Raw genomic sequence first — 72,089 nt, 5'->3', positions numbered from 1 at the left:
TCGTTTTTATTTTTTAAAAGTTTTCGTAACTAACAATTTTAGCTCTACAACCATTTAAAACCCCAAACCTTTCAATAATTAACCACTCATATTTAATCTCAATTACTTTTAGCTTTTATTTTTTATTTATAAATAAAAATTATAGAAACACAAAATGTCTCTTTTACACTAATATATAATAAACATTTAATTTATGAAATACATAGGCTAAAATACTGCTAAATAAAAAAAATAAAAAAATAAAAAAACTAGAAAAATAAAATTATATATTAAATTTGTTATAATAGAAAAATTTTTAAAAATCACGATGATAATTTAGGTTTTAGCGTTATTTATGGATAAGCTTTATTATTTATGGATAATTAATAAGCTGCTCTCCTTTAATTGAAGGGTTCACATCCAACACAGCTATAGAGATAATAATGTTTGCAAAAATTGTCCGACCACTACTATCATTTTCTTGCGAATTTTTCTATAAAAAAATATTTGCTAAATTAATATTATACTTCGTTATAGCTGAATTAATATTATCACTAATAGTCAAGTTTACAAATTTTTCAAAAATTTGAAGATTATATTATACTTCGTTATATAAATTTAAATTAATATATAAAATATTTTTATTTAATAAATAAGTCATTAAAATTTAATATAAAATATAAATTATAGAATAAAATAAGTTTATAAAGACTTACTCTAAGCATAAGTCTATGTAATGTTGGATATAATTATTTGAATTAGTAAAATTTTAGATAATATTTAAATCATTATTAAATAATTTTGTGATTATGAAGTATATTAATATTTCATCAATTTTACGAATATTATAATGTTGACTTTGTTCTAAAAGTTACCCTCGGACAAATTGAATCATTCACAACGTAAGTGGGTTGAAAGATTCATATCTTCTCTAAACGAGTTGGAAAATTATCTCCCTTGAAGGAAATTTTACTTGCATGTAAAGTATTCTCTAGAAAGTGGACAGTTTCCTCTTAACAGTAAACACAAGAGTACAGAGCATGATTCTCATTAGTTGACTTCAGGCACACTTTCTTGATCCTTTTCAATTATGCATTGATTATTAGTATGCCATAATATGTGATCGTAAATATTCTGGATGTTGCTGAATTTCTTCAAATTCCTCTTCACATACTGCATTACCACACTATTTTATGTTACACAAAATGGGCAGTTCGTGCTCAGTTGCTCATTGTCACTCCCCATCTCCACATAAACATCATTACTAACTTCTCTACAAACACAACGAGAATCTTCATATAGAGAAGGATTCAGCGATTGGTTTAACCAAGAAAAATCATTGGCAATTTAAAAATTATCATTGATTTTTCCAAGGCTCTCACAACAGTTCTCTAGGGTGAATGAAGTTGTTGCCTATAGCTCCCTTTGGCATCCTATTGTCAATTCAGCAAAAACTTATTTTAAAGATACAAAGATTAGTTATAATGAGATTTTCTAGTTGTTAAATTGAAGCAATACCCCCAAAATCATATTTGAAGGTTAGGGTATTTCAATTTCCCTCCTCTGGTGCAGCCCTGTACCCTGTAGGACACCCGAGACAGAATAACGAGCACAAATAACCAATTCTATTCTATTACTCAATACGGCACTTGTTTACTGCTGAAAAAATTGATTTCTGAACATTAAAGTTGGACATCTTAGTAGCTTAGAATGGAACAACTCCAATGAAAACGAATAGCACTCCCCTATACATAGAAATGGCAAATCCTTGAAGGAATTCTTACAAAGAACTTCTAACTGTCAAAAAAGAACCTAATTCTCAACGAATGGGAGTTATCTCAATTTACCCAAGTTTGATCACTAAGTCAGTGTGGCCAGCATAGATATATTGAGTGTCACTGCGATTCACTGCAAGCACCCTCTATAAGCATCAGCAGCAAGTGCCATTAGTCTGAAACTCTCATATTTGGTGTTAGGAAACACTTTTCTGCCAATAGTTGAAACCAAAGCCATAGCAAAAATATCCAAAGCTAAAATTGCCTAAGAATCTGTCCCTGAATATTCAAAATAAGAAAGAGGTATCTCGGGAGGAGATGGTGTTGTTGCCACACACTTAAACTGTACCAAAACAACAAATGCAACTGTAATCAGCATATTTCTCCAAAGTGATAAGTAGAATGAAATTTAAAACTCAAGATTAAAAAAAAAGTTACTAAAGATGGGCCAGATTACATTTCATCATTAATATATGATAGAAAATAGGGAAAAAGGAAGCAAAAGAAGTGTAAAACATTACCTTATGTTGTTTGTATTTCTCTCTCACAGCTTGCAAAGAACCCCCTTTCCTACTGAGGTACAAGTCATGTACGTTTTGAACACATTCCTTCAAGTCAGCAGATTTGTATCTAGTGAGTTGATGGAGCCCTGAATTCTGTAAACAGATAATTTAGCAACTGCCTCCACATCGGATATCAAATATATATCTAAAATTTTAAATCATTACCCAAGGATGTGTCTTTGGCCTTAAAATAAATCTGGCTAAAAATATAACAGATGCAGCCACCATAGATGGCAAGAACTTTACACAATTGTAATCCAACAAACTGAGCTCGGCAAGATAGCAGCTAAGGAACTCAAAATGGAGATCAGAAGCCTGCAAAACAAGACAAGAATATTAGTAAAATGATGAAAATGTGTCTCTACTTCAATTTAATTAATTAATTGCAGCTTGCAGGAAATGGTAGACAGCTAAAATTTGCTATATCGTATAGGAGATTGCATCACAGTCAAGCAATGAAAGTCAAATAGTGATTGGAAATCATGAGGTTGTCAAATCTTGATTAAAATTGTGAATCAATGCTAATCTATGAATCATAGGTCACAACTTGTTTTGAATCTTAAATTTAGAGACAGAAAAAGTATTTCAAGTATATCATATATTTTTTTATACCAAAATTGGCATCATCATTCTATTGAATAAGGAGTCAATGAGATGTTCAAAATTCTTAGACCAAACACTATCATCACTTATGGTTAGCCGAAATTTAACAGTATCCAATTTAATCCAAAACTTTACTTGCCATGAGCCAACAAAAAAATCATAACTTTCAAATATATCATATATAGAAGATATATAGTATTTAAAGTAATAATTTTAAATTAAAAATAAATATAGTAACCTAATTATAAGTCTTATAAAAACAATTATTTGTTATATCAAAGTTGTGAAGCCTTCATTTTAGAAAAATTAAAACAAAGCAAAGAAATAGCTAAATAGAATGCATGCATGATTGAGTGACACATAAAAGTAACGTAATGATACAATAAAATAAGTTAAAAAGTGCTCATTCAAATCCTTTTCATTTAACAATTTAAACTTATATGATTTTTCAATTTTTTTCACGAGAACTAGTGAAAGAAGAGTAATAGAGGAAAAAAGTCAATCAAATTATTCAATCATGTGATTCGTATCAATGCTATGACATTGCACGAATTCATCAATGTATTGTAATATACAAAGTTATTTAAGAATCTATCTTCATGATATGAATCAATAGGTAGTCAGTAGGATTTGAATCAGGAATCATAATATTTTAATAACTAGTAAAATATATGTTACATGTGTATGTGTATCAATTATATAGGTCTTAAAAATTAAGTTGTATGCAAATTAAAATAAAATGCCTAAAAAGTTCAATAAGATACAAAGTTATTTGACAACATTGTTGCATGTAACTGGATGCATTAGAGATAAACACTGACAACATGCTTTTGTTATACTATTGGATTGACAGGCACCTAAAAGAGGAAATTCTGAAAATCACTTTCAAGCTTATGAACAAGCTTTAACTTACATCAACACCCTCTTGACCAACTCTAGAGAATCTCCTGCAAATGTAGAAAGCATACAGAGTGAGCCAACATTGTAAGAAAAGAAAAACAACTAAACTATGCCAAATCAATGCAACAAGAACACATAATCAACAAAAAAAACGCCGCACCTTAAAAATGTCTTCACCGTAGGTCCACCCAATTCAAACTTTAAAGCCTTCAATATATCAGCTTCCATGGTGACAACCTTCAATACCAAAATCACCACTCACTAAAATCAGCAAAACCCAAAGCTAAAGCATGCAACAACACCAACAAATAAAACACAAGAATCACCTCCTCCTTAGAGTATGTGTTATCCGTAATGTAACAAAAGTCCTCAATCTCAGGCGGCTTAATCTCTTCATATTTCCTACTTGCAAAAACAACATAACAAGATTAATCAAACAATGCACATCCCTAAAACAAAAACATGCACCCAGATTGAAACTACTCAGAAACTCACGAAGCAACAAGCATGGCAGCAACCCCAAGCAATTGCAGTCTTTGTCTGGACAAAGCATTCAACGACAAGAATCTATCAATATAAGCAATACATAAATACAGAGTGTCCGACACAAGTTTATATTCCTCAGCAACTTCCACCAACCAATCAACCAACACACTTCGCATACTAGAATTAACATCTCTTTGAATCTTCTGTATGTAGTCAGGCAAAGGTCTCTTTCGAAAATCCATCTGAGGAAAAAAAAAACACACACACACACATTAGTCATTCTCGAAACGACACAGTTTTAACCATCGGAAAACCTAATTCAAAACAAAACCCTATACCTCCAAGCTGCGAAGGTATTCGAGTATATCCGAAGCGTAAGGTATACACAATTGAGGGTCGGTTCTGTCGTCTGTGCTCTCCGGCGTGGCTTCCAACGGCGTCGTTTTCTCTACTTTCACTTTTTCCTGTTTTTGAATCTTCGAAACACGTTGCTCCGGTGCGGCGACCGCGTTGGAGACATTGGTGAGGTCTCCCAAAACGACGCGTTTCTTCTTAGTGGCGGTTTGCAATTCGCATATTGCAGCTGCGGCTCTCTTCTTGGCTTCGCGTTGGGGACGAGCGTTGGTGGCTGCTTCTGCCATTGGGAATCGGAATTAGAAGGGCGATGGAAAGAATGAGAAGGGATTAGGGTTTATAATGAGAACCCAGAAGTTGAAACGATGGGTGTGGGAGTATTAAAGGCGCAGTGAAGAAGAAGAAAGTGGTTTGAAAATTTTGCGGTGGCTGTGGTTCCCGCTCGCAGTGAAGTACATTTTGGGATTTGGGGGAAACCTTGGGCATTTGCACCCTCTGAATGAGTTATTGTTGTCTATTATGTTTCTTGGATTCTGTTTGTGTTTTTTTTTTTTCTTCCTTTTTTAATAATAATTTCGTAACATTTTTTTTTTCTTTTTTTAATTTCGTGTTCTTGTTCCCTCTCTTTTAGGTTTTTGGGTGCATTTCTGCACTTCTGCTTTTCAAGTTTCAACTGGCGGGCTCTGTTTGGGGGGAATATGAATACTGCAGTGCGGTTAAATATTTAACCAAAATTCAAACATTAGTTAGTGCTCGTGACTCTGAGTAAATAAAAAAAATTAAACTTAATATTTTAACATTTACGATGTTAACAATATATTTTTATTTTATTAAATATAGCTAAAATTGACTGATAAATAATATTGTTAATATATAAATTATATTATAGATAAAAATTATAATAAATACTTTTATCATATAAATTATTTTTCAGATTTATAGTAAATCATTTATAATGTGATACAATATTATTTTTAATTATTCATAATGTTTTTTTAAAAAATTAAAATTTAATTTAAACATTAAAAAATATATATTTAAATAGATACAAAATTAAAAGTACCTAAAATATTAAAATAAAAATAGGTAAAAAGTATTTTTGTTAAAAATAATTTTTAAAATATTTTTATTAAAAAATAATTTTAGTTTATATATATATATATATGATGATTTTCTTGTTCAAACTTTATTTTAGTTATTTATATATTTATTTTTGAGGGAATTTTTCAATGCTATTAAAGATTTAGCAAAAATAAATTTATTTTAACTATTGACAGTTTTTTTTTATAAAAAAAATCAAATATAGTTTAAAGATAAATATGAAAAACAAATGAGAGATTACGAAAAAATCTTTAAAATGGTCTTGTAGAAAATATTTTTGAAAAGATAAATTATATTTTAAATCTACAATAAATAATGTATATTGTGATATAAAATTATTTTTAATTATTGATAATTTTTTATTTTTAAAAATGAAGTATAATTTAGAAATAAATAGGAAAAAAAATAAGAGATTAAGAAAAAAAATCTTAAAAATTGTCTTCAGAATTCTTTTAACTTTTATATTTAATTTAATTTAATCATTATTTATTATAATTATATATAAATTAAATTTTAATCAATTTTTATAAATTCAACACAAAATATTATCTTTCTCGAAAATATTTTTAGGAATTATTTATCGGTGAAAGTATTTTTAGGAATTATTCTTTGAAGATGGAAGTGTTTTTACAAATCTTTTTAACTTCTAATCTAATTCAAAAAGTTTATTTATCATATATATTTATAAATCATGTTTTAATATTTTTATAATAAATTATTAATAATTAAAAATAATTTTATGTCATAATATAAATTATTTATTTAAAAATTTAATTATTATTTATATGTTTAAAGTATTTATTTATATAAATTTAAAATATAATTTATATATTTAAATATAATATTTATCTATTTATATAATTTATTATGAATTTTAGTTATGTAACAAAATACACATACTAAAATACTAATTAATATTTACATCCAAGAAAATTTTATAAATTAAAATAATTTTATTACATAGGTGTTTTCTAGGCACTATTCTTAACTACTTTTTTTAACAAAAGCATTTAAAAATTTGATGTTTTTTTTGTTTTAACTAATGTGGTAGCCTGTGCAATACACAAATTGATAGTATTTCTAAAATTAATGTAATTTATATTTTTTAATACAATTTAATAATTGTATAATATGAAATTTATAATAATTATAAATAATTAACCTAATTTTAAGTTTCAGAAATCTTCTTCGATATTTATGCACTATCATATTTTACAACAAAAAAAAATACTAACCACATAAAGCAGTCCATTAAAGTTTGTGTTTTTATGTCTTTTTCTTAATCGGCATAATGATTGAACTTGTAACTATTTTTTTTTTTAAGGATAATGCTCATTTTCTTAAGTTAACAAATTTTATTTTAATATTCATTGATATTTTTTAAATTAAAAGATATAAAAGTGGAATTTTAGATGAGTCGATATTTGTTTTAATATGAACCAAAGTGAAACATTTAAATGTAAAAATTTGTCACTTTTTTTCTTAAAACAATGTGAAGTTTTATTAATTTTTTATATAAATAATGTAAAATTATTTATTATTATTAAAAATTTAACAAAATAGTTTCAATTTTGACAAAATTTAAAAGAATTTAAAAAAATAATATCAAACTAAATTTATAAAAGAAAATTTAATTTTTTTAACACACTATAACACCCAAGCTTTTCTTTTATTAAATTATATATATATATATATATATATATATATATATATATATATATATTATCTTAAATTATGAGTGGACGGATTTTACAATGTATTTTATTTTTATATAAATAACAAATTATTTTGTGTAACTGTTGCTTGAGTTATAGGAGAGTTAAAGTTTTTAAAATATAGAAATTACGTTAGTTTTTCTCACGATTCTCAGAGTTGGCAGAGAACATCCTAGAATTTAATGTCCTTCGTTTAGCAATTACCAATGTAAAGGAGAGAGTGAGTAGTTTTGTCCAAGGGCATTGGATAATTGTTAGATAGTAAGGTTGGTCACCAACCTCTTGTGTGACACCCTTACTACCCAACACATATTGTAACTTTACAAATAAATGTTTTAAATTTCGGTAAAAGGGTTCATATGAGAAACTTCAAAAATCGTTATTCAATAACCACAATAATAAAGATTTAGAAAATGAAACGTGTTCCTGCGTAGAAACACTCCTCTTGTCGTTCTTCCTTCTTGGTCTTCTGAGTCTTCGTGTCGACCGAATACTGTCCCCGAGAGGTAGGGAGGGTACCTGCAAAGGCACTCCAACGATCAAGTGAGTATTCGGTATAGAGCAATAAGTGCTTTTATATTGGATAATAACGTACCTTTTTATTTCACATCACCTATGTATTTATAGTGACACAATTGGGCCTGGTGGGCCTTCAGTCTTGGGAGATGGGTAACACTTGAGTTAGCCTTAATCTCCTCTTAATCTGGCATGGTAATTAGCGCATAATAAGTATCTAACTTGCCACGTGTTGTTTGTGATCTGCTCTTTGTTGAAGTCCTCGGCCAGGCGTAAGGCCGAAAGGGTGTTCGGCCTTCCCCAAGGCCGAAAAGGTGTTCGGCCTAGGTCAATGCCGAGGAGGTGTTCGGCTTAGGTCAAGGCCGAGGAGGTGTTTGACTCGTCCTTGATGGCAGTGTTGCTTGTGATCTGCTTTGTTGAAGTCCTCGACTAGGCATGAGGCCGAAAGGGTGTTTGGCCTCCTCCAAGGCCGAAGAGGTGTTCGGCTTAGGTCAATGCCGAGGAGGTGTTCGGCCTAGGTCAAGGCCGAGGAGGTGTTCGGCCCAGCTTAATACCGAGAGGTTTTGATGGGTGTTCTAGTGGTAAGGGAGTCCTGGGTACCCCCTTTGGCCGAGAGGGTGTGTTCGGCCCATCCTCCAACCGAAGGGGTGGTGTGTTTTTGTCGGCTCGGGCACCCCTTTCGGCCTATTGCCTGACTGAAAGGGTGCCGATTGGTGTGTTTTCGTCGGCTCGGGCACCCCTTTTGGCCTATTGCGTGATCGAAGGGGTGCCTCCTAGTACACTACCCCCCCAAGCCCCAGGATGGAAGACAAAGGGGTTTGATGTGTTGAAATGGTTCGGGGTTATTTTAGGGTTTTGTTTTTAGGGAGACGTGTTCTTCGGGAGGTGTGTCGTGTGGATAGTGACCGTTGCATGCCATGGCCGCCTTTGGGTTTCGCGCCCTAGGGTTATGTCTCTTCGCGTTCAGGCGCATTTATTACAAGCCTCTTGGGTTGCTTTGTGTGGTCTATATAAGGTGTGGGGATGGGACTCCATTCCTCATGCCTTCTTTGTAGTTATACTGCCTGAATATCATTTCGTGTGAACCGAGTACCCCTAAAGGTTCGTTTTTTGTGTTTTTAGATTTTTTTGTTGATAATGGCCACCGAAGGTGTGACATTGTCGTCAGGATCGTCGGCTAGTGATAGGATGTCGGCACAAGATGGCGAGGCCGAGATGTTAGCCTTCAACGCCGAGGTGGAAATGATAAGGGGTCATGCTGAGTTGGGCCCTGAGCGTAGTGGGGAGTCTGGGAGTTCTTCATCCGGGTCGGATTTGCCTGACGCCGAGATGAGCCCCGGGGATTATAGGCAGAAGTACCCTCGGTGTGAAATCCCCGGGTATGATTGGGTCGATGGTGAGGTGGCGGCGTACTTTTCTCGTTTTCATGAGAGGGCTGCCGTGATACGTCTTCTCGGTCTTTGCACGTTAGGCCGATGGGAAGGTTGGGATCCTTATCCTATTCTGCTGCGTCGATGCCGGGCCGAAGGCCCCGGGGAGCTTGATCTGGTTTTTCTTGCGAAGCGGGAAGGAACCAGACATTTTTTCTACATGTACGAGTGTTTCTTCCGAGAGCTCGGGATGTCGCTCCCCTTTGACGATTTTCAGATGGGGGTCCTTCGTGTGTTGAACGTGGCCCCGACGCAGTTGCACCCGAACGCATGGGCTTATATGCAAGCGTTCCGGGTGCTTTGTAAATACCACTACATAGAGTCGTCCGTAGGTTTATTTTTCCATTTTTTCTGTACTTGTCCTTCTAATAAGACTGTCAAGTGGCTTTCTTTGATTCGGAACGCCGACCGACCGTTGCTGACACCCTTCACGTCGTCTTTCAAGGGGTTCAAGTCGGGGTTTGTGAAGGTGATCATTGACCTCGTCGCCGGCCGAAATTACTTTTACGATGCCGAGCAGAAACCCCTTTTTCCTTTTTATTGGACTCGGCAGCCTCGGAAATACGATGATTTTGCGGAAGACATGATGACCGAAGCCGAGTTGTCGGCCTTAGATATCCTGAAAGGATTGTCGAGGTGTATCCCCTCTCGGTTTTTGGTGCTGCTGCCCAAGTCGTCTCGGCCTCGTTTTGATTTAGAGGGTATGTTTTTAATTTCTGATTGGTCGTTCTTGTTAGGTTGATGTGTGACTGTTTGATTTTTGCAGGCTGGATGGCGCAACAAGGTCAGGGACTTTCGTATCGGCAACTAGTGAGGAGTCGGGCCCCTGCCGGGACCGCTGTCGAGGACCATCGAAGCGTGGCAATCGACCAACAACCGACTCCCATGGATGCTCCCCGGCCGCCGCCCGTGGTTGTTGCTCTTCCGGATCCTTCGGCAAAGAAGAAAAAGGACAAAGGGAAGAGGAAAGCTGATGCTGCTGTTGGTGAGACCACTCGGCCTAAGCAACGCCGGGTTGAAAGTAGCTCGACCGATTTGGCCATTCCTTCGGCCATTGTCGCCAAGGTTTTTTTGTCGAAAGAGATTCGTCCAGCATGAATAATGTCATCCGACTTGTTGTTAGGTCAGGGGCATCGGATGCTTGATTCAGCTACCCCCTCGGCTCAATGGGCTATGGCTTGTGAATTGCACTTGAGGGCCACGGCCATATTTCGGAAGATGGCTTTAGAGCCTATGGCTGATGTGCATAATTTGAAGAAGAGTCTGGACGAGACTAAATCGGCCCTTCAACAGTCTGTCGAGGCGCATGAGGCAACCTCTAGTGAGAAGTTGTCGTTGGAGGCCGAGGTGGCTCGGTTAAGAGAGGCTTATGCTGAGATGGAAGGTCGGGCTCTTGCGGCGGAGGACGCCGAACGGATGAGGGTCCAAGAGGTGCAGGAACTTACGGCTTGGGAACAACAAGTAAAGGTCGAGGCCAAGGCTGCCATGGCTACTTTCCGGGCCGAAGTTGAGGGAAAAATTATCAAGGAGCACGAGGAAGGGTTTTGGCATTGTGCTCGGCAAGCGACCCACTTCGGCACTTTTCCCCCAAACTTTTCCTTCGAACTCAGCAAGGACTTCTTCCAGGGGGCTTTTCTAGACTTTAATGATGCCCCCGACAACATTGAGCCGGATGAGGCGGCCCCACCTCGGTCGGCTCCCATGGAAGATCCTGGTACGACTATGAATGACGACGAGGAGACCGAGGAGACCACTCATGCTGACTGAGGTGTTTATTGAGTGATACATCTGTTTTGTTAATGATGTATATGAATAGGGTATTTTTTGCTTTCTTTTTTATTCTTTTGGGCCGAATGAGCCATACTTGTTTGTACCCTCCGGCCGATAGTGCCGTTTTGACTTCAATGAATCTACTTCTTTCCTATTTGGACTCTTATGTTTTTGCTCTTTAAGTAGACGATCTATGTTTATCGCGCGAATTGGTTCGGACTTATGTTGGAGAATGACTTGTTTTCTTTTGGCCGATAGGGCTGGAATTTCCTTTTTGGTGGGCAAAGTAACTTTGTTCGACCTTGGCCGAGTGAAGGGGTACTCAGGTGAGATACTGTAGTTTGACTTCGGTTGAGGGGGTTTCTCGGGAAGTAAACTTTGCTCCCCGTTAACCAAATAGTAGGTACTTGGAAAAAGGCCAAGTTTTCTTCTCTAGCTGAGATAGTCTTGTAATTTTGTTCGACTTTGGCAGGTGAAGAATGCTCGGGGTGTTGTTCTTTGATCGATTGAGTTCGCGGGGGATTGACTTATTCGTCCTTGGCCGAGCTAATGTGCTCGGGAGGGAATAGTTCATTCAACCTTGGCCGAGAGGACATCTCGGGAGGGATTATTTCGTTCAACCTTGGCCGAAAGGACATCTCGGGAGGGATTATTATGTTCAACCTTGGCCAAGAAGATGTCTCGGGAGGGATTATTACGCTCAACTTTGGCCGAGAGGATGTCTCGGGAGGGATTATTACGTTCAACCTTGGCCGAGAGGATGTCTCGGGAGGGATTGTTTGATTCTACCTTGACCGAGAGGATGTCTCGGGAGGGATTGTTTGATTCTACCTTGGCCGAGAGGATGTCTCGGGAGGGATTGTTATATTCAACCTTGGCCGAGAGGATGTCTCGGGAGGGATTTATTTGTCCATCCTTGGCCGAGCAATAGTGCTCGGGAGGGTGATAGACTATGGCCAAGGCCAAGGAATCCAAGAGGTGATATCTTAAAAGAACCAAGAGGAATGGGATGATCTTAAAGACCTTTTCATTTGTTTGTACATATAGTAGTCTCTTGTATAGGTTATTTTGCCTTTGTATTTGTAAGGCACTTTACTTGCTTTTTCCTAGTGTTTGTATATTGTTTTTAAGGTAGGTTACTTGGAGAGTTTAGCTCCATTTAACCTCCCTAGTTGATACTTTCATTTTATATTTTTTTAGTAGGGAAAAGGGGGTGACGTTTAGCAAAGCTAGGGAGTGTGCTTAGAAATTGGGCCTGAGTTGGGCCTAGGCAAAATTTTGCATATTGGACTCATTTTGCTCCTAATTTTTTATAGATTTGAATTAGCTAGGCCTCATCATCATATGATGAACCTAGCTAACCCAAATCAAGGATTTTCAAATTAATTCATGGAGTATTTTGAGAACAAGGCCGCCTAGCCCACATGTGTTCCTTTGGCCGGATTTCTAAAGCCCCTCCTCTTGGTTTTTGAAGCTTGCCTTGCAAGCTACTAAACCAAGGGAGGTTAAGCCAACCTTACCATGGTTCTTAAGTGAACCATGGTCAAGGTTAGCTTCTCCTAGAAGCCACCTAAACCGTAGGAGTTAAAGCTAACTCTACCATGGTTCCTAGTGAACCATGGTTAAGGATAGCTTCTCCTACAAGCTTTCTTTCCCTATATATTTCTAAATACCTCATTTGTAATCACTTTTGAACAAATTAGAGAATGAAAATCAGATTTTCTCTCTTAATCAAGAGTCTCCTAAACCGTGAGAAATTCTCTCTCTAGGTTTCTAGCAAAGTTCTTCAAACTTTGCTTGGTTCCTCAAGCTCCTTCACAAGTTTAAGGAGTGGTCGAATCTCCTACAAAGACTTCTCCTCCTTTGAAGTTTCTTCCAAGGAGAATTCAGAGATCTAAAGGTGTCTACCTCAAGTGCATTCCGGTCCTAAGCATGGAGGAGTTGAAGTTCATCAATCTTCTTCAACTAATCTCCATCATTTTTGGTATCTAGAGCCTAGTGCTCTTGAGGTTTTTGTCTCTAATTTTTTCTAATAGAATCCGTGTTGTATCTTCCTCCTATTACATGTCTTGTTGTGTTTTCTGTATGGATCTAGGTTTTCTAAAATTTTTGATGGATCCTTATGTCACATATGAAATGATTGATTCATGATTTTTGCTTGTTCCTAATTCCTTGAATCAATTCGGTTTGTGCTTTAGGTTCATGTGCTTGTGCTTTTATTTTTGCTTGAGTCTCTCTATTCCTATAAGCATGAGTCCGTGATTGGACATTGACAATACTTAGTGTATGTTTTTGTTTTTGAATCATATGTTTTGTCTAGAGTCATGTGTAGTCCTTTGAATGTCATTGAATCCTAGACTAGCTTGTTTTAACCTAATTTTTGTTTTGTGTTCTTGAGTTCGAAATTTTTGTGTATTTTCTTATTAAATCCGAACCTTCCTATATGTGCTTTTGCTTTACATGTTTGAGTTCTTAATTTGCTATTAGTTCTAGCAAATTTCCTAGAGTTAGGTTTCTATTATGTCATATTAAAAGTTTTGTCAAATTAATTTGTTAAACACTTTCCTATTAGGTTTTCCTTGAGTCTTGTGTTGTGGCTGAAACTTTGTGTAATTTTTTTAGCCTTAAAACAGAACCAAAACAGAGGTGCGAGTGTCTTAAATGCATGAGAAAAACAAAAGAATGAGTGCTTAAAAATTTGACCTAAAAATAATACAAAATTGTGAAACACTAGAAAAGAAACATGCATGTGAACACCTTTGTTTTGTATAAATTTTTTGCTGCAGTAATTTTTCATTAAAACCGAGACCTATACCTGTTCAAAAGGCAATTAAACTCCTGTTTAATCAAAGAAAAACAAGTGAAAAATATTTTGCAAAAGAAAAAGAAAGAAAAAAGCAAAAGAAAAAGCCAAAGGAGTGTAAATTCTAGTAAATTGTGCTCTTGGTTTTGGTAATTTTTGTCTAAGTATTTTGTTGATCCAGCCACATTATTTGAGTCTTATTTTGTTTTCTAATCTTAGCTTTTGATTTGTTAATCCATTCTAGTACCATTCCTAGGTTATTCTTTTGTGTGCTAGCTTTCTAAATTTGCCTTAATTTTTGCTTGTCAATTTTTGTGGAATTCTTTCTAGTCTTGTCTCATTTGTTTTCCACCAATTGGTGTAGCTATTCTAAATTGTTCTTTTTCAGCTTTACACTAATATTATAGTCTTGAAGGTGGTTGAGTGCTTCTTAAAAGGTGTAGGAGGCCAAGGCAAAGGACATCCACTTGAAGGCTTTGGTGGTTGCTTAGGGAGTCTGTTCTCTCTTGGTGGCTAGGCTCTTGAAAACACCTAGAAGTGACCAAAGTCAAGGTTGCTTCTAAGAGAGGAGTGAAACACCTTGTGAGGCTGCAACTTGGTGGCTGAATTGGAGCAAGAAGGAAGAAAGCTAGTTGTGAAAATTTTTTGTGAAAATTAGTGACAAATTTTAGTGACGGAATTTTTGGTTTCTAAAACTTGTTTTCCTTACAAAATCCGTCTCTAAATTTGTTTCTAAATTAGTGGCTAATTTGTTTTCCTTGAAATTAAGTGCAACCACTAATTTCATTTGAAAGTGAATTTACATTTCATTTGGAGTGTAAATTTGCATTTCATTTGAAGTAAATTTGAATTTCATTTTTTTTCTTGTAATTTTTTGTCTTCTAAATTTTTGTACAAGGCCTTTATTAAGGAGTGTCTTGGAGTGCCTTTGGTGTATCTCCATCTCTCCTTAAGAATTTTCATAGTAATTTCCATGTAGTACTTGTGAGAGTGGTCCTTGAAGGTCTTTGGTGCCTTTCAAGCTCTCACTTAGGTTTAATTGCTTTCAACGCCTAGTTTATGTTTTCAAGTCCTTTATGTTTTAAGCAATTTATGTTTTAAGTCATTTAAGTTTTCAAGCAATTTATGTTTTCTTTCTCTTTATGATTTCAAGTATCATATAAAATTGTACACATAGGCACTTGTTTGTTATTTTTCTTTAAGAAAAGATCTTTGTGAAAATTGATTTGTGCAAGACAAAAGTACAAGGGGGTTTAGAGATTTTTACTTGAAGAGGCTTGGTTATTAAGTGGCTCTTTAGTAGCTCACCTCCCTCCAAAGTTCAATTTGTACTCTTAGACCTCCAAGTGCCAAGTCTAAAGCACTCCTTAAAAATCTTATTTTCATAAAAACTATTTTTGTGTGGAAAAATCTCTTGAATTAAAATATCTCAAAATTCCTCCAATAGTGAAAGTGATGGCTCTCCAAAAAGTCTTTCTTACATCACTAAAGAGCTCAAATCACTTAAACTACGGAAAAAGCAAGAGTCCATTCAAAGAGAGAAGGAAAGAATTGAAAGAGAAGGACAACTTGCTTATTTAGAGGAAGAATTGAGAATTTTAAGGCAAGAGGAAGAAAAATTAAAAGAAGATATGAAGAAACATAGGAAAAAGAGTAGGAGCTCACATTCCCAATACACATCCCCTAATGAAAGCATGAATCAAGGGGATCACTACCAACATACTCCTAGGAGAACTACTAGGCCAAGGGAAGTCAAGGTTGACCTCCCACAATTCTTTGGCAAAGATGATGTGGAGTCTTATCTAGATTGGGAAATGAAGGTTGAGCAAATCTTTGCATGCCATAGGGTAAGTGAAGAGAGGAAAGTCCCTTTGGCTGCCCTTAGCTTCCAATGGCATGCCATGTATTGGTGGACAGCCCTAGAGAGAGAGAGACGCCTCCACAATGATCCTCCAATTCAATATTGGAATGATCTTAAAAGTGCAATGAGGAGGAGGCACATTCCCACCTACTATGGGAGGGAGCTTATGAATAAGCTCCAAAGGCTCCAACAAAGAGACATGTCTGTAGAACAGTACAGACAACAACTGGAGCTATTAATGATGAGGGTTTGTATTAGGGAAGAGGAAGCTACAACTGTAGCTAGATTCCTAAGTGGTATTGATTTAGAGATTAGAGACCAAGTGGAGCTACTACCCTACAGGGACTTAAATGATTTAGTCCAACTTTGTGTAAGGGTAGAACAACAAATGTTGAGAAAATATTCTTTTAAAAGAGAGGGCTCCCACTCTAGATCTCTTAAGAAAGACTACATGGTGGAGGAAAAATCTTTTGAAAAGAAAAATATTTTAGAACCCTCCAAGGAATTAGGTAAGAATAAGGATAAGAACAAAGAGAAGGGTAAAGGTACCCACACTCCACACACTAGCACAAAGACTAGTGATATTAAATGTTTCAAGTGTCTAGGGAGAGGCCACATTGCTTCTCAATGCCCTACAAAGAAAGTCATGATCTTAAGGGGGCATGACACTTATAGTAGTCAAGAAGAAACTACTACCTCCTCTTCTAGTGAGAGTGAGGTTGAAACAAAGTTTCAAAGGACCAAAGTGGAGCCAGTTTATCCTTATGAAGGAGAGCTCCTAATGCTTAGGAGAATCCTTCATAATCAACCTAGTGGTACCCTATCACAAAGAGAGAACATCTTTCATACAAGATGTAATATTTTAAATAATGCTTGTTCTCTCATTGTTGATAGTGGTTCATGGTGCAATTGTTGTAGCACTAGGTTGGTTAAAAAGATGAGTTTAATTACTATGCCACATCCTCAACCTTATCATTTGCAATGGCTTAATAAGGATGGCGACATAGTAGTTGACCAACAAGTGAAGGTCAAGTTTTCCATTGGGAAGTATGAAGACCAAGTTTTATGTGATATAGTACCAATGGAAGCTTGTCATATTTTGTTAGGAAGACCATGACAATTTGAAAAGAAAACTATACATAATGGTCTTACTAATGAAATTTCCTTCACTCACAAGGAAAAGAAATTTGTACTTTATCCTCTCTCACCTCAACAAGTGGCTGAGGATCAAGCACAAATGAAAAACAAAAGAAAAAGAGAAAAGGTAGGGAAGAGTAAAGAGGAAGAAATATCCTCTAAAGGAATTATGTCTAAAGAGAATTGCTTTATCACTAAAGAACCTATAAAAACTATTCTCTTTATTCATAAAGACCTTAACTCTTACCCTCACGCTGCCACTAGTCTTGAAGAAGAGATTCACAAATCCATTAATTTTAAAGAAAAAGAATCTCAACTTCAAGATTTTGTGAAGGAGAAGTGGACTTCATTTAGTTCTACTTCTCATGCTACTTCCTTGGTGGTGCCCGAGGTAGATAGTCTTCCTTTTTGTAGGACTTGTCCTACCTTAGTTGTGTCAATAATGCACCCAATTTATGGAATATATTATTTGTTGGATATAACATATGAACCTTCAAGGTTCCTTATGACAAATTCTTTTCATAACTATCCAACAAATAATATAATCCAAAATTGTTTAGGAAATTTCTTAGTAGTATTTTCCTTATTTTCTAGGAAGTGCCTAGGTTTCCACATAGGGTACTTTAGGCAAGATATTTTAATTTTTAGGATTAAATCTTTAGTGTGCTATAGTTATAGTTTTAGCACATTTTTAGGATTTAGATATATACCTAGTCTATGTTTAGGAGAGGATCCTAGTCATTATATTAGTAGGTCTAGTATCATAGATTTCTTTAGGTTCCGTGAAAGGATTCCTACTAGGATATACCTTTCACATTTATTTGTTGAGAATATCACCTCTAATGAATTTTATTATATATTTGTAGGTGTGGCCAATAATCATGAAGACCCTCGAGATTTGAGGTCAAATCATTTTCAAGAGGGAGGGGATGATAGACTATGGCCAAGGCCAAGGAATCCAAGAGGTGATATCTTAAAAGAACCAAGAGGAATGGGATGATCTTAAAGACCTTTTCATTTGTTTGTACATATAGTAGTCTCTTGTATAGGTTATTTTGCCTTTGTATTTGTAAGGCACTTTACTTGCTTTTTCCTAGTGTTTGTATATTGTTTTTAAGGTAGGTTACTTGGAGAGGTTAGCTCCATTTAACCTCCCTAGTTGATACTTTCATTTTATATTTTTTTAGTAGGGAAAAAGGGGTGACGTTTAGCAAAGCTAGGGAGTGTGCTTAGAAATTGGGCCTGAGTTGGGCCTAGGCAAAATTTTGCATATTGGACTCATTTTGCTCCTAATTTTTTATAGATTTGAATTAGCTAGGCCTCATCATCATATGATGAACCTAGCTAACCCAAATCAAGGATTTTCAAATTAATTCATGGAGTATTTTGAGAACAAGGCCGCCTAGCCCACATGTGTTCCTTTGGCCGGATTTCTAAAGCCCCTCCTCTTGGTTTTTGAAGCTTGCCTTGCAAGCTACTAAACCAAGGGAGGTTAAGCCAACCTTACCATGGTTCTTAAGTGAACCATGGTCAAGGTTAGCTTCTCCTAGAAGCCACCTAAACCGTAGGAGTTAAAGCTAACTCTACCATGGTTCCTAGTGAACCATGGTTAAGGATAGCTTCTCCTACAAGCTTTCTTTCCCTATATATTTCTAAATACCTCATTTGTAATCACTTTTGAACAAATTAGAGAATGAAAATCAGATTTTCTCTCTTAATCAAGAGTCTCCTAAACCGTGAGAAATTCTCTCTCTAGGTTTCTAGCAAAGTTCTTCAAACTTTGCTTGGTTCCTCAAGCTCCTTCACAAGTTTAAGGAGTGGCCGAATCTCCTACAAAGACTTCTCCTCCTTTGAAGTTTCTTCCAAGGAGAATTCAGAGATCTAAAGGTGTCTACCTCAAGTGCATTCCGGTCCTAAGCATGGAGGAGTTGAAGTTCATCAATCTTCTTCAACTAATCTCCATCAGAGGGAGTTAAGTGTTTTGACTTGTGATAAAACTGATCAGATAAAAAATTCCTGAAAAAAGCTTGTTTCATTGATGTGGAGCCTCATTAAAAACCTTTCGCCAGTAAAACCTCTTCCACATTCTTACAAGAGGAAAAAACCTGAGAAAGGAAAAGAGTACTCCGAAACAAATTACATAAGAATGACTAGCTAAAGTAGTGCTTCAGGTGTGTAGCATTCCATGTTCGGGGTATAACCTTCCCCGTGAGTTCTTCGAGTTTGTACGCTCCGTTTTGCAGGTTGTGCAATATACGATAGGGGCCGTCCCAATTGGGTGCCAACTTTCCTTGAGCTTTGTCCCTTCGTGCTTCTCCCGTAACTCGCCAGACTAAGTCACCGGGTTGAAATTCGCGGGGCTTGACCTTAGTTTGGTGCTTCCTGACTAACCTGGTTCGGCAGGCCTCCATGTTGATAAGGGCTTGGTCGCGTGCTTCTTCCACCAGATCGAGTTCGACGTTTAGTGCTTCCCCGTTGGTTCGTTCATCGAATATTGTTCGTCTCAAGGAAGGTTCACCTACTTCCACTAGAATCATGGCATCCGTGCCGTAGGTTAACCGAAAAGGGGTTTCTCTAGTTGAGCTCTATGGGGTACAACGGTAGGCCCATAAGAGTTCGGGCAAACAGTCGGGCCAAGTTCCTTTAGCTTGCCCGAGTCGTCATTTCAGCTCTTTGAGGATGACCTTGTTTGCTGCTTCGGCTTGCCCATTTGTCTAGGGATGTTCCACCGACGTCATCTTGTGCTTGATCCCTAGTCTGGCCAGAAACTCGTTGAAACGGCGGTCGGTAAATTGCAAACCATTATCGGTGATCAAAGCATAGGGAATTCCGAAACGTGTGATGACGTTCTTCCAGAAGAATTTTTGTACGTTGCTGGCCGTGATGGTGGCCACTGCTTCTGCTTCGATCCACTTAGTGAAATGATCGACGGCTACAAGGAGGAACTTAACTTGGCCTTTTGCTGGTGGGAACGGCCCTAATATGTCCATGTCCCAGATAGAAAACGGCCAGGGAGTGGTAATAGAATGCAATTCCTCGGGTGGTTGATGCGTCAGGGGTCCGTGTTGCTGACAAGGCTTGCATTGTTGAACAAAATTGACACAATTCGTCAGTAGGGTTGGCCAATAGTATCCGGCTCGGATGACTTTGGTGGCAAGGGTTCGGCCGCCCGAGTGAGTTCCACATATGTCTTCGTGGATTTCCCTGACCACGTATTGTGCTTGTTCCGGTGCCAAACATTTCAATAATGGTGTCGACATCCCCCTCTTGTACAATTCCCCGGCAATTAGGGTGTATCGGCCCGCCACGGTTTTCATCTTTTTTGCCTCCAAGGGATTAGTGGGTAATGATCCGGTTGTGAGATGCTCGACTATCCCGGTCATCCAATTGGGTGTTCCCTGCTGAACCTGCAAACATTCGGCTTGGGTGATGCTGGGCTTGTGTAGTTCTTACTGCATCATGCTGCGCAAATGACTAATTTTCTTGCTGCTGGCTAGCTTAGCCAACTGATCGGCTCTCGTGTTGAGCTCCCGGGGCGTGTGTTTAACTTGGACATCTTCAAAGTCGCCCTTCAGCTTCTGGAAAGCGTGGAAGTATAATAACAGTGTTGGTTCCTTGATTTGGAAAGTACCGTTAACTTGGCCTGTCACCACCTGTGAATCACTCCAACATTGTATTTTGGTAACGCCTAGGTCCTACGCCAACCTCAGGCCTGCCAAAAGGGCTTCGTACTCGGCCTGGTTGTTGGACATTTTGAAGCCGAATCGCAAGGACTGTTCGATTACTACCTGGCCAGGGCCTTCCAAAATAATGCCGGCGCCACTGCCTCGTTGGTTTGATGACCCGTCTACGTGTAAAGTCCAGAGGGGGGATTCGGGGGGTATTTGTGGCGTGAATTCGTTTACGAAATCGGCCATGCTTTGTGCTTTGACGGGACCTCTTGGTTCGAAACGAATGTCGAACTGAGACAGCTCTATAGACCAGGCCGTCATTCATCCTGCCAGTTCCGGCTTGCGCAGGACCTTAGTTATGGGGCTATCTGTTCGGACAAGCACCCGATGACTTTGAAAGTAGTGCCGAAGACGCCTGGCGGTATGTACAAGGGCCAAGACTGTCTTTTCGAGATGTTGATACCTCGTCTCGGCGTCTTGAAGCGCTCGACTGACGAAGTACACCGGCGTCTGTTCCGTTTTTTCTTGCACCAAGACGGTACTGATGGCCTTGTCTGATACTGATATGTACACTATCATGTCGAGACCAGGGTCCGGTTTGGTCAACAATGGTGGGGTTGTGAGCATTGTCTTAAAGTTCTGAAAAGCCCACTCACATTCTTCGGTCCATTGGAATTTGGTGGCCTTTTTCAGCAAGGACATTATAGGTCTTGATTTTTCCGCCATGCATGGCAGGAAACGAGCTAAGGAAGCGATTCGTCCGGCCAACCGCTGCACTTCTTTTATGTTATGAGGGCTTTTCATACTGATGATAGCTTGGCATTTGTCGGGGTTGGCTTCTATACCCCTTTTCGACAACATGAACCCCAAGAATTTTCCGCCGACTACCCCGAAGGTGCATTTTGCCGGGTTCAACCACATGTGGTGTCGTCTAACTTCATCAAAAATGGTGCTGAGGTCTTTTAAGTGGTCACTGGACGAATTGGATTTGATTACCATATCATCCACATAAACTTCTAGGCAGGTTCCTATTTGGTGTCGGAAGATCTTGTCCATGAGTCTCTGGTAGGTGACACCGGCATTCCTCAGGCCGAAGGGCATTACCTTGTAACAGAAATTTGTCGAGTCGGTGATGAATGCCATTTTTTCTTCGTCCGGCGGGTACATGGGTATTTGATTATACCCCGAGTACGCGTCAAGGAAACTTAACCTTTTGTGGCCGGCCGCTCCGTCCACCAGTGCATCGATGTGAGGTAGTGGGTAGGCGTCCTTTGGGCATGCCTTGTTCAAATCTGTGTAATCGGTGCACATCCTCCACTTACCATTCGATTTCTTGACGATAACGACGTTTGCCAACCAGGTGGAATACTTCACTTCCCTTATAAATCCTGCCTGAAGTAACTTCATCATTTCTTCCTTCACTGCTCGGGCTCTGTCTCTGCCCATTTTCTTTTCTTTTGGGCAATCGGTTTGGCGTCGCGGCACACCGAGAGCCGATGATAGTGGAAATCTGGATCTATGCCCGGCATATCAACTGCCGTCCAGGCGAAAAGGTCCGAGTACTTCTGTAGGACTTGCCTAATGTCTTTTGCTTCCGTCTCAGACAATTGGGAGCTCAAATAAGTGACATGCTCCTCACTTTTTCCGAGTTGGAAAGGAATCGTTGTTTCTATGGGTTCGACCCTATCCTCGTCCTCCATTCTTGGATCAAGCTCCAAGCCTTCCATCGATCTTCGATTGACGTCGCTGATGACGTTGACATCTCGTCTTGGTTTCGGGGTGGGAGGCACCTTCAGGCTAGCGAAGTAGCATTCGCGGGCAGTTTTTTGATCGGCGTGCAGAGTAATGATCGTACCCTCCTCCGAAGGAAACTTCATAGCCAAGTGGGGAGTGGAGACGATGGCTCGGAGCTTGTTTAGGGAGGGTCGGCCTAGTAAGATGTTATACGATGTGTTTGCATGCACCACCACATAACGTACCTTGATCCTTCTTCTATACTGTTCTTCTCCAAAGTAAGTGTACAAATCTATTGTCCCTCGAGTGTCTACTCGTTCGCACCGAAAATCCTACCAAGGGCTCATCATAAGGTGTCAGCTCTTGTTCAAGGATGCCGAGCCGCTCGAATGTTTTCCAGTATAGGATATCCGCCGAGCTCCCCTGGTCAACGAGGGTTTTCTTTACTATGCAGTTGTTGATTTCCACGCTGATGACCATGGGGTCATCTTGTACGGGGTCAACACCTTGAAAGTCCTGATCAGTAAATGTAATGGGGGCATATGAATTGGGGCTGCTCGGCCAATGGCGTTAACCGACTTGATTGCCCTCGGATGTCTCCTGCGGGCCGAGGATGAACTTCCACCGCCCGCGAATCCTCCAGCGATGGTGTTGATTATTCATCTAGGTTGATCTCGGTCCCGCTTTTGGTTCCTTTCTTGGGACCGGCTGCGTTCACGAGATTGTTTCCGCGAAGGCGCTCGGTCCTGATTCTCCCTTCTGTACTCCCTTCTATCAGGACGGTAGTCGTTCCTTCTGTTATCTGTCGACTGGGTAAAGTTTTGAAGGTGGCCTGCTTTGATGAGATCCTCGATGCGATCCCGAAGGGCAGAGCACTCCTCCGCAGTGTGTCCTCTATTCTGATGGAATTGACATGCTTTAGTCTTGTCGGCGTGAGGAGGTGTCATAGCTCTTCGAGGAACAGCCAATACTTCCGTGGCTAGAGCTTGCTCCAACACCTTGGACCTGCTGGTGTTGAGCGGCGTATATTGCATATACCTTGGACCTCTATTATTGTTCTTCTCATGACCAGTTGCTTCTCGAGGACGAGACCTGGGAGGCTCCTTATCATTGTCTCTTTTAGCGAGAGATTGGTCGGGCCGATTTTTGTTGCAGAACTCGGCCAGTTCCTCCATCTGCATGTATTTGGTGGCTCTCTGCCGCAGGTCGTCCAGGTCTCGGGGTGGCTTCTTGCACAAGCTATTGACAAAAGGCCCGGGTCGCAGCGCCGTGGTTAGGTGATGCATTGCTACGGCCGGGTCTAGGTTCCGGATAGACAACGTCATTTTTCTGAACCTCTCCATGAAAGCTCTCAAAGGTTCTTTCTTCTCTTGGCGTATATTGACTAACGCGATGGATGTGAGCTGATGAGGCCGGCTCGTGGCAAACTGTATCACGAAACGAGATGACAGGGACGTGAACGAGTCTACCGACCCAGGTGGGAGTCTAGTAAACCAGTTAAGCGCCGGTCCTTTCAGCGAGGTGGGAAAGACTTTGCAGAGAATGGCATCCTCGTCCGTATATAGGCCGACCTGGGTGACGAAAGCGTCGAGATGCTCTTCGGGGTCGGTGGTTCCGTCATACTTCTCCAGGGCCAAGTTTTTCCAGTTGTCGGGCAAACGGGCCCCGGCAATGTCTGGTGTGAATGGCGTCCTTCCCTGTCGTTGTTGTTGATCTTGTGCCGTTGTAGTTGGTCCACCCGATGGCCGAGGAATATTAACTTCCTTGTACCATCCCGAGGATTCACCCTGATCCCGGGTTGACTGATTTTGTGTATCGTGTGAGGGGTGCCACGTCCGATTATCGCTTCTGAGCTCGACGTTCTCTCTTCTCAGGGCCGATAATTCATGGGCGTCCTTTTCTCTGAGCCTCCTGAGTTCCATCATTTTAGCCTTCAGTTGCTCGATGGCTGAAGATGGATTAGGCTGTTGAGACCGGTCCACGTACGATTCTTCCATTCCGTCGTTTTGATTAGTTTTCCGTATGGGGGTGCCTCGGGGCATCCCGAAAGGGTAATCGGTTGCGTTCTCCTGTTGACTTCTTGTAGTTACCATCTTGCTTCAGGGTCGAGAACAGTTTTGGTTTCGGCCCCACGGTGGGCGCCAAAATGTTCCTGCGTAGAAACACTCCTCTTGTCGTTCTTCCTTCTTGGTCTTCTGAGCCTTCGTGCCGACCGAATACTGTCCCCGAGAGGTGAGGAGGGTACCTGCAAAGGCACTCCAACGATCAAGTGAGTATTCGGTATAGAGCAATAAGTGCTTTTATATTGGATAATAACGTACCTTTTTATGTCACATCACCTGTGTATTTATAGTGACACAATTGGGCCTCGTGGGCCTTCAGTCTTGGGAGATGGGTAACACTTGAGTTAGCCTTAATCTCCTCTTAATCTGGCATGGTAATTAGCGCATAATAAGTATCTAACTTGCCACGTGTTGTTTGTGATCTGCTCTTTGTTGAAGTCCTCGGCTAGGCGTAAGGCCGAAAGGGTGTTCGGCCTTCCCCAAGGCCGAAAAGGTGTTCGACCTAGGTCAATGCCGAGGAGGTATTCGGCTTAGGTCAAGGTCGAGGAGGTGTTTGACTCGTCCATGATGGTAGTGTTGCTTATGATCTGCTTTGTTGAAGTCCTCGGCTAGGCATGAGGCCGAAAGGGTGTTCGGCCTCCTCCAAGGCCGAAGAGGTGTTCGACTTAGGTCAATGCCGAGGAGGTGTTCGGCCTAGGTCAAGGCCGAGGAGGTGTTCGGCCCAGATTAATACCGAGAGGTTTTGATGGGTGTTCTAGTGGTAAGGGAGTCCCGGGTACCCCCTTTGGCCGAGAGGGTGTGTTCGGCCCATCCTCCAGCCGAAGGGGTGGTGTGTTTTTGTCGGCTCGGGCACCCCTTTCGGCCTATTGCCTGACCGAAGGGGTGCCGATTGGTGTGTTTTCGTCGGCTTGGGCACCCCTTTCGGCCTATTGCGTGACCGAAGGGGTGCCTCCTAGTACAAAATGCAAGAGTTTACAAATTATTTTCAAAATGATATTTACAATTCCAAATCCATATAAAAATTCTGTCCTAAAAGTCTTCTGCCCTGATGTCACAATATCAGAGCATACCCCTAATTTAACTGTTGGCATTCTAGATGCCACTCGCAGCCAGATCTTCTTCACCTAAAACATCCACAAAATTGTACGGTGAGAAAAGAAAACATCTATATGTAAAGTACATACAAACACACAACATGTCATCTCATTATAACTCGATACTTAACAAAATATTCATAAACATTTCAATGTATCATAACTTTATCAATCGCGCATCATCATCACGTCACAATTCGCAATCACAACAATCATCACAAATCTTGCAATCAACCATATGCCAAGGTGACGCCTATAGCATCTCTTGCCCAAGGTCGTGCTACCCCCGACATAAGTATTAATTGCCTCACACATCCTACCCTATGCCAAGGTCACGCCTGTAGCATCTCTTTGCCCAAGGTCGTGCCACCCCCGACATAAGCATGAGAAATCACACATCCTACACTATACTAAGGTCACACCTATAGCATCTTTTTGCCCAAGGTCGTGCCACCCCTAGTCATAATGTAAGGAACCACAATCACATCACAATCATAATCACATCAATCCATCACAATCCACATAAATCTTACAATTAACACTATGTCAAGACCACGCCACAACTGACACAAGTGATACGGGTTAATTGTCTCATTCATCCCACACCATGCCAGGGGTACGCTCGTCCTTGTAGCATCACTTACCCAAGGTTCGTATCATCCCTCGTCATTAGTGCGAGGAACCACAATCACATTACAATCCACACAATCTCTTACAATTAACTTTATGCCAGGGCTGCCATATTTGACATAAGTGATGCGTGTTAATTGTCTCACTCATCTCACACCATGCCAGGGGAACGCTCGTCCCTAGAGCATCACCTCCCAGGGTTCGTCTCATCCCTGGTCATTAGTTTGAGGTACCACAATCACAATCATAATCATATCCACACAACATCTCATCGCATATCACAATTCTATACTACATACTAATAAGTTCACACAATGCAACAATTCACATACCCATCAAGAAATTCACCATGAATACTCATTATAACAATAATATAACAATAATATAAAAACTCAATTAATTCTCCAGTTTAATACAATATTAAATCAATAGAATTACCAATTTAATATAACATTCATAAATGTAATAATAATCAATGGAATTAGCAATTTAATATAATCTTAACCCAAACAATAAAACCCCCAATTTTTCCAAAACCTAACTCACAGGCACTTTTCTACAATTTCGTTCTCTCTCCCATATCATCATTTGTACAAATTATTAGCATATTTCTAATCCTCAATACATATACAGTCTAATGGAATCATTAATTCCTTAAACAGAAATAATCTAATTTTTTCCAAAACCTAACTTATAGGCACTTTTCTATAATTTCGTTCTCTTTCCCATAGCATCATTTTTACAAATAAATCATATATTCATAGTCCTAAATTATACAGAATCAAATGAGACCAATAATTCTCCAAACAAAAATAATTATAAAATTTCTCATAATCCTAAGGGCTCTTCCTCTACCCAATTCCCTCATGTAACTCTACGTATAAATAATCTCATTTTCCCCCATACCTGGATAAACAGCAATTGAACTAAAACAGGGATCTCTTGGTCTCCTCCTCTAAGTGTCTCTTGGTCTTCAGAGAGAAGAAGAGGGAAAGAAGAGAGAACAGAAGAGAATAGGAAGAGAGAATGAGAAATCTGAGAAAATGAGAGGTGAGGCCTCCTATTTATAGGAATCTGCCTCACCCAACCCGGAACGGCCCGTTCCAAAAGTGGAACGCCCATTCTGGGCCTGAAAAATCTACGCAAGTTTTTGCACTGGAACGGCCCGTTCCAAAACCAGAACGACCCGTTCCGAGACTCATCTAGAACGGCCCGTTTTCCTTCCAGAACGGCCGTTCTTCAACCAGAACGACCCGTTCTCCCTCCAGAACGGCCCATTTTGGAATTTGGAATAGCCTGTTCTCAACTACGTTTTTTATGCAATTTCTTTATTCCGGAACGGCCCATTTCACTTTTGAAACGGCCCGTTCCGGGCAACGAATTGGGCCCACGGCCCAGTAAAAATTGGGTTGTTACAATACTCCCCTCCTTTAAGAAATTTCGTCCCCGAAATTTTTGTAATGGTAGACTCCTCGCTTCTCACTTTCCAATTCTTATACAACCTCACTACCTTATTGATGTACAACTCTATCAATTTTACCAAAGGATATCTAAGGGTAAGACAAGTAAACTTGGCGAGTCTATCCACTAAAACCCAAATAGAATCGATCTCTTAAGCGTCTCAGACAAACCTACAATTAAGGTCTATCCACTCACCATTACAGTTCCAAAATGGGACGTCTAAGTGCTACAAAATTCCTAAAAACTTCTTGCATACTAAACACGAGCATACAATTTCTCTACTCCTTTCTTCACCTTAGGCCACCATGCTTCCGCTGCACCACTCTGATACATCCTCCTAAGGTCCTGATACATCTCAGTAGCTCCTAAATGAATGTCCTTCCTCTAAAATCATCTTTCTTAATTGAAGGTTACTAAGCACCCAAATCTGTTCTTGCACCTCAAAACAACATCAATTCTACTCAGAAAAGTTAGCTATACTCCTACCAATCTTTTCCACTTGGTTCTCTAAGAAAGGCTCTAACTCCTAGGCTTCTCTAATCTCATCCATTAATTCACTAGTCACTTTTAACATAATCAATTCAATGCTCCTAAGGATAATCTCACACACAAAGCATAAGTCTCTAAATTCTTCAATCAAATCCAACCCTTAAATCATCAAAATGATATACCAGAGGTCATCATAATCAAGGCATCTGCCACAATATTGGTTTTACTTCTATGATCATCTCTAAAGATTAAGCACCTAAGCGTAAGTTCACTAGGTATACATATCAGATCTCTAATTTCACCACTCCATCTACACCCAAGTCAAACTCTTATCCATCACCTTATCCTATAGCCTCATATCTTGTCACCAAAATTATGCTTCTCCAATTTCCTTAAACAATCCATTCGTTACTCAAGTCATACTTAGTCTCACACTACTAAGGGTAATCTTATAAGCCAAACTTAAATCTCTAATTTGAGCCAAAAGGATTCATCTCTCTAATTATAAGGGAAGATAAATATAAAGGTTTCCTACACAAAACATCGATCACCACAATGACTTTACTCAAATAACAACTAAGTTTGAAATATTAGTCCTCCAGAAATTAAACTCTCTTTTGTCTCATAATTAACTCCTTCAATCAACAGATAATTAAGGCTCTAATTATCAATAAATACCTCAAGCTTAGAATCATATAGGCAGTGTTTCTAAATATTACAACTACTAACTTAAAAATCATAGGTAAGGTAATTCCTCTAATGAGTTTTCAATTGCCTAGAATCACAAGCTACTACCTTTCCTTCTTGCATCAACACTCCACCCAAACCTATCTTAGAAACATCAACCCATACCACAAAAGGCTTACTAAGATCGGCCAATGCTCACACTAGTGCACTAGTCGATCTTTCCTTAAGAATTTGGAAACTACTCTCACACTTACTATCTCACACAAAAACAACACTTTTCTTACTCAATTTGTTCAAAGGTAATGCTATCTTAGAAAGTTACTCAATAAATATCCAACAACAATGAGCTAATCCAAGAAACTCATAACCTCGTTAATAGACTCAAGTATCTCTCACTTAAGCACAACTTCTATCTTAGATAAATCCACGTTATACCTCCGCAAGAAATTACATGGCCTAGAACACTCACCTCATACAGTCAAAAATCATACTTAGATAATCTATCCTAAATTTATCTTTGATATATCTTCACACTTAACTCTTAATATGATGATATCACATCCTAAGGTCAATCTCATTAATACACAAACATCCACTAATTGATCCATAAAGTCATTTATCCTCATATCAACATACATGCATATCAAATCATATTAGAATACCTACTTTAAACCTTCATATATACCATCCCTAAGCATATATGAATCAATCATCGTTTACACCATATAGCATGAACCAACCTTACCACATAGCATCATATCACCTTAAACATCCTCTCAATGACAACACCTCAGAGAACATCATATCCAAATCAGTTTCTATCATTGCTATGCCTAATAACTCAAAACATCATGACAACATATATCTCCCTTCAACAATGTCAAAGCAAATGACACACAAAGAGTTATACTCATCAAAATGATCTCAAACCTATTTCAAAAGAAATCTAAGGGAATAAGTTATAACTCTCATGAAGTCATAAGACTCTAAAAAAATCATCTTCTTAGCTAAAAATTAAAAAACCATAACAAATATATTCAGCACTTACAATTAGACTTTTGATCACCAAAGCAGTTATAACTAAAGACCACAAAGCCACCACTTTCATGAAGACTACAAAATCTAATTCTGTCAATACGATACTCATATTGGCACAACAAAACTGCAGCGAAAATATCTCCTATACCATACAGCGATAGTGTACTAACATTCCACAAAATACCTCAACCATTCCAAACTCACTCCTTTCCACCTTAAACTCATATTCAAGCTTTCCACTACAATCCTAATAGCTCACATATTCGGTACAAAGGACTTAGAGAATAAAATTCACATGCTACCTAAACCATAAAAGGTTAACATATAAGCACCAATACTTAAGGAAATTTCCAACGTTCCAACCTCTCATCAAAAATATCAAAACTCTAATTCTCAGATACAACCTCCTTGGATTCAATCGCTACCACTATAGATTCCAGAAATTCCATTAACCGTAAACTCTCGACAAATCAATGTCTCACCCAAATCTAAGGTCCTAATAATTTCTAGTTGATTAGCAAGGGTTCATCCACTACTACTGGCACATATGCTCGTAAAACGAGCGATAACATTCATCCACTACTTCTTACGTAAGTAAGAAGTATCAAGACCAATGAGTAATCATGAATAACATCAACTAAGCAATATCATGTCTTTCAGCCAAATTCTGAAGAAAAAAAACAATACACAATTAAACACAACACCAACAACACAAGGGAAACATCATCATTATCCTTCTCATAATACAAAACATTATTAGAGTACACACAATTAAATAGCAATCAACAAAATCAATCATCATACCAACATATCAATAAACTCCACAATCAATTTATTCTATCATTCATCTACCGAACAAGGATAGTAGACTCATAACTCACGGTCGATTGGATCGACCTGCTCTAATACCACTAAATGTGACACTCTTACTACCCCAACACATATTGTAACTTTACAAATAAATGTTTTAAATTTCGGTAAAAGGGTTCACATGAGAAACTTCAAAAATCGTTCTTCAATAACAATAATATAACAAGAATATAAAAACTCAATTAATTCTCCAGTTTAATACAATATTAAATCAATAGAATTAGCAATTTAATATAACATTCATAAATGTAATAATAATCAATGGAATTAGCAATTTAATATAATCTTAACCCAAACAATAAAACCCCCAATTTTTCCAAAACCTAACTCACAGGCACTTTTCTACAATTTCGTTCTCTCTCCCAGATCATCATTTGTACAAATTATTAGCATATTTCTAATCCTCAATACATATACAATCAAATGGAATCATTAATTCCTTAAACAGAAATAATCTATTTTTTTCCAAAACCTAACTTACAGGCACTTTTATATAATTTCGTTCTTTCTCCAAGAGCATCATTTTTACAAATAAATCATATATTCATAGTCCTAAATATATACAGAATCAAATGAGACCAATAATTCTCCAAACAGAAATAATTATAAAATTTTTCATAATCTTAAGGGCTCTTCCTCTACCCAATTCCCTCATGTAACTCTACGTATAAATAATCCCCTTTTCCCCCGTACCTGGATAAACAAAAATTGAACTAAAATAGGGATCTCTTGGTCTCCTCCTCTAAGTGTCCCTTGGTCTTCAAAGAGAAGAAGAGGGAAAGAAGAGAGAACAAAAGAGAATAGGAAGAGAGAATGAGAAATCTGAGAAAATGAGAGGTGAGGCCTCCTATTTATAGGAATCTGCCTCACCCAACCCGAAACGGCCCGTTCCAAAAGTGGAACGCCCGTTCTGGGCCTGAAAAATCTACACAAGTTTTTGCACTGGAACGGTCCGTTCCAAAACCAGAACGGCCCGTTTCGAGACTCATCTAGAACGGCCTGTTTTCCTTCTAGAACGACCCGTTCTTCAACCAGAACGACCCATTCTCCCTCCAGAACGGCCCATTTTGGAATTTGGAACGACCCGTTCTCAACTACGTTTTTTAGGCAATTTCTTTACTCCGGAACGGCTCGTTTCACTTTTGAAACGGCCCGTTCCGGGCAACGAATTGGGCCCACGGCCTAGTAAAAATTGGGCTGTTACATCTTGTTTTGTTATATGCATTGTATGAGAAAAAATCCTAACTTATATCTATTCATTGATTTCTATCTTCTACATTACTCTTCAACTCTTTTATCAATGATATTTGTATATATGTGTGGTTAACTTTGTATATTGAATTGACTTGGTATGATTTGAGTTATCTGTGGGTTCCTATAAGAATCCTAAGAGAATATGTTTGGGTATTATTGTGCGATTAGTTAATAGAAGTATGTAATTACATGAAATTATTGCTTTTTAGACATGTTATATGATTATTTTGGAGTGTTCTACATATTCAGTATGTAAACTAATGGATTGAAGAAAAAAATACGAAAATCATAAGTTGTAGGGTTGTTGTTTGCTAATACGGTGTTGGGCATCATTTTCAGCACTAAGAGTCGTAGTGGCAAATAACAAGGATTTCTCTATATGCCATCCATGTTGAGAATGAGTTTCATGTTGAGCGTGCTTTTCACGCTGAGCAAGCTCATGCTAAGTGTACTTGTTACGTTAAGTGTGACTCAACTAGTGAGTAAGGGTTACTTTATGGGAGTCCTATGTTGGGCGAGTTGGTGCTGAGCATCCTCATTGTCGTTTTGATTTGTTTTTCCTTCACCTATCTTTCGTAAATTCCAATGATGTGATATTAATCCTTACATTGCTTAATGTTTAATGTGTATAAGTATATCGATGATATTATTAAGGACATTTGATAAAATGAATGATATAGATGATTTGTAATTATTGTTGGATGTAATTGAGTATGATGGGTTAAGGATGAATGGTGATGTTATGATGAATGAATGTTGTAAATGAAATGTGTTTGAAAAATCGTTGAATTGGCAAATTGTTTGAGTATACATTGATCATGTGCTAATATAATGACTCTTGTATGACACGCATCATATGCACGCAAATTGATAAATTGTTAAATATATACATTGTGTGTGTTTTAGTTTTAATAATGAAAAACTCTTAGTTTCAAGTTTTAATAATGAAGAGTTCTCATGTGAAATACTAACAAAGTTGTTTAAGTTTTTTAGATGTATTTTTCTCAGTACTTAGAAGCTTAACAAATGTTACAACTCAAAAGCTTTAATAGATACTACTTGAGCTATTATGTAGCACCATGGTCTTAACTGTTTTGGTGACCATACAATGACTACTTATCAAAGGAGTTTAAGATAAACATTTTACTTTAAGGAAAAGGCCTAAAAGACTTAGCTTAAGAGCCTAATTCTTTTAACCATTCATCAAAATGTTTCGGTTAAAACTCAGTTTCTTAGAAGATTGGTACTGAAGACTCTATTCAAAGGTTTGAAAATAAGGTTATCGAGAAAATTATATAGAGAAACATACTGAAATACACAGAGTAGAAAACTATAAAGAAACACATTGTAAATTTTGTATATATTTCTTTGTAGATTACTTATGTTTTCATTGTTGATTACACCACGTAGGGTCGGCCCAGACATAAGGCTGTCGAAACCCTAACTTAATTTGAGCCTCTAAAATATTTTTTTACTTATAAAACTTAATGAACCAGTTGTATCAATACTAACTTTGGTTTGTTGGTTATTGTCTAAGCCTAACATTATAATTTTTTGCTAAAAGTTCATTTTTTTATGGGTGATTGTTGATTTTCTTGTCACTCTCTCATCTTTAAAAAGGCCTAACTTTAAAATTCATTTTAGGCCTCAAAATATGTTGGGTCGGCCTCGACACCACGTCTAGAATAGATGAAACAGTCTTGTAATCATCCATTACCTTTGTTGTAAGGGTTGAGTCTGGAGAGACTTGTTTGAAAGAATACTTAGTGTTAAGCTTGGAGAGACTTGTTTGAAAGAATACTTAGTGGTTGAGCTTAGAGAGGCTTGATTGAAAGAATACTTAGTGATTAAGCCTGGATAGACTCGTTGTTCAGAGAATATTTAAGAGGCAAGTCAAACATTACTTAGGATTAAGCCAAAAGTGGCTTGGTAAAAGAATATTTGTAACTTTATTGAAAGTTAGTGGAACTCAATCTAGTTGGATTGAGAATTGGACATAGTCTCAATGGTTGAGACAAACCAATATAAAAATCTCTAGTGTTTCATCTGATTCTTCTCCAACACTTCATCTGATAAGTTGTTTTCTTTTCACTACACAAATGTGTGAGTTTTTGATACACATTATTCAATTCCCCTTCTCGTGTGTGTCTTTTATCCACAACAATAAAAGATTCATTCATTAGAAAACACATCCTTCAAATAAGCTAACAAGAGAAATTATAAATATAAAAATTATAGGGTAATGTTTATGGTCACATGTTTTAGACTCATCAAATCCCTTATTTGTAGTGCACATATTGAGGTGATCAATCTTAATAAAATTTAGCAAAACAATTAGGACCCTTGACAAAGCAAACAAACAAAAACTTTACATATCACATCAACACCTTCATGAAACATAATTGGAAAACATGGAAGACACATAACGCATTTGCCGAATGAGCTGACCTGCTCTAATACCACTAAATGTGACACCCTTCTACCCCAAAGGAATTAATAACTAAAATATAACAAAATTATTGGAAAATAAAAAAAATTATAATAATTATCCTCATAAAACTTGTAAAATGGTTCATATCCATAATTATTATTTAAACCATAGAAAACTTATTAAACATTATTTAATCAAAGTTAAGAACAACTTTTTAAATTAAATAAGTTTGACAATAGAACAAGCTTAAAAAGAAATCCAACTTCAAGACAATCATTTATCCTAAAACTCAGCCCTAATGTCACACTATCAAATCAAAGCTCATCTTTATGGTTCTCCCTCCTCAAACACATCATATTGTACTTGCTTTATTCCTGCAAATGGCGTTTAGCCCAAACACAAACAATACAAGCACAAGGAGTGAGAATACATCTCATCCCTCATAACATATATAAAGCATAAGGATAAACACACACACACATCAAACAACAACTACATCTCATACACATTTATCCATTCTCCCTATAATATTATAACAGTTTAATATATCACATTCCATCTATCACCATCATTCCAACAATTAAAAATGTAACATATTCATTAATTAATACTCGTGAGATGTATGCTCTTAATTCTACATGCATATGGTACCAATCTCCTCATCGTCATCATGTGGACAAAATAGTTTAGGAGTAATGGAATGAGACCACCCATCGAATAATGTAAGGACCACTCTGTATCAATGACCCCTCGAACCACCTCACCAGGGGATTATTAGAATCTTGCCGAAGTTTTATAGTTGGTCATGGTAGCCTCCCATTCTCGATAGAGGTTTCCCCACCATAACACCATGTGGGTTATAGGTAGATGACCTATGATATCACACCTGAATAGACTCACATTATCCCGTGAAATGAAGTATGAATGCATGGACTCAACAATCACAACAAAACAACACAATATGTAATTACTCACTTCTTGCTTGCCAATCTGCCATCTCACCATAATATTCAACAAAAATATAATAATTTAATTCCTCACTTGTCATTCTGCAATACTAGACTTGTCCATCACATCCCATCACATTTCTTATAGTAATTCAACACATAATACATCTTTATAACTTCTCATACAACAACATCTTCACACAACATAATATTGTACATTACTATTACTCATATTATTCATTTGTCACATAATATAGCATTCTTCATTACGACACCCATTCTACCCCAGCACGTATAATATAAAAATATAAAGAAATAGTTCTCCAACTCGGGTGAAATGGTTCACAATTAAAATACTTCTAATATTCAAATAATTTAAAACAAATATTTATAAAATATAACTTCATAAATTTAACTAACAAATAAATATAAAATCCAATTACAATAAAATGAATGATCTAAAATCTCTTGCACCGATGTTACACTATCAGAGCAATCTCATGACTCAATTATTGGCACCTTGAATTCCGCTCATGTTCAGATCTTCCTCACCTAAAAATAACCACAAAACATATGGTGAAAAAAAAGGCATCTATACGAAATCACGATAGGAAATCAACATGAAACAATCTCAATTTAATATAATATGCAAACACAATATTCGCATTCAAACATGCTCAATATCATCAACTCCAAATCAACATCATATCACGAACACGCCTGTGCCGACATCTCACGTCTCACACTGTGTCACGCATATGACTGTGCCAAAGCATCACACCACATTCACAATTCAACCCAATATCTTATACACAAACCAATATTTCCACATGAACTAAAAGAATCATATGCATACCTTGTAATTCACAGCTAGTTTACATCACATTCAACATTCACCAAAACATACGTATTAACCCATAAAACAATTAGCAAATACATCATAAATTCACAATATCCAATTAGACTCGTGCCCGACAAAATTACAATTTTGCCCGACATGAGCTCAACCCAAGAGCTCTTGCTCTCATTCGTGCTCGACGCCAAGACATCCTACTCAACACTAAGACTTGGTTGAGACCGCCTTAAAGCATTATGGCCGGTGAAATTATAATCGAGCAAGCATTCTAAAATTTCACGCCTAGCAAAATTATATTTTTGCCCAATGTAAATATCCTGATTTCCACATTCATCCGATGAATGTGCGTCCGACGCTAGGAACTAAGCCCAGTGCCAGTGTGATTTATAGAGTTTACGGGACAGATAGAAATACTCAAATCAATCTTAACCCAAACACACAATACCTTAGTTTAGAAATACAATCGGTCAAAACACTCATTTTTGCATGAAAATACAACACACATCATCAATTTTACAAGAACATGCATCAATTGATAAACCCCCAATTTCTCAAGAACCCTAACTCACAGGCACATTTCAACAATTCAATATTTCTCCCAAAACATCAGTTTTAACAATTTTTACCAGAAATGCAATCATAAATCTATATAGGAAATATTAGAACCATCATTCATCCAAACAGAAACCAATAAAGAATTACTAAAAATCCTAGGAAACTTTCCCTCTACCCATTCCCTCATGTGACTCTGCATATAAAGATCCTATTTTCCCTCGTACCTGGTTTCGTTAAAAAAAATAATCCTGATATAATTTGAGATTGTTCTTGAGCACCTCCTAAGCACTATTTCTCAAAGCTTTTTGTTTCTCATCTCTTTCTTTCCTAACCCTTCAAAATGCAAAATGAGGTAGATATGATTAACTTTGTCTTACCCCTTTCTTAAAGATAATCCACTTGGTTAGGTCAACCAACCCATTTTCCTTTTTCTCACGACCCGCTTCTCTTTTCTTCAAAATAATTAATTAAACAAAATAAATAAATATATAATATAAAATGTTTTCCCCCTATAATAATAAAAATAATATTGACCAAATACTATATAATAATAATAATAATATTTTGAAAAACAGGATGTTATAGCATCTCAATCATAACATCATCATCATCGAATCTCAAATATCATCACCATTAAATATCATAATCATTAAAAGTTTCTAAAATATTTTATAAACCCTTTAATTAATAAAAATATTCTTTTAGTAATTTTAGAAAACTTAGGGTGTTACAAATTCTTTAGAGTCTATCTCTTTAAAATTTCTCCTTAAAGACTCTAAGAAATGAACTTTTCAAATTCAAGTCTTTAGAGAATCTTAAGATGTGTTTGGTTTCGAAAAAACATTTTCCATTTTTATTTTTCATTTTCATTTTCAGAAAATAATTTTCATTTCCTAATTTTCATAAAATATTTTTGGTATAAAATTTACAATAAAAAATACTCTTTATATATGAATTAGAATAATATTTTCTTTTGTAAATATTTTATTCTTTCCATTCTACTTTATATTTATTCTCGTTTAAATACTTTTATCTCATAATAGGTGAATTTTACTTTGAAAACATGCAAATATCCCTTATATTTTTTTGTATCAAATGATTAATTTATTATCTAACAAGCAATAATTGTATATCAAAATAAATATATATGATACTACTTATCTTAAAATATAGCAACATAAACTTAATCACACTAAATATTAATCATATTTAATTAAAATAATTAAATAATATAAACAACATATGTAATTAAAATTTATAGAACAATTATATCTAATAAATATTATAATATTAATATATATATATATATATATATATATATATATATATAAATTAACTTTATTGAATTATATGTGCAAGACTATAAGCTTATAAACAAGTTCATAAAAAAAAATCATAATGATTACCATTACATGCCACCACATTTTCAAAAGTGCAAAAAATAGTGAAAATGATATTTTTTTCATTTTTAATTTTGGGTTCTTTTGAAAATATTTTCAAAGAAAACATGTTCTAAAAATAAAAGTAAACACAATTTTGTGTTTATTTTCTATTTTCTTTGAAAATGAAAATAGAAAATTGTGAAACCACACACAGGCTCTTATATATTTTTTCCAAATTTGGTCAACTTTTACTTCAACTCAAAATGATGTAACTCTAAAGGATTTGTTGATCCTGAGAGTTCTAAAACAATAACAACTAGTAACATCATTCAAAATAACATATTTCATATAATAAAGCGTCAAAGCATGTAGTGATACACTTTTTAAAGAATCTAATGTTGGGAATGTTAATTTCTCATGTTTAATTTATTATTTGAAAAATAATATTCCTATGAAACATTGTTTCTTGGGAATAGTTTTTCATAGGTTTCTCTAAAAAATATTCCTACGAGTAGAGCTGTCAAAATGGGCCACATCCAGTGAGCCAACCTTGTAACGCCATAGAAATATCGAGCTATTTGGTAGATATACTTTATGTATATATATATATACATATATATATACATACATATATATATATATATGTATATATGTATATATACGTATGTATGTATGTGTATGTTGTTTATATGGATTGGATTGGATTCTAGAGGTGTGAATTTGAAATGTACTTATCTTTGTGCATGTTGTATAATTATGTGGTTTTGATTAGTTTTTTGGACATGGTAGTGATTTTGTAGTATGAGATGAGATATTTGAGGTGTTTATATAGGCATGTGTATCATGAATGTGGTAAATGATGCATTGTACACCATTATACTGAATTGGTACTAAGAGGGAAGAAGACTGATCATCTTCCTTCTCATCTTAGTTAAGTGAAGTTATGGCATGCAACTCATTATTCTAAGCATATGTATCCGAAGGTGATGTTTGTTTGTATGTTGATATATGTTGCATTTCATATGGTGGTGAGTTGTGAGTATTGCATAGAAAGGAATAGGATTGGTACGAGATTGAAAGATAGGAACATAAGATAAATCTGGTCTTTCTGAGTGAATTTGAGGTTATTTTAGAGCTTAGGAAGTTGAAATACTGCAAGGAGTATGATATTTGAGGTGAATAGGTGCTAAGGGTGAAATTTGGAAATTTTGGAAAATGGCTATATATAGGAACTTAGGACCGGAGGGTCTTATTTGTCAAACAGAGACAGAGACAGTTTCTAGAGAGAGAAAGTAGAGAGAGAGGCTCTGGTTCGGAGGGAAGCTGAGGACACATTTGAGAAGCTTATCAAGATAGGATCAATCTTCACAACTAGAGTTTCAAGAGATTTAGCCTCTAAAGCCTTGAAAAGGGGGATTAAAGTTTGAGTTTGAATTTGAGGATCTAGTAGAATCTTGCATTTATGAAGTTTCTAAGGTAAGGGTAGTACTTATAAGACTTAATATAGTATGTATGTGTTTGAAATATCACATTGATTCCATGATTTATGCATGATTAAGGTTGGATTGAGTGGAAAGGGTTTTGGTTGGGTTTCTCCATGATTTCCATGGATTAATGGCTAAGACTTGATTTTATCGCTTATTATGTTGTTTTTGGATAGTGATTATGCTTTATAATGGTTCGAACTCATGTAATTTGGATTGGGTTCATGTTGGGAAGGAATTTTTGAGGTTTTTGCGGGTTTCTGGTTGTACATGCGCCAGACGCAGTTCTTGGCACCGGGAATGCATTCATCAGGGACCACCATTGTCAAATCACACTGGACGCGAGGTTAGTTGAGCTGGGCATGATTTGAAGTGGGAAGTCCTTGGATGGACCACGTCGGGCGTGAATGGAACCACGCCGGGCGTGATAACAAACGTGGGCCTTGTGTTTTTGGTTATTGATATGGCGTTGGGCGTGATCTGAGCACGGCAGGCGTGGAGACTCATTGGGAGTCTCTGTCTGGAATTGCGCCGGGCGTAGGATAAGTACGCTGGGCGTGGAGACTCATTGGGAGTCTTTATCTAGAATTGTGCTGGGCGTAGGATAAGTACGCTGGGCATAGGATAAGTACGCTGGACGTGGAGACTCATTGGGAGTCTCTGTCTAGAATTATGTCGGGCGTAGGATAAGTGCGCTGGGCACGGAGACCTCTGTAGGTCTTTGTGTAGACTATGTCGAGCGCAGAGTGAGCGCGCCAAGCGTGAAGTCTCTGTTTGAATTTGCGCCGGGCGTGATCTGAATGCGCTGGACGTGTGGTCTCTTTGAGAAAAACCTTTTATAATTAAGTTTTTATGGAACTTTTAAATGTTGAATCATGTCATCTTTGATGTTTTATACTTGGTATGGAATGTGGCATGGTTATGGAAAAGATTGCATGTAATTATGGAATGTGCTTATGTGTGTTTGGTTTGGAAAGCTAATAGGACTTAGAGGAGTAAGGTTATGGTATGGATTGGGTGATCTCTTGGTGAGATCTGGATATAATCTTTGGGAAAATATGGAATTTGGGAGTCCCATGGTGAGGATTCCAATATGAAACTTTTCCAAAGATTATATAATAAACCACTTCAGATGTTAGGTGGATTTTGAAGTACTCCTTTAAGTATTCTATTTGCTACCGGTATGAGGACAAGGCTGAGTCATACCGATGGATGAAGTGGAAAGATCACCAGGGTTACATGACGATGTAATCCAACTGTATATTTTCCATGAGAGGTTAGGTGTGTGACATGGGCAGGTGACATGTTCACAAATTCAACACTTGGTTTGGATGTGTTGAGGCCAACATTTGGTTTGGATGTGTTGGCTACTTCTTGGGATTATACAGTGGTGTGAAGTTCGTTTGGATATGGAATATGTATGCATATGGTATGGATTGTATACATTGGCTCTGGATCCTTCATTACTATAGAATATGTATGCATTGGTATGGATATGTATACGTTGGATTTTGGATTTGGTTTATATTGGCATGGAGATAGACATGTAATAATGTTGTCATTCCCTTAGTATGGATAAAAGTTGTTGATGAATATCTGTTTTGATGATATTTCATTATGTTGTACTATGGCTGATTTTATACGTACTAACCCTTATATTTTCATGATGTGGGCTATGATGATCTCACTATGTGGGGGAGAAAATCAGGTGTGAGGCTTGAGATGACAAGGAGTCTTTTGGTAGCTGCTTTGAAAAGTGGCTAGACTTAGAGCTTGACCAGCACCTAGGGTGTCTTATTTTGATGTCTTCATGATGTTGTATATATATATATTATCTTTTGGATGACTGTATAACCTTACTGATTATGACTCTTTTATAAAATTATGTTTTATATGATGAAAATAATTTATACGTTATTGTATATTTATACTCTAGTGTAGCTGGTTTTTGCTCTCTTTTCTTTATTGTAAATTATTCCTATGTGTTGTTTAGTTGTTTGTTGATGTGGCGACCTAAGGCGGGTCGTTACAAACCCAGCCCACCACGGATTCGAGTCGGGTTGGGCTAAATTTTTTTTGCAAATTTTAATATTGCTAAAAATTCAAACTGACCCACTAAGAATTTGGCTCACTCGGGTTGAACTCGTGGTGAACTGGGTTAACTCACGAGCCCACTCACACAAAAAAGAATATAAAAACAACAACCCACTCATGTAAAAAAAAAAAATTAAAAATCCACGGTCCACTCATAAAAAAAATTAAAAATCCATAGTCCACTTATTCATTCAATCAAATGCTACACTGGAAGGGTTATTTTTCGGGTTAGAGGCTTATTTTTGTGGAAGAAAAATAAAAGAAATTAGAAAGAAAAAAAAGATTGTGTGGCTGTACATTATATTTAAAAAATATAGATTTGACTGAATATATATTTAAAAAATAATTATATATATTTAAAAAATATGGCTAGACATTAGAAAAAAATAGATTTTTTTAAAAAATTTTAAAAAATTAAGTGAACCAATCCGTTTAACCCACCAATCCGTGATGAGTCTGGTCATACTCATTTTTTGTTAGCTCATTAGAAGGTGAGTTGGGTTGAGTTGACCCACTTATTAGCCAACTCGTGGTGGGTAAAGTTGAGTGACCTGTTTTGATAGCTTTACTGACGAAAGAAATGGGAAACTAACTTAAAACAATAAGAGCAAATTTTTGTCGATGTGAAATAAAAATAGTTATGTATGAATAATTAAAAATATAAAAATAAAAAATAAAAATACGGGAAATTTTTGTCAACGTAAAAGTAGACACTAAAAACAATATAAAAAGTAATATCGTCTTTATTAATAATTAGTGGTGTTAAGAAACTTTGACTTCGTGCTTTTATATATTTTATTTAAAGATAATATAAATAAAAATAAAATAATAGAGATTATAAAATTTAAATCAAATGAGAAAATATGTAATTATAAAAGAGTAAAATAATATTAAATAAAATTGGAGAGGTGGTTATAAAATAGGAGGATAATTATCATTAATAAAATGGATAATTAAATTTTTTATACATATTTATTTTTCTTCTATTTTACCCTTAAAAGATATATGATGGTTGAAAAAATAATATATAATAAAGGAGTATAAATATCTAAAAAATATGGATGCAAAAGGGAGTATCCCTTTATATGTGCTAGTGGGATCGAGACACTTCGTGCCTCTATATTTATTTAAACATGTTTAAGGATTACTAATGTTTGTTGAATCAACTAGTGTTGTGTTTAATCTTTGAATCTCAAGACCTCAAATTTGAATATTGAATTTATAAGAATAGTTGATTCTTAATATTATTTTTTATTATTTAAAAATATAAAAATAAAATAGTTTAAAAATTATGTACGTAAAAATAGATAATCGCTTTTATATATAGGTATAGATTATAGATTATAGATATAGATAATTAAAATTATAATATATTATATATAAAGTAAATAATATACTTAAATATATAAATTATCATAGATAAAGTATAGATTATAGATTATAAATTATAGATTATAGATATAGATAATTAAAATTATAATAAATTATATATAAAGTAAACAATATATTCAAATATATAAATTATCATATTTAAATTTGTATAAATATTTTTTTAAAAAATATAAATTATATTTTAGATTTTAGAGAAATAATTTATATTGTGATACAAGATCATTTTTACTTATTAATAATTTATTTTAAAAATATTAAAATTTTATTAATTAATAAATAAATATAAAAAAAAATAATTAAATAAAAAATTTAAAAATATTAAAAACACTAGATCAAATAATAACTCTTAAAAATATTTTCACAGAATATGATTGTTAATTGAATGTTTTATTTTATCTAACACAAAAATATGAATAGTAAAAGCATGAGTTTCAAAATTATCTGTTTAAAGATAATTCATTTTTAAAATTAATCAAGATTTTATAGAATTTATATTTTATATGCTGATATTCTTATTTGGTTATCAAACGCAAAAAATCTTTTAGTAAAATTTGATTTTGAATTTATCTAATTAAGATAATTAAATTACATAACAAATAATATATAATTTTTATTGAAATTTTATTTAGTTAATATAATTTTATAATATTTATGAGTAAATTTTTGTATGCTCGTAATTGTGATTTGTGCATGAGTTATAAAACCATCTATACTTATCATATATAAATGAGATTTTTTTTTATTTTTATATTTTTTTTAGACATTTATACTCATCTATTATATATTTATCTTTTCCTCAATATCATTTCTCTTTATACTAGAATAGAAAAAAATGAATAAATAAAATTAGTCATCTATTTTATCAATAATAACTATTCACTTATTTAATAACTATTTTTTATAATTATTTTTGTTTAGGATTATTTTTCTTTTTTCTAATTATACATTTTTCATATTGTAATATTTATTATTTATTATTTTTATTTTATATTACTTTTAAACAAAATTCATATACTTACGAATTAAAGATAATACAAATAAAATAAGAATTAAAGAAACCAGCAAAGAAATAAGATAACAGAAGGGGATTAAAGAAACAAGCAATCGGGGATTTGTTTTAAGAGAAAATTTGGTTGAAAATTTGATTGCACAAAAAATACTATGCACCTTCCTAATAACTAAGTTTCCTAATTTCAAAATTAAATTGTCTATCAACATAAAAAGCAAAATTATTGATTTAATATATAAATTATTAAAGATTCATTACGAGATGTTTAATAAAAATTGAAATAGGTGTTATATCTATAACAATATAGGAAAGAAATATCTTTTTTTGATGTTCACTTTTTTTAAAGGCAATAATATTATATATATATATATATATATATATATATATATATATATTTATTTATTTATTTATTTCACTATTTTATATTTAAAGATAAAACAGAAAAAATATATATACAAAATTATAATTGTCCTCTTTAGAAATCATAATTATCCAATTTTTAAAAAAAAATATGAAAGCAAGAAGTTTTTTTTTTTTCCTACTAATACTTATCATTGTTTCAATTCCCGCTTAGATTAAATAATAATCCCCAAAAAACAAATATCTGTAGTAAGCTAATGTAAAATATAATGCTGAAAACTAAAAATTAAAACAAGTATAATATAGTGAGTTAATGCAAAATGAAGTGTCCAATGCATACTATTATTTTCCTCCGCTTACTATGTACTAATAATCTCCAAAAACAAGTTTAAATTTAAATATATTCAAAAACCAGATATTGTTGGAAAAGGAAAGTTTAAGCGGAGGAAAGATGAAGAAGATTTGAGGTTTGGCGTGAAAATTTTAGGTGCAAAATTTTATTTTAAAATCTAATCAATAAATAAATAAAATATGAATTATATTAAAAATTAAAAATATCTAAAATTATTACGTCAAGAAATAACTCTTAAAACGTTTTCAATAACTGTTAATTGAATATTTTATTTTATCTAAAAAAATATGAATAATAAAAGCACAAGTTTCAAAATTATATTTTTAAAGATAGTTTATTTTTAAAATTAATCAAGATTTATAGAATTTTTTTTAATATGCTGATATGTCTTATTACGTTATCAATCTCAAAAAATCTTTTAGTAAAATTTGATTTTTGAATTTATCTAAAAAATATAATTTAGTATAACAAATAATATATGATTTTTTTTATTAAAATGATATTCAATTAACATTATTTGATATTATTTATGAGTAAATATTGTATATATATTTAAATATTTTTTTTTGCGTAATTTCCCATAATAAAAATCGAAACAAGTATATATCTTATTTATAACGGTTTCAACTTCCACTTGGATTCAATTTGATTGAAAATTTGATTGTTCAAATTACATTATATAAGCACCTTCTTAATTGATAACTCTCCTAGTTTCCTCTATAGAAAAGTAATTCAAAATCAATTTATATTACTTTAAAAAATTGGAATTTCAAAATTAAATTCTCTATCTAAATCAATTTGAACGATTTATTACGAGATTTAATAAAAATTTAAACAAGTATTATATTTATAACCACTTTGATTAATTCCCGCTAGGATTATATTAGATAATAATGTTGAAAACAAGTATTATATTATAGTAAGCAAATGTAAATACAATAATCTCAAAAACATGAAGCAAATAATAACGATATTACCGGAAATGGAAAGTATAAGTGGAGGGAAGATGAAGATGATTTGAGGTTTTTAGACGCAAAATTTAATAAAAAGTTTAAAATTGGAAGATGCATATAAAGAGGGTCAAAGCATTATCTTTTAATTTGCATTCTTGAACCTCCTTTGCTTCCTTCTCTTTCTCAACACTCTCCTATTCTACTATGGCCAACGCAGAGAACAACACGCACTCTTCTTCTTCTTCTGAAATATGCGATCATCTTCGTCCCTACAAGAAGAGACGCTACGTTTTGCATGGCTTCACCAACGTTGCCACGTCGAAAAAATCTGTATTACAATTTCAAAAACCCGTACCCATGTTAAAGAACCCTCGACCATTGCGTGATCGTTGCGTTTCTGATATTTACGAATACCTACGTTGGATCGAGGTACTAGGCTTTTCTTTTCGTTTTAATTTTTAAATCTTTTATATTTCAAATTATATCCTTAATTTCTTTGTAATGACTTGTGTTTTTCAGATAGATCCTACTAGGGCACCCTCACCTAATTATATTGAGAAAGTTCAGTGCGATATTAGTGCTTACACGAGGGCTATTGTTGTGGGTTGGTTGGTGGAGAAGACCGACAAATACGAACTTGTTTCGGATGTGCTCTATTCTAGTGTTGCTTATTTGGATAGGTTTCTATCCTTCAATAATACGCCCATAGACAAGATGCTATTGCTTGGACTTTCTTCCTTGCTTGTTGCTTCGTAAGTTTTCTAGTTGTTCAAATATATTTTGTATCAAGCATTTACCAAATATGAATTTTTAGCTAATTAATCTTGTTCCGTAAATAGAAAATATGAAGATAGGAGGGCACTTACTATTGAGGACCTTCGTTACATTGCGGGTTACTCATGCTCTAATCAGGAGGTGATTCTTGTCTTTCATTTGTTATTAGTTTTATTGCAGGCTTTAGCTTTGGATTTTGATGATTTTTGTTATGAAGGTTGTGAACATGGAAGCTGATATATTGAAGGTTTTGAAGTTTGAATTGGGTTCTCCTACTGTGAACACATTCTTAACGTATGTTTCTTTTTTGTTTTTATGTCCATGTTGGTTATTGGATTAATTTGGCTTGTACTAGTTTTTTCTTGGGATCTTGTCTCAATATGCTCTTTTTTTTCCTTGTTTGTAGGAGATTCGTTACGGTTGGTCAAGAGGATATTGATGTAAGTTAACTTTTATTTTAATTCATTTGTTACACATTATGCATATAAGTTTCAAAAGTGATTTTATTAATTACAATTTCTTCTATATTTGGAGAATTTTTCAAAAAAGAAAAGAGAGTTATAATTACCTAATTTCTCAATTCAACATATTTATAAAAGAATAAAATGTTATAAAAATATTCTCTTTTTTTTTTTTAATTAAATAGTCTCTAATGTATTATGTCAGTCGTTTCAACATATTTTGGTTTTCTACCATTGCTTTTTTTGCATGCTACAATTAATAACATTGAATAAGAGACACATTTCATTATTTGACTAATATTCTTCTCTCAATATGCAGAATTCTAGTCTTCATTTTGAGCCCCTTAGTCGTTACATTGCTGAACTCAGTTTGTTCGATTATCATTGTCTAAAGTTCTTGCCATCTTTGGTAGCTGCGTCTGTTGTATTTCTCACCAGATTTATATTAAGTCCAAACACAAATCCTTGGGTAATGATTTATTTTTGTATGTGTATTTGATATCCAATGTGGAGGAATTGCTAACTTATTATTATTTTTTAATAGAATTCAAAGCTTCACCAAATCACCAGATATACACCTGCTCACATGAAGGAATGTGTTCTAAGCATCCATGACTTCTACCTTAGAAGGAGATGGAGTTCTGTAGAAATTGTGAGAGAGAAATATAGACAAAGCAAGGTAATATTTTAACTTGAATTATTATTTTAATTCTACTTGTCATATTGCATAATTATGTTGATTTCAATTGTATTTGGTGTTTTGGTACAGTTCAATTGTGTGGCAGCAACACCAATTCCTCCAGAGATACCCCTTTCATTTTTTGAATTTAACGAGACAGATTTTTAGATAATTGTAATTTATCAATCTTTCATTTGTACCTATTAATGTTGAATGACAGCATTTTGCCTTGAAATATGCATAGACAAATATCAAATATAATTTTTTATGTATAGAAAACTTTACATGTTTTCATTGTAGTTGTTCCATTTTAAGATGTGCAACATCTCTCTCTCTCTTTTAGCAGTAAATAGGTATTGAATTAGTTACTTAAACACTACCATATTTGGTATGGATTTTTCTTTTGCTGGCTTGATCAACAAATGTATATGATAGAATATAATTTATCTTTTAGTAATGATATTTAGATAGACACTTCATTTTTTAATACTCACTCTACATTTCTCATTTTTATTTATCTCTTTTTGTTTCATAATATATTATCTCATACTTAATTTATTTTTTCTCTCTAAGTGAGTGTTAAATAGCACGTGACGTGTCCAAAAGTCATTTTTGTTTCACACGTTAGCAATAGGGACGGATCCGCGTTATAGAGTGTGGGGGCACTTGCCCCCACTACTATTTGATACATACATAATTTTTTATTTTAAAAAATAATATATTTTAAAAAATAAAAATTATATTCTAATAAAATAAATATATATATTTAAATTATCATATGTATAAAATATAGATTCAAAGAAAATATTTATTTATTTAATATCTGTCAAACTTTTAAAAGAGATTAATTCTTTTATATGATAAATAATACTTCTTAAAAATAAATTAATTTTAAAAAAAGTTTAATTATAATACAAACACACATACACACACACACACACACATATATATATATATATATATATATATATATATATATATATATATTAATACTCACATATATAATGTAATATATTAAAAAATTAATTTTGATAAAATAAAATTTGTAGTATGCATGTTTACCTTTTGTATTTTTTATTTATTGTATACGTTGATTAAAAAAAATCAAAATAAAAAATTGAAAGATTTATGTTTCATTTGGAATTGTTATTATAAAATATATTTTAAAATAAATTATCATCTAAAAATATATATTAGATACTAAAAACATTTTTATATCATAAATAAATTAAACTTGATTTTTATAAAATTTAACATATTTATTTTTATATTTTTAATAGTATTAAATTATTATAAAGTAGGTTTTTAGGATTGTAGTTCTATGCAAACATTTAAAAAATGTCTATGATAGATAAATAAGTCATACTTAGGATATATATTTTTAAAGAAAGTTAGGTTCAAACCTACTAAGTTATAATAAAATCTAGTCTAATCTAATTTATTTTTATCTTTAATTGTAATCGTAGATATCAAAACTTGTAAAAAATAATTATGATATATATTTATACTTTTAAAAGTTATACATAAAATTTTTAATACTACAAATATATAAATAAGTATTGTCCCCACTATCTAAAATTTCTGGATCCGTCACTAAGCAACAGTAATGGAGGCTGTGAGGAAACATTATCGGGAAAAATCCATAATAGTGTGTTTGGATGGGGAATTTAAATGAAGTAATTTATTTATTTGAAGAATTTCAAATTTTTTGAGGTGAAATACCTTGTTTGGATGGAAAATTTATAAGGAATTTGAAATTCAAGTATTTGTGAAATTCCTTAAAATAGTAGAATTTCAATTTCTCTCAAAAAAGTAAGAAATTAAAATTTCTCATATTTATTTTTCTTATTTCACTTATATATGTTATCTTATCTCTTATCTCTTCATTCTTTTAATTATTGAATATTTAAAAATATTTTTAAAATTATTAAATATTACCTAATATTAATTTTTTAAAATTATTAAATATTTAAAAATTAGCTATTATTTATTTTTTAAAAATTTAATTTAAAAATATCAACATATAAATACATTTTTAATTAAAATCAATTTTATCATGGTGGAATCAAATTACCATATCCAACTCAAAAATTTAAAATTTGATAAATTTAAATTGACTTATCCAAACAAAATATTTTAAGAATGATAGAAATTGAAATCAAAGTAATTCAAATACCAAGAATTTTAAATGCCTTAGAATTTGTAAAATTTCTCATCCAAACACACCATAAGACAAATTTTGTTACTCCTACACGTGGGTTGTCTTAATTGCACAATCAATAAACATTCCATCAATATAACAAATGTTGCGTTATAAATGTTGAACAACTCGCATTGCAGTGTAGGTATCATAAAAATCTCACTATATTTTCATTATTAATAAAATGATATATTTTGTAATACAGAATATGAAATTATTCCTTTTTATTGTAAACTACAAATTAGCCTCAAGCTTTCTTCCTTATAATAACACCAGCAACCTCAATTTTCCACTCAATCTACGACCACAATAAATAAAATAACCTTCATGCTTCACACTAACAAAATATATGTATACACAATTCAAATCTTAGTTAAAATGATTAAAAATGACATGATTAGATATAACGAAGGTGGTTAATTTAGTTATGAATCATTATGCAAATAATTTTGATGAATACAAAGTAGTTTTGAAAAAAATTATTTATATTTTTTAAAATTTAATTTTCCATAATGTAACTAGCTCATAATGCTGCATTATAAATTTATAATTGATCCAAGTAAACTTCGGTTCAACTAAGCATGTAAGTTATTTTAAATTAATTAATAGTGTCAATTTTAAATTTGAAGTATACAATTGTATCAAATGTTTGAAGACAGTTTTAGAATTCACAATTGTCTTATGATTTCAATAGGATTACATTATGCGAAACAGATTAAAAAAAAACAAAAAAAAGGCCTAGCTAGCAAGATGTTTTTTTTTTTTTTTTTTGTGATTCCTTTCTATTTTCTTTTTGGTGATTAATTGCAGGATTTCACAATTGTCTTATGATTTGAATAGGATTACATTATGTGAAATAGATTAAAAAAAAAAAAAAAAGCTCAGCCAGATAGTTTTTTTATTTTTATTATTCCTTTCTATTTTCTTTTTGGTGATTAATTGCAGGATAGTTTAATTTTTCCTTTTCCTTTATATGCAAGTTGGAATTATGTAAGTAGGTTGTGTTTAAAATGTCAAAATAAAATTAGAAAATTAAACTGGGTTAGTCCATGGTTGATTTTAGCCCACCTAGTCTTAAGGGCTGAAAATGTTAGGTTTATGATATATACATTTTTTAAAATGCATTCTCTTTTCTTTTCTTTTTAAAAAATTGTAAAATATTTTTTTATTCATTTTCTATTTTAAATAAATTTTATTTTAAAAATTATCTTTTTTATTTATCTCCTTCCTTAATCCTCCTCCTCCTTTTTCTCCTCTTCTTCCTCCTCCTTCTTCATCATCTCTCTAATAACTCTTCCTTGATTTTAAATAGCAGTTGGGTGTAAAATTGAAAATCTCACAAGTTTGTATGGGGAATGGATGGAGTCCAATTGGGGCGCACTAGTATAAAAATCCGTGTCCAATCTCTCTAACTTTATATCCATTTACTTGTTTATTTACCTTACTGCATTTTATATTCTATTGTTGCATAATCTGTTGTAAAACAAGTTAACTCATAAACTATTTTCACAAGAATACTCTAAGTTTAAATACTTAGGAGTTCACCTTTAAAGAACATATTTTCATAAAGAACTAATTTTTAAAGAATAAAATAATTTAACCCCCTTTCTTGTAGCCTAACATTCACTTTAAGACACAAATTCCATATTCGTGGGGTATTGGGACAAGAATGGGTATAGGGAATGAAACGAAAACGAGAATATTGAAACCTATACTCACCCTACCTTTTTGTCATTCCTACCTCTAGCCATTTTCAAAAGTCTCAGTTTTCCTCTAGAATCATGCGGACACGAACTCTCTCTCACGCTTTTTCGAACAATACCTCTAAAAATAGTACCTTTAAATAATTGTCCAAAAATATATAACTTTAAAAATATTTATTAATTTTACTCCCAAGAAATATTTTTTGATCTTATTATATATGTAAAATATTTTTTTTTGTATTTTATTTACAAAAGAAAAATAATTGTATAAAGGTTTAAGGTAGCAAATGACTAATTATTAAACTCTCATAACAATGTTAAAGATAGAATTGTTATTCAATTAACGTTATTAGTTTTCATATATTTTTAAAAATATTTTATCAAAAAATAATAAATTTTGTATTTTCTAAAATTATCCTTAAACAAAAATTTTAGTTAACAAATGGTTAGTTATTAAATCCCTACAATTAAATAGTGTCAAAGATAAAAATATTATTCAATTGACACTACTGATTGTTGCACATAAGAATAATTTTAAAAAGAAAACAATTGTAATTGTTTAACAGGTCATTGCACTTACCCCTAAAATAATCGACATTAGGCAGAAGCTAAAACATATGAAATATATACAAAATATATAAATCCAATACATCAAAGACTAGACTAATATAAAATATCCTCTATACAACATGCAGGTTGAACCCAACGCTACTTAATGGTGCCCGACACTACTTAGCAGTGCCTAACGCTACTCAGCGGCACCCAACACCATGGAGGCAACGAGCTCCTTGTGTCGCCCATACATGGCATCACCTTACTCGTGCCCAACATGATTGATCTAGAGAGTGCCCCACACTTCGACGCATTACATGGCAAAACCCACGCCTAACTCTAATCAGCTAGAGGGCTTTCTACTTGACTCATATTTGCTACCACACCATTAGCACCTGTGGCCTTTCCACCTAACGCTAGTCCAACTCGAGGCCACTCTTTTTTGTCATACCCAATGCCATCAATCTTGCGCCTAACACAATGAAGGCACGCTTGGCGCCACATCAATTTTACACTTATGCATAACTACTTTTCACCTAGAATCCTACACTTAGCAATTTAACAACCATCCATTTGCAACATACTACCACTATACGACATTTATACATCAAAAATTCACCAATCAAGAAACATGCATCCCCTAATTTAAATATTCACCTTAAGCCAAAGGGAACAACTCTTGGAAACCCCCACAACCCATAACTCAACCATCACAATTCTAGTAATACAACACAAAAATTAGGGGTTTAAAAGGGTACCAAATCAAAATGCGCAAGACACAACTAAAATGAAAGCTTCATTTACTTCTTTGGAGAGCCAAAATTTTCCAAGAGGAGAAGCGAAGAAAGAGCTTTGCATAGATTCGAACTCAACAAGAAACTCACTTTTAGGAAGATCTCACACCCACTCACTAGCTACACAAGAAGATAGGGATAGAAGAAGATTTCTAGGAATGGGAAAGGAAATAGTTCGCTCATCTTTCACTAACTTTGGAAAATTAAAAATAATTATGAGACCTCCCCCTTTAAACTTACGTGTAACAATCTCCTTAACAAGAAAATTTTTTGTCCTAGAAAATTGTCTTATTTGGGAAGAGAAATGGGTATCGATCTCTCATATGATCTTCCAGCTGCCATATAGCCTCATCAATGGTCACATCCCATACAACTTTGACTAGCTTGATGGTCTTGCCCCTCATTTGCTTCTCTTTACGGTATACAAATACACTCGATTGCTTCTCAAAAGTGAGACTTTCTCTCACTTGCACCACATCCTACTGCACAACATGACTTGGGTAATGAAAATTCTTCCTCAACTGTAATACATGGAACACATCGTGTAGGTTTGCCAAAGAAGGTGGCAAAGCCAACAAATATACCATTGAGCCTACATGATGAAGGATATGTTAAGGCCTAACAAACCTCAATGTCAACTTTTTGGACCTCATCGCCCTCCCCACTTTGATAGTGGGCGTCACCTTCAAGAATACATGTTTCTCTTCCTCAAACTCTAAAGGTTTCCTTCTCCGATTAACATAGGATTTCTACCTACTTTGGGCAGTCCTTATTTGCTCCTAAACTTGCTTCACTTTCTCTGTCGTCTACAAAACTAATTTTGGCCCAACAATTACCAATTCACCTTGTACCAACATAGAGGAGTCTTGCATCTTCTCCCATACAATGACTCGAAGGGAGCCATGCTAATGCTAGCATGAAAACTATTATTATATGTAAACTCCACTAGAGGCAACACCTCCTCCAAACTATCAAGATGATCCAAAACACTAGCTTTCAGCAAATCCTCAAGTGACTAGATCATCCTCTTAGACTGATTGTCTATTTATAAGTCATAGGCGAAACTCAATCTCAACCTTGTTCCCAAAGCTTGGTGCATACTTTGCTATAATCTAGAAGTGAATCTCATATCTCGATTAGAGATAATAATGGAAGGCATTCCATTCAACCATATTATTTCCCTGACATGCAATTAAGTGAGCTTCTCCAAGGACCACTTCTTGTTGACGAGAAGAAAATAGGCACACTTAGTCAACCTGCTGTAGACCACTAAAATTGTCCGGGTCGGAAATAAAGCTTGAAGACTCTCGAAGACTGAAGGATAATCAGCCAGAAGGACTCCTCGAAGGCCCTAGGAGGGTTCTCTGTAGGTCCAGAGGTCTTAGAATAGCTCAAAATAAAGAAGTGGAGGGAAAAAGCCCAATACGGCCGTACTGAACTTAATACGGCCGTATTGAAGCTTCAATACGGCCATACTGAAGTCAGTACGACCGTATTGACACTTCAATACAACCGCAGCGAACTCAATACGGGCGTATTGAAATTTCTGAACTTCAATACGACCGTATTGAACTTCAATACGACCGTATTGAAGTTCAAAAATTTCAATACGGCCGTATTGCCCCTGTAGGCCGTATTGCGCCTATTCCCTATAAATATGACGTTAATTGGACGTCATTCCACACTTTTTCAGATAGTTTCAACCCTCTCCTTGAGTATTCTGGGGTTTTTGAGCAGTGTTCTGCCCTAGAAACCACTCGGAGAGTTGATCCGACGAAGTTCTTGAGCCCCGAGCCATTTTGCTTGAGGATCGAACCTAGTCGAGGGGAAATCTTTTTGATTCCCTTAGTTAAAATTTTGTTCTAGGAGAGCGAGGAGCGGGCTTGTAGAGCGAGGGAACGCCAAAACGCTTCCCAGTTCTTTGCAATATAAAAGCACGCTTCAAGAGGTTTCCCTTCAATCCTTCCTTTTACTGCTTTCTGTGTGCATATTTAAACTGTCATCATGTAGATAGTCAATTTATAATTGCTTAGAATAAATAGGGGTAATTTAGTAATTTTACGCTGTTATTTTAGAAAATAATCTGTCATAGGGAACCCGAAAGGGGCGCTGTGGGGTGCTAACACCTTCCCCACGCGTAACCGACTCCCTTACCCAACTCTGGTTGTAGTGGCCAAAGTTGATTTTTAAATCAATTGCCTTATCCCTTTTTCCAATGTTTTGAGTAAAACATTGGTGGCGACTCCACGAACCCTCCTTTTATGAAAACCACTAATCCATGGAGGGTCCCGCTTGGGATTAACATGGATTAGTGAGCCTTTTAATAAAATTGCTCGTTTGACGAGGTCTCAGTTTGAGAATAAGTCATTCTAGCAATCCACTATTTTTAAACAAATAAACGAGTCCAACCATCCTTCGCGAACGTCGAAAGCCCGTTTCGGGCCGGTGGCGACAGATGGCGACTCCACTGGGGAAGCCTCGAGAGTCAGTCCCATTTAGTGACAGATTATTTTTAACAAATAATAGTTAAAATTACTTTATTACCCCTCACTTGTATGATAACATGTTTATCTATTTGGCCTTAATAACTGTTGTATGTTTAATTTTCCGCAATTGTTTGAAATAAAATTGCACACAAACCTTTGCACACAACAGTTCCCTCTATACCCGGGGGCATGAGTGATTAACCATAGGGAGTGGATGTTAGTACGGCCGGTTGTCGAATGGGTCTATAGGTGCCCGTAGACCGTTGTCGGAAAACATCACTCAAGGTGATAACCATGAACTTGAGTCCGACGGTGCGTTGGAACTTTCCATCGACCTACGACGAGAGGAATTGGGTCCCTATAATGGGGGCACCTTGGGGGCCTTGGACTGGTGAGAACAGTTAGAACCCACCTTGAATATGCACCATTTCTGCAGGATACCCCTACCTCGTGATTCGCTCGTGACTGTTCGTGGATGAGTGAATTGTTTGTGTAAATGTTTATGTGCAATTGTTTGTGCATTAATAAATAACCTCGTGATAAGGTCTAAAAATAATCCCCATGCATAAAAAACCATGACATGAGAGGAAAGACCATGTGCGAAAATATAACAAAAGTGAGGAGCATGTACATCATTACCAATAAGACATCATGCATCCTCATAAAAACATACATTTTAGGGTCACCAATACCTCTTGACATGAGTGAAAGAGACCCATGACTATAGAGATTCTCCGTTGGGGAGAAATCATAGATAAAGAAGGGTGGTAAACTTCTGTCTTAAAAAGGCAGCGCCTTAAAGATGGAGGTTTATCAAGATCATGTTAAAGAGTGTATTCATTCCATAAAATAAACTAACTAAACATTCATTTTAGAAAGTGGCTGGTCATCTCTCTGTCCTTACGCGCGCACAGAAAATCAAGAAAATGGAAGCATTGGAGGAGCAAAACAAGAAGCTCACAACCGAGCTTTCACAGCTTAAAGAGCAGATGGCGCAAATGATGGAACTCATGCGTCATCACAACATCCATGATTCTCATCATAGTGATCATGGGTCCCATCATGAGGGAGAGGAGGAAGAGCATGAAAAAGATCCTCCAAACGCCGTACCCCTTGGGGCAGGAATTATAATAAAAGAGCCCGAGGTCTCAAAGGAACAATTCCATGCCCTCGAGGATCGGCTAAGGGCTATGGAGGGGCATGACTTTGACATTAAGGATGCCGCCGACATGTGTTTAGTGAGGGACATTCAATTCCCTCCTAAATTTAAAGTGCCAGATTTCCCAAAGTACGTGGGATCGACTTGCCCTAAAAGTCATCTCACCATGTACTGTCGCAAGATGGCTGCATATGCCACAAATGAAAAGCTCTTGATCCACTGCTTTCAAGAGAGCTTAGCTGAAACTGCACTCAACTGGTATATGCAGCTAGATGGAAATCTAGTACACACATGGAGGCAGTTGGCCGACGCCTTCCTCAAGCGCTACAAATACAATATCGACCTAACACCCGATAGGTCTGATCTTCAAGCCTTGAGTAAAAAGAACGATGAATCCTTCAAGGCGTACGCCCAACGTTGGAGGGAGTTGGCGGCACGGATAGAGCCCCCGCTGTCGGATAAGGAGACGGTGTCCTTATTCATCAACTCGTTGACTGGTCCCTATTACGATAAAATGATAGGGAACACAACGACACTCTTCTCGGACATCATCACCATAGGAGAAAGGGTGGAACAAGGACTTAAAAGTGGGAAGCTGGCTAAGCCTTCCCAATCATATGAAGCTAAGAAGGCCTTTGGGAAGAAGAAAGAAGGAGGAGTCAACGCTGTAACCATTGCTCCGTCTTCTTCCGCTTCGAAGTCAGGCAAATCGCAAAACAACTCTGTGAAGAAGTTTGATAGACTTCCGACCACTTACAGCGATCTCCTGCCGAAGCTAGTAGAGGCGCGTCTTATAGCTTACATTCCACCAAAGAAGGTGAATCCACCCTACCCCGATTGGTACAATCCACAAGACAAATGTCTATACCACTCGGGGGCACAAGGGCATTCAACGGAGAACTGCCGAGCTCTCAAGTATAAGGTCCAAGACCTTATCGACGCTGGGTGGGTCACTTTCGATTCGACGGCGCCCGACGTGAGCAAGAATCCTCTACCGCAGCAGGAGTAGAGAGAAGGGCAAGCCATGATAGGGCCCCTCCACATTTTTTTTCTTTTAGGGACTCATGATCAGTACCCGAGATCATGAGGACCTTTTCATGTAAATAAAGGGTTTTGTACAGTTTTACATACATATATCAATAAAAAGGCATTTTTCACACATTATTCTCTCATTTTGTTCTATTCTCTCTCTCTCATTAATATTAATAAACTCTAAACCTAAACAGAACCAATAAATAATTATGTCTGTGATTGTTCGCTCTGACCGGGATCCGAAAGCCGAGGGTGAATGGATTGAGTTGGACAGTGATGAGGAGACCATCTCTCCGGATCTGCAAAGACTGCTAGATCAAGAAGCTCGTCTACTCCAACCGAATCAAGAAGAATTGGAGACAGTGAATTTGGGGCAGGATCAAGAATTGAAAGAGGTCAACATTGGGACCCGTATCAGTGATGGAATAAAAACGCAATTGATTCAATTATTGAGGGAATACAAGGACGTATTTGCATGGTCGTACCATGATATGCCCGGGTTGGACTCCAACATCGTTGAACACAAGTTGCCCTTAAAAGAGGGGTTTCGACCCATTAAGCAAAAGCTTAGACGAATCAAGCCCGAATGGTCCTTAAAGATTAAGGAGGAGGTAGAAAAACAACTGGACGCGGGATTCTTGGTTGTATCCCAGTATCCTGAATGGCTGGCTAACATTGTGCCAGTCGTCAAAAAGAATGGGAAGGTTAGAGTGTGTGTTGATTATAGGGATTTAAATCGTGCCAGTCCAAAGGATGATTTTCCCTTGCCCCACATCGATACACTTGTGGATCACACCGCCACAAACACACTCTATTCCTTTATGGATGGATACTCGGGGTATAATCAAATCAAGATGAATATAGAAGACCGCGAAAAAACTTCTTTCATTACACCCTGGGGAACTTTCTGCTACAGGGTGATGCCTTTTGGACTTAAAAATGCGGGTGCCACCTACCAACGAGCGATGGTGACACTATTCCACGATATGATCCACAAAGAAATTGAAGTATACGTGGATGACATGATCGCGAAGTCAAAAGACGAGATGAACCATATTCAATATTTGAGAAAATTATTCAATCGGCTTCGCAAGTATCAGCTTAAGCTAAATCCGGCTAAGTGTACTTTCGGAGTCCGGTCGGGTAAGCTTCTTGGGTTCATCGTCAGTGAAAAAGGCATAGAGGTGGACCCCGATAAAGTAAAGGCAATAATGGAAATGCCTCCTCCTAAAACTGAGAAAGAAATTAGAGGATTCCTCGGCAGGGTGAACTACGTCGCAAGGTTCATCGCACAGTTGACTGACACGTGCAAACCAATATTCAAGCTGTTGCGCAAGAATCATTCCGAAACTTGGGATGAGAATTGTCAACGAGCTTTTGACAAGGTCAAACAGTGCTTGGCCAATCCACCAGTATTGGTGCCACCTGTCGAGGGAAGGCCATTAATCCTCTATCTGACAGTGCTTGATGAGTCCATGGGAGCCGTGCTAGGGCAACAGGACGAAACTGGAAAGAAAGAACAAGCCATCTACTACCTGAGCAAAAAGTTCCTTGATTATGAAACCCGCTACACGCCATTAGAAAAAACTTGCTGTGCGTTAGCATGGGCAACACAAAGGCTCAGGCAGTATATGATAAGGCATACTACTTGGTTGGTTTCCAAAATGGATCCAATTAAGTATGTGTTCGACAAGCCAATAATCACTGGGAAGATCGCCCGATGGCAAGTACAATTATCAGAATTCGACATCATACATGTCACACAAAAAGCCATCAAGGGTAGTACCCTAGCTGATTACCTAGCACACGGGCCGACCAATGATTACCAAACCCTTCAGGATGATTTCCCCGATGAGCATGTAATGAGTATACAACATGAAGATCCCAAGGATGATACGTGGACCATGTACTTTGATGGAGCCTCCAACATGCTTGGACAGTGGATTGGAACAGTACTAATCTCCCCACAAGGAAAGCATATCCCCCTAACGGCAAGACTCAACTTCGACTGTACAAATAACATGGCCGAATACGAGGCTTGCGCGTTAGGAATCCAAGCAGCAATCAACAATGGTATCCTAAAGCTCAAAGTATTTGGAGATTCGGCTTTAGTCATTCACCAACTGCGAGGTGAATGGGAAGTCCGAAATCCTAAGCTGATACCATATGTTGAGCATATCAAAGACCTGATACAATTCTTTCAAATTGTCGTCTTTGAATATATCCCAAGGGAGGAAAATCAGTTCGCTGACGCCCTTGCCACACTATCATCGATGTTCGCCTTGGATAAGGAGCATGAAATGCCTATCATCAATATCCGGCGGCACGATAAGCAAGCGTTCTGCTTACTGATAGATGAAGCTGTTGACGATCATCCATGGTTCCATGACATCAAACAATATCTATCAAAAGGGGAATATCCTGATATGGCCAGCGATAATGATAAAAAGCATATCCGAAGAAGGGCCATGGGATTTCTGTTGATTGGAGAAACCCTCTACAAAAAGAATTATGACTCGGTCTTGTTGAGATGTATAGACCAAGTCGAAGCTCAAAATGTAATCAAAGAAATACATGAGGGGGTTTTCGGTACCCACATTCCCGGGCCTGCAATGGCTAAGAAAATCCTCAGAGCAGGATATTATTGGTCAACCATTGAAAGGGATTGTTACCAATACGTCCGGAAATGCCACAAGTGTCAAGCATATGCCGACAACATTCATGTCCCACCAACGCCACTCAATGTTTTGGCTTCACCATGGCCATTCGCAATGTGGGGCATGGATGTTATTGGACCCATCGAGCCAAAAGCATCCAATGGACATAGGTTCATCCTTGTGGCCATTGACTATTTCACCAAATGGGTAGAAGCGGCATCGTATGCTCATGTGACCCGAAAGGTGGTAACGTCCTTCATCAGAAAGAATATCATATGCAGATACGGTATTCCCGACAAAATCATCACTGATAATGGATCCAATTTGAACAATAAGATGGTGGAAGAACTGTGCAAAGAGTTCAAAATTCAGCACCATAACTCTTCCCCATATCGACCAAAGATGAATGGGGCAGTCGAGGCAGCCAATAAGAATATCAAGAAGATAGTACAAAAGATGGTTGTCTCATTCAAAGACTGGCATGAGATGCTACCCTTCGCTCTCCATGGTTATAGGACTTCAGTACGTACATCCACAGGAGCTACTCCATTCTCCCTTGTTTATGGAATGGAGGCAGTTCTGCCGGTTGAAGTCGAGATACCGTCTCTGAGAGTAATCATGGAAGCAAAACTTTCCGAGGCAGAATGGGTTCAAAGTCGACACGACCAATTGAACCTTATCGAAGAAAAACGACTGAACGCCATATGCCATGGTCAAGCCTACCAAAGGAAGATCAAAAAGGCTTTTGACAAGAAAGTCCATCCTAGAGTCTACCATGAGGGAGAGCTAGTGATGAAGAAATTGCTACCGGCTCAAAAGGACAAAATCGGAAAGTGGGCCCCAAATTACGAAGGACCATACGTGGTAAAGCGAGCCTTCTCCGGAGGATCATTAATTCTCACAGACATGGACGGAGAAGAACTTCGATACCCAGTCAACGCTGACGTGGTAAAGAAGTATTATGCTTGAAGACGTTGCTTGCATCAGCCCGCTAGGATGAAAACCCAAAAAGGGCATCCTAGGCAAAAGTTAGGGCAAAACAAAAAGCCCGCCAGTACAAGGGTACTAGGCAAAACAAAGGCAAAATTATCCCCGCTAGGACACGTCCTAGGCAAAAATTAGGGGCAAAAGAATAAGATGCAAAAAGTAAAGCAAGCAACGATCACTTGAATCGAAAACCGAAAGGCGGTTCAAGTGATAATCTTCTAGAAGCAAGCGTCTTGCAGTATCTACACTCCTGGCTCAGGCATCTCACCCAAAACGATTAGGGGAACGAGAAAAGCGACAATTACAGATATAATTGTTTAAGCCAAAAATGTATAGCCTACCTTGGCCAGCCATTCTTCAGAAATTCCCTTTGTAAATCTTTCTGTATAAACATTTGTAAATATCAATAAAATATCCATTTGTTTCTTTTCTCTCTCGACCATGTGATTATGCCTTTGGGTTGGTTTTTCATAAAATTGTACGAAATTCCATTAATAATCGGTCAATAAAAGAAAATTGGAGGGGTTCCTGTAAAATCCATAATCTCCTGCATAAAGGCTCACAAAAATACTCCCTCGCGTCAATGACAGAAAGTCCTCCAAGAAGAAGAGGATAGGGAGAGCCACTCACTTTTCTAAATAAATGAACAAAAATAAAAAATTGTATTGCATTTGTGCATCACACACACATTAGTTGCACATTCAAAGACCTTATCATGAGGCAACTGCATAAAATAGAAAAATAGAAAATTGCTTGTGTATGACAGCAGCAAGCAAAATACAAAGATTCAGAAAATCAGCAGCATCATACAGAATAATTGAGCCTGGAGAGGCTTGCCGAAAGAATACTCTCAAAATAACTGAGCCTGGAGAGGCTCGCAGAAATAATACTCCCCAGAGAAACCTCAACTCACGCTCTTGGACTCAAAATCCCCAGCAAGAGCTATCAAAGCAAGATCGACGACATTCCCAATGGAAGCACGATCACCCAAGCAGAATATCCAAGTCAAAGGACTTAAACTTCCTCAGTGAAGATAGCTCTCCAACTCAAGTGTCGAGTGAGGCTAAGCCTGTAGAGGCTTCCTAAATAATACTCTGGGATACATAAGATCCCCAAATCCCCAGTCGCCTACTCAAGAGGCATCCCTGCAGAAGGAGAAAAAAATAAAAAAATCAATAATCATTCCCCAAGTGGAATCTGGCTCTCAGCCAATCATTGAACGTCAAGCTGATACGCCTAACAGAAGAGGCTAATCAAAATCAACGACAAAATCCCCCAGTGGATAACAGCCTAACACAGAGGCAGCAAAATCAGAAAACCAAAAGAGACACCCGAACAAGGATAACCGGGATACTCCACCAACGTCGAAAGGACGTCAGCCAATCATAAGGCACCGCTCACATCAGAAAGAGCATCTTTGTGTCTGCACCCAAAGGAATCAGAAATTCCCCAGTGGGAACCAACTACGCAATGGAAAGTTGGGACACAAGAACCTATGAGTAACTGCACATCCCCTAGACGGATCCCTGCGTTATCCAGCCCTTAGTGGCACAAAATCAAAAAACAACCGTCGAAGCAGCATCGTGGACTGTGGAGACAAAATCATCACGAATCCCTGGAAAGGAGATATTCACGCTACCCCCGTCGTCACAAACACGGAGGTATGCAGCTTCCGGCTCGGGCAATGAGCGAAGCTATCTCTGGAAAAGGGATACTCACCGCTTACCGTTGTCACAAAGGTACTTAGCTTCCGGCTCAAACAAAGAGTGAAGCTAAGCCTGGAGAGATGGTACTTACAGCTTCCAGCTTGGGCAACAAGCAAAGCAAGGCCTGGAGAGGCAAAACTCACACTGCCCACCGTCGTCACAAGGATACTTAGCTTCCGGCTCGAACAAAGAGTGAAGCTAAGCCTGGAGAGGCGGTACTCAACCATCAGCGTCATCAGAGGCGCGTTGATGTCCAACTTCCGGCTCGGGCGTCGAGTGAAGTTGACCTTGGAGAAGGTAAACTCAGCTACCAAGGATGTCAGAAGCGCCGAGGTATGCACCCACCTGGAGAGGCTACTCAACATTTTTCCACCGGAAGACGCTACAAGTCAGAAGGTCGGCACAATACCCGGACAATTGGGTCAACTCCTTTACTTGTCAGCCGATACACCAAAAGGACGTCCGACTAAGTAAAGGGGGGGCAGCTGTAGACCCCTAAAATTGTCCGGGTCGGAAATAAAGCTTGAAGACTCTCGAAGACTGAAGGATAATCAGCCAGAAGGACTCCTCGAAGGCCCTAGGAGGGTTCTCTGTAGGTCCAGAGGTCTTAGAATAGCTCAAAATAAAGAAGTGGAGGGAAAAAGCCCAATACGGCCGTACTGAACTTAATACGGCCGTATTGAAGCTTCAATACGGCCATACTGAAGTCAGTACGACCGTATTGACACTTCAATACAACCGCAGCGAACTCAATACGGGCGTATTGAAATTTCTGAACTTCAATACGACCGTATTGAACTTCAATACGACCGTATTGAAGTTCAAAAATTTCAATACGGCCGTATTGCCCCTGTAGGCCGTATTGCGCCTATTCCCTATAAATATGACGTTAATTGGACGTCATTCCACACTTTTTCAGATAGTTTCAACCCTCTCCTTGAGTATTCTGGGGTTTTTGAGCAGTGTTCTGCCCTAGAAACCACTCGGAGAGTTGATCCGACGAAGTTCTTGAGCCCCGAGCCATTTTGCTTGAGGATCGAACCTAGTCGAGGGGAAATCTTTTTGATTCCCTTAGTTAAAATTTTGTTCTAGGAGAGCGAGGAGCGGGCTTGTAGAGCGAGGGAACGCCAAAACGCTTCCCAGTTCTTTGCAATATAAAAGCACGCTTCAAGAGGTTTCCCTTCAATCCTTCCTTTTACTGCTTTCTGTGTGCATATTTAAACTGTCATCATGTAGATAGTCAATTTATAATTGCTTAGAATAAATAGGGGTAATTTAGTAATTTTACGCTGTTATTTTAGAAAATAATCTGTCATAGGGAACCCGAAAGGGGCGCTGTGGGGTGCTAACACCTTCCCCACGCGTAACCGACTCCCTTACCCAACTCTGGTTGTAGTGGCCAAAGTTGATTTTTAAATCAATTGCCTTATCCCTTTTTCCAATGTTTTGAGTAAAACATTGGTGGCGACTCCACGAACCCTCCTTTTATGAAAACCACTAATCCATGGAGGGTCCCGCTTGGGATTAACATGGATTAGTGAGCCTTTTAATAAAATTGCTCGTTTGACGAGGTCTCAGTTTGAGAATAAGTCATTCTAGCAATCCACTATTTTTAAACAAATAAACGAGTCCAACCATCCTTCGCGAACGTCGAAAGCCCGTTTCGGGCCGGTGGCGACACTTGCCAACAATCACCTAAATAGCATCATTGTTCCTATCCAACCTAGGCAACCTAACTATAAAGTCCATGGTGATGTTATCCCACTTCCACTTTGGTATCTTCATCAACTATAACAACCCTCTTGATTTTTGATGCTCTACTTTAGCCTTCTAATAGGTTAGACAAGTTGTCATATACTCTGCAACATCTCTCTTTATACCATACCACCAATAACACCTCTTGATGTCTTAATACATCTTAGCCATACTAGAATGCATGCTAAGCTTGCTCCTGTGAGCCTCTCCTTTGATACTCTTCTTCTCAACTTTGAACTAGAGGTAGGCAAACTCTATCCTTGAACCTCAAAATTTCATCCTCACCCAACTCAAAGCCAATTGTCTTCTTGGTTCCCAACAACCCTAAAACCTTCACCAGTTTTGGATCTTGCAACTTTTTAGTTTCGAATTCCCTTAAAAACTCATTAGCTATGGTAACCATCCCACAACTAATGTGATCTTGAGTAAGCTCCAAATTAAGACTTAAGTCTTTAAATTTCTCAATGAGCTCCAACTCTTTAACCATCAAAGAAGAAGGATGGATGGACTTCCTATTCAAAGCATCCACCACAACATTAGCCTTTCTAGGGTGATACATCAATTGAAACTCATAGTCCTTAAGGAATTTAATCCACCTCTGCTTTTGTATATTCAGTTCTTTATGGTCAAATAAGTACTTTAATCTCTTGTGGTCACTGAAGACATTAAACTTGGCACCATACAAGTAATACATCCAGGTTTTCAAGGAAAACACCACCTTGCTACCTTCAGGTTATGAGTAGGATAATTCCTTTCATGAACCTTCAAATGCCTTGAAGCATATGCCACCACCTTTCCTTGTTGCATTAACACACAATCTCATGATGAGAGGAATCACAAAACACATCAAATGGTTCACCAGGGTCAGGCAACACCTAAATTAGGGATGTGGTCAGCTTTTTCTTTAGCTCCTAAAAACTCACCTCATAGGCATCTACCCACACAAAAGGTTGATCATTTTTTGTTAATTGGGTTAACGACATCACTATCTTAGAGAACCCTTCTATGAACCCTCGATAGTAACCCGCCAACGCCATAAAGCTTCTAATCTCATAAACATTTTGAGGTTGTTCCCACTGTAGCACCATCTCAAGCTTAGTTGGATCCATTACAACTCCCTTAGAAGAAATTACATGAACTAGAAACCTCACCTTCTCCAGCCAAAACTCACACTTAGAGGGTTTGGCAAACAACTACTTATCCCTTAGGATTTCCAAGACCAAACTCAAATGCTCCTTATGTTCCTCCTTAGAACCTGAATAGACAAAAATGTCATCTATAAGCACAACAACAAACGTGTCTAAACAGGATCTAAAGATCTAGTTCAAGTACTCCATGAAAATTACAAGGGCACTGCTCACACTAAATGACATTACCAGATACTCATAGTGCCCAAACCTAGTCTTGAAGGATATTACTACAAGAAAAATGCAAAATAGTAATCGAAATTACTGACCGAAACTTATTTGTCTTTAATGAGCGATTGAATCAGCAACCAATGTGGTATTTTGTCATTTTATTTTCTTAGCGACTAAAATAGAGATCGAATTAATCTGTCACAATCATTTCGGTTGCTAAATACGTCGTTGTTTATTTTTATTCAGAATTAAAGTTTACGAATGAAATAATGATGAATATGTGACTGAATTGAAAAATAATGTAGCGACTGAAATCATATCAGTCGCTAAATATGAATTTTCAGATATTAATAGTGATTGATGAGGAATCAGTCGCTAAAATTAAGAGATATAAGTCTATTAGCGACCAAATAGAATTCAGTAGCTAAAATATTCAATATTAGCTACCGATATTATTGATTCGATCGCAACAACATTTGAAATTTAGCGACCGAATAACTTTTGATCGCTAAATTTATTTTTAAATTAAAAAACTTTAAATTGATTTAAAATTCTATACTAGAAGGAACAACCCATTTAAAATCATTTAATAGTTTGAAAATGACAAAAGTGATCTCTATGGAGCTCAAAACCTCTTGAGCAAACATAAGGTACTAAATGACTAAACCAATTATTTATCTATCTATATATATATATATATATATATATATATATATATATATATATATATATATATATATATATATATGTGTGTGTGTGTGTGTGTAATTGAATTATACTTTTAATCCCTTTATAATCTTTTATCCATAATTTTGGTTCCACTCTTTTTTTAATTATGCAATTTTGGTCCTTCAAGTATTAATATAGGAGTTGATTAACAATTATAGTAAAAGTTATATATATATACATATACATATATATATATATATAGAGAGAGAGAGAGGAGGGATCCTTTTACTCTAGGAGTAAGTCTACCTAGACTTACTCCGTTCAATAACTCATGTTTTACATCAAATTTCAACGATCCAACTGTTCAATTTAAAGTTCTTAGTGCATAGATCAAATCTGTAAATTTTTAAAAAATTTGAAAATCATTTGATACTTCGTTTCATTAATTCAAATTAACGGATAATCATAAAATTATTTTATACATTATTTTGAATTAATGAAATGAATTATCAAATGATTTTCAAATTTTCTAAAAATTTGCAGATTTGATCTATGAATTAGGAACTTTAAATTCAACGGTTGCATCGTTGAAATTTGATGCGAAACATGAGTTATTTAACGGAGTAAATAAATAGTTTATACTGTAAAAAAAATTAATTTATTGATAAATTATTTCAAAGTTCTTAATGCATAGATCAAATCTGTAAATTTTTAAAAAATTTGAAAATTATTTGATACTTCGTTTCATTAATTCAAATTGACGGATAATCATAAAATTATTTTATACATTATTTTGAATTAATGAAATAAATTATCAAATGATTTTCAAATTTTCTAAAAATTTGCAGATTTGATCTATGAATTAGGAACTTTAAGGGGGGTGTATTGGTTTAGGATTTCGTAGGATTTTAAAAGACTTTTTTTGAGTAAAAAAGTCCATTGGTATTCAATCAGGATTTTATGTCACTTAAAAACAATCCAGTGGTATTCAATCTGGATTTTTAGGATTTTTTAAAGAGTCCATTAAAATCCACTGGTATTCATTTGAGATTTTTTACAACTTAAAAACAATCCATTGGTATTCAAAAATTTAAGGATTTTAAAGGATTGTTGTGTGAGAGGGATTTTGAAAGACTTTCTAGTGTTATCTATAAATACCAGATTCATAAAACAATCACATCCAAACCCATCGGATTTTGAAGGATTGTTTGAAATGATTTTTCAAGTGTTTTAAGAATTTTCAAGTGAGTTTTTCATCTTTTTTTTCTATGCTCCTGTCTTCTCCATTTTTTCTCTACTAATAATACTACACTATTGTTCATTGCTCATATATAATACTATTCTCATATCATTCTCCTATTTTGTGAAACTCTAATATGTAAATGATAGTGTCATTGACTTGTTTTATTTTTCTGTTCGTTCTCTTTAATTGACTTACTTTATTTTATTCTATGTAGTTGAATTTGTTCCTTTATATAACACAAAAAAAATACTTGAAATTTTAACTTTTAAGTGGTAATTTTTTTTATGACACACGTTAAGAAAAGAAAAAGGTGAAAGATGAAATTGATATCATAATCTCAACAATATATATATATATATATATATATATATATATAAAAGATGAATTTGTTAGGGTTTTTGTGAGTAGAATGAGATAAAAATGGATCTTAGTAGGGGGAAGAACCCTCTTAGCATAAAAATTGCGAATTCTCTCTTTCCCTTGAATTTGTTACTCTTATCCCTCCTCCTTTTATGACTCAACAATTATTTTATTTTTTTTACTATGAATTTTTCTTTTTTATTTTTATATTATGAAATTAAGATTTTTTATATTTTAAAAAAAGAAAATTAACATAAGACATTGCAATATCTAATTTTTTAGGGTTTAGGATTTATGCCTTCATTAACTTATTTTTTAAAAAAGAAAATATTGTTAAAATATTTGTTAGAATAATTTATATTTATAAATATCGTTAAAAATTATCATATATATATATATATATATATATTCTCTATATCTAAATACTTCTGTTTATATAAAAAAAATTATATATCTAAATATTTTTTCAGTATCGAATATACTAATTTTTTTATATAAAAAATTATCTTATGTTTCTATATTTTCGTTTTTACATTTTTTTTATAATAACTGAGGTATTTGATCCATTTGGATAGCAAAAATATATTCGATCTTGTATGATGGTGTGCTTCTAAAAATAATAATATAATTTTATTGATTTTGTCTATTATCCGTAATTATTTATATAACTATTTTTTAACATATATTGTTTTAGTAATTCAAATGGGAGATTCACAAGGAAATAATAAAAAAAAATGAAAAGAGAAAGAAAACTATGAAGCTTGGATTAAGGATGATTCCGATGAATTGTTACAATTGACAGTGGATGCTATAAAAAGATGATAGAATATTATAGAGAATTATTATTATTATTTATCTAGACACTATTTTTTTTATTTATTATTTTTATCTTTGACTCTTTTTAAATTTGAATGTATAATTTTTTTTAAATCTTATCAAATGTCAAAACTCCACAAAATCCCACAGAATCCATTAAAATCCTAATTTAAAAGTCTTGCAGAATCCATTAAAATCCTGATTTTAAGTCTTGTAGAATCTTGCAAAATCTTAAAAGTCATGAAAATCCTGCAAAGTCTTTTAAAATCCGCAGGATTTTTTTTAACTAAAAAAGTCCTTTAAAATCTTAATCCAATACACCCCCCTAAATTTAACGGTTGGGTCGTTAAAATTTGATGTGAAACATGAGTTATTGAATGGAGTAAATAAATAGTTTATATTGTAAAAAAATTTAATTTATTGATAAATCATTTCAAAATATTATTATTTAATTTATAAATAATTATGATAAATAAAAGCAAAATTAGCTTAGAAGTTAAAAAATTCTCGTATTGAAGAAAATCTCCAAAAAATAATAAGATAGATATTCGTGTTTGATATATAGGGATTGATTAACAGATTAAAATAATTAACTAATATGACACTTATTAATAAAAGCAAATAATTTTATTATACTATGTTGATCTTAATTAAAAATAATATTTTTCCCCTAAACTATACCCTTTATATTGAAACTTGATTTAAAGAATAGAAGTTCATCTAAAATTAAAGGTATTTTGAGGATAATTTCATTAAATGAGAAAAAATAGTATATATTTTTGTATAATTAAAAATAAAATCATTGATTTTATTTCTTTTATTAATAGAAAACAAGAAAGCCTAAGATATACTGCAATTTAGAGACTTGGTAAATTATTATCAAAAAATATATATATATATATATATATATATATATATATATATATATTAATTAATTAATCTTTATCTTTCAAGAGGATAAAAAAGTTCAAAACAATGTAAAAATCAAATTAAAATATCATATATATATATATATAAAATGAAGATTATTTTTATTATCAATATGAAAAAACATTCAAATTTAATTTAAAAATAATTATGATAAATATAAATCAAAATAGGAAAGAGATTAAAAGAATCCCTAAAAATCATCTTATCAATTCCTATATATTTAATACAAACTTCTATCTTGAGCAAGAGTATTTTTAAGGTTATACCATGTTTTGGTTTTGACTTTTTTAAGACTTATTTACCCTTTAACTTATTTATTTATATTTGTTTAAAATATTTTTATTTTTTTCCTATCTATTTGTTATAACTAGAGTCTCTCTTTTAGTAATAATTGATTTCTCCCATTAAATAAAGTCACCATCATTATCTTTTTTTAATAATTTTTGCTATTTTTATTTTTTGAACAAATATGTAGAGACACAATATGCCTCTTTCCCTCTTATATACTATACTATATATAAAAGACATAATGGTTGTTTAATTTTCTTTCTATCTCCACTATTTTGATATCTTTACACTCTTATAACTATTTCATCTCCAATTTATACTTTTCATAGACTTGATAAGTTATATAAAAAGTATATTTCAAAAATAAATAAACTTTTAAAATGTAAGCGTCACATGTGAATTAAAGTTTAAATACCAAAATAACAAAATAAATATTAAAATAAGAAAACAAAAAGAAAAAAAAAAAACAAATTCGCATTTCTTTCCGGTGCGTAGTTATTTTATATGGGTACGAAATAAGAAACTCTTACAATATGCTTTTAAATTATGATGTTGACAGTATTTTCCTCCTAATATTCAAAGTTCCAAGAGTGTTTTTTCCTTCATTTTTTTTGCATGTGTATTTAATTTAGGTTAAAATACTAATTTAGTCCCTTATAATATTTGTTTGTTTCAATTTAGTCCTACTTTAATTTTTTGTTTCAATTTAGTCCTTAATAATTTAAATTATTGTAATGTCGGACTTCCGTACAAATTATTTAAATGAAGTTAACTGTTGGCCACGTGGATGCCACATAGATCCATATGTAGATGCCAAATTTCTTGAAATCACCTGGAACCAGAACGGCCCGTTCTGGTTGCACATGTTGTGTATTAATTTTGTATTTGGAACAGGTCGTTCCAAATGCAAATTTAACACACAACGAGTGCAGCAGAACGGGTCATTCTGAAACTAGAACGGCCCGTTTTGATTTTAGAATGAACCTTTCTGGATTCAGAACGACTCATTCAAGAACGCCAATCACATACGTACGTTCAACAAAATACCGCAATGTGATTCAAAAATTGAAAATAAAAATTCATAACATATTATACATTCAAAGACAGAAATATGGTTCAGAAACTGAAAACAAAAATTCAGAACATAACATATACTAAAAAAGTTCAAAGAAATTACTGAGAAGGGAAATCATCTGGATAATGCTGAAGGTGCCAATAATACATCTTATCCACCATATAACACTGAATGACTGATAGGATATCAGCATTATCTACCTGTACATGTGGTTGTGTGGTAAAATGTTGGTCCTGTGTATCCTCTTTCTTTACTTTAGGTTGTTGTTGTTGAGGTACATCGTCAATGACTTCAAGGGAAAACACCATGTCGTTTCATCCTTGACTGTATAGTGTCAATTTGGTAGTAAGTGGTTCATTCCAGTTTGACTAACAATGAAATAAAACCTGCTACCATTGTCCTTAGTGATACACTACATTGTCCTTAATGATACACTATATAGCCCAAATGTTTAGCAATTGAAGTTATCAATCCCCATTGACAATATTATCGAATCCAGTGTTTGAAATACTTTGTACGTTGGGTCTTTTTTCTTGCACGATTCACAACCGTGAACTATAATCATCGATCGTTTGTGTTTGGAATTCTGGAACCAGAACGGCCCGT

General features: G+C 35.3%; 3 protein-coding genes across 4 annotated transcripts; 1 reads left to right on the top strand and 2 right to left on the bottom strand.

Moving 5' to 3' along the window:
- Positions 1 to 1,628: 1,628 nt before the first annotated feature.
- LOC109792662 (cyclin-A3-4) lies at positions 1,629 to 5,225 on the bottom strand. 2 transcript variants are annotated; one of them, XM_029270184.2, is made up of 8 exons: positions 4,645 to 5,225; positions 4,316 to 4,548; positions 4,147 to 4,225; positions 3,981 to 4,057; positions 3,834 to 3,867; positions 2,483 to 2,632; positions 2,276 to 2,410; positions 1,629 to 2,097 (listed from the first exon to the last, which is right to left on the bottom strand). In XM_029270184.2, exons 1-8 carry the CDS (start codon positions 4,945 to 4,947, stop codon positions 2,020 to 2,022), a joined length of 1,089 nt encoding a protein of 362 aa, XP_029126017.1. In that variant the 5' UTR covers positions 4,948 to 5,225; the 3' UTR covers positions 1,629 to 2,019. The 2 variants fall into 2 exon arrangements, with proteins under 2 accessions (XP_029126017.1, XP_020207676.1); XM_020352087.3 differs by having other exon boundaries at positions 4,147 to 4,222; positions 4,645 to 5,213.
- Positions 5,226 to 20,985: 15,760 nt separating this feature from the next.
- LOC109806176 (uncharacterized) lies at positions 20,986 to 22,074 on the bottom strand. The gene has a single exon (XM_083064154.1). It carries the CDS (start codon positions 22,072 to 22,074, stop codon positions 20,986 to 20,988), a length of 1,089 nt encoding a protein of 362 aa, XP_082920280.1.
- Positions 22,075 to 45,239: 23,165 nt separating this feature from the next.
- LOC109794145 (cyclin-A3-2) lies at positions 45,240 to 46,993 on the top strand. The gene is made up of 4 exons (XM_083063905.1): positions 45,240 to 46,228; positions 46,319 to 46,551; positions 46,639 to 46,714; positions 46,791 to 46,993. The coding sequence occupies exons 1-4, from the start codon at positions 46,004 to 46,006 to the stop codon at positions 46,911 to 46,913; spliced, it is 657 nt and encodes a 218-aa protein (XP_082920031.1). The 5' UTR covers positions 45,240 to 46,003; the 3' UTR covers positions 46,914 to 46,993.
- Positions 46,994 to 72,089: the final 25,096 nt, after the last annotated feature.

Source organism: Cajanus cajan, chromosome 9 (assembly GCF_000230855.2).
Source record: "Cajanus cajan strain Asha chromosome 9, NIPB_CcT2T_4, whole genome shotgun sequence".
Lineage (NCBI taxonomy): Eukaryota > Viridiplantae > Streptophyta > Magnoliopsida > Fabales > Fabaceae > Cajanus > Cajanus cajan.
This window is presented reverse-complemented; position numbering and strand designations above follow the sequence as displayed.

Coding starts and splice junctions, on each gene's coding strand:
- LOC109792662 (XM_029270184.2), bottom strand. CDS start 4,947: ATGGCAGAAGCAGCCACCAACGCTCGTCCCCAACGCGAAGCCAAGAAG. Junction 4,058..4,146: donor ACACATACTCTAAGGAGGAG/GTGATTCTTGTG, acceptor TTGGTATTGAAG/GTTGTCACCATGGAAGCTGA. Junction 2,411..2,482: donor GGCCAAAGACACATCCTTGG/GTAATGATTTAA, acceptor ATCTGTTTACAG/AATTCAGGGCTCCATCAACT.
- LOC109806176 (XM_083064154.1), bottom strand. CDS start 22,074: ATGATGAAGTTACTTCAGGCAGGATTTATAAGGGAAGTGAAGTATTCC.
- LOC109794145 (XM_083063905.1), top strand. CDS start 46,004: ATGGCCAACGCAGAGAACAACACGCACTCTTCTTCTTCTTCTGAAATA. Junction 46,229..46,318: donor AATACCTACGTTGGATCGAG/GTACTAGGCTTT, acceptor TGTGTTTTTCAG/ATAGATCCTACTAGGGCACC. Junction 46,552..46,638: donor TCTTCCTTGCTTGTTGCTTC/GTAAGTTTTCTA, acceptor TTCCGTAAATAG/AAAATATGAAGATAGGAGGG.